This window comes from Hylobates moloch, unplaced genomic scaffold (assembly GCF_009828535.3).
Source record: "Hylobates moloch isolate HMO894 unplaced genomic scaffold, HMol_V3 SCAFFOLD_12, whole genome shotgun sequence".
Classification (NCBI taxonomy): Eukaryota; Metazoa; Chordata; class Mammalia; order Primates; family Hylobatidae; genus Hylobates; species Hylobates moloch.
Window position 1 is genome coordinate 55318944 of NW_026652287.1, and position 72089 is coordinate 55391032.

General features: G+C 39.2%; 1 pseudogene; it reads left to right on the forward strand.

Moving 5' to 3' along the window:
• Positions 1 to 13671: 13671 nt before the first annotated feature.
• LOC116478766 (zinc finger protein 726-like) lies at positions 13672 to 40528 on the forward strand (annotated as a pseudogene).
• Positions 40529 to 72089: the final 31561 nt, after the last annotated feature.

Genomic DNA, 72089 nt, shown 5'->3' on the forward strand with positions numbered 1-72089 from the left:
CAGTCTGCCTGTGGCCATCTTATAGGAATAAATTCTAATGCATCCCTGGCCAAGCACCTAGGTGATGTGATATGACTCTCCTGTCTGGTTCTTGCCCTCAGAAAAGATTGTGACATACCTTTAGACCAGCCCCAGATGATGTGACTCTTCTCACTTCCTACTCAGCAGTGTAATTGTGACATATCATCTTGCCCTAGCTTGCAATTACTATGTTGATTTTCACACCTTGAACAAGGCAATGAAAGAGTTGTACTCTCTCCTAGTTAGGCTTAGGAAAACAAACATGATCCTTAGTCTTTTCTTTTTGCCAAGGTCATAGAGAAATACTGTATAAAGCCCTTGGGTGGCACAGAGTGTCATCAAGGGACAAAAACACAGATGATATTGTGTTTCTTTTCTTTTCTTTTTTTTCTTTGGAGATGGAGTCTCACTCTCTCATTCAGGCTGGAGTGCAGTGGCACGGTCTTGGCTCACTGCAACCTCTGCCTGCTGAGTTCAAGTGATTCTCCTGCCTATCCTCCTGAGTAGCTGGGACTACAGGGGCATGCCACCAAGCCGAGCTAATTTTTGTAGGGGTTTTACCATGTTGGCCAGGCTGGTCTCAAACGCCTCACCTTAGGTGATCTGCCCGCCTCTGCCTCCCAAAGTGTTGGGATTACAGGTGTGAGACACTGCACCTAGTCAAAGGCTGTGTTTCTTAAAAGAACTTTCTGCCACCTGTTATAATTGTAACCTCAACATGGACAGAGCCCACTGGTGAGGTCCTAAATCTCATATGCAGATGCAGCCCGCAGCTGGAATTGTGACTGTGATATGCAAACATCCAGCCAGGAATGGCTCATTTCTAAAGCTACAAATGATGACTCGCTTATAAATGTAGCTCATAGGCAGGTGAGGACTTTCCTAAATGGATCAGCCAATTGGAAAGATGTTGACTCTCATTCCTGGGCTTAGAGTCACATGTAGTATCATGGGTCCATATCATCACAAATGTCTTAGAGTAGATTGCGACTCACATGCATATTGCATAAAGTGTGGGGGATCAGTCGGAGTCGTGGAAAAACTATAGGGAAAGGATGCTAATCTTCTGAAAGGTCAAAAGGTTCTGCAGAGCTCTGGGGGAGAATAGCTGAAGGCAGTTGTTCTATAACCCTGAGGCAGAGGGCAACGAGTAGATACAAGGGAATTTAGGGGAATTTATCTTAAACAGGCTTGTTTACTTATGTTGACCAGGAACTGACCTTTGACCAACTGCCTGTGATGTTCCCTGAAAAGGGAACTATAAATGTTAATTACCTAGAGGTTGTGTTGGCTCCAGGTATTTGACATTGTGCCTGCACTGAATAAAAGCAAGCAACTCCAGCTTCTCGGTGCTGCAATCTGGCCACTAGAGCTGGGCAGTTCCCTAGCTGCTTTAACACTGCATACCTATGTCCGAGTACTCATTTCATCTGTCAGCTAGGATGTGTGGGACAGAACCGGCAGGTAGTGCCCCATGTGGGGAGCGAGAAAACGCATCATGACAGAACCCTCAAAAATGAAAGGGAAGTGACTGCACAGTAAGTAATTTGTGCCCACTGGGGATTTCCAAGTTCAAAGGGATTTTTTTCAAGCCAGGGTTTTATTTATTATCATTATTATTATTTTGAGATGGAGTTTTGCTTTTGTTTCCCAGGCTGGAGTGCAATGGCTCAATCTTGGCTCATGGTAACCTCCACCTCCCAGGTTTAAGTGATTCTCCTGCCTCAGCCTCCTGAGTAGCTGGGATTACAGACATGCACCACCATGCCCGGCTAATTTTGTATTTTTTAGTAGAGATGGGGTTTCTCCATGTTGGTCTGGCTGATCTTGAACTCCTCACCTCAGGTGATTCACTCAGCTCATTCTCCCAAAGTGCTGGGATCACAGGCATGAGCCATTGTGTCCAGACTCAAGCTAGGGTTTTATCATGGGACAATTATCAGCTCAACAGCAACAGTATATAAAAATATTGAAACAACTGCTAAAAGCTAGTAGAGCCTCAGTTTCAAAGGCTCAATTAAGGGACCTAATGCAAACTGTTGTTTTCCATAGCCCATGGTTCCCAGAAGAAGGCATACTAGACCTAGAGCTCTGGGAACAAGTGAGAAGAAATCTTAAACATTATGCACATGGGCAACGAGTCCCGGTAACATCTTTAATGTTCTTTAATGTTATGGGCTTTAGTTAGGGCTGCTTTGGCACTGCTCTATACAGAAGAGCCTAAGAAGGGAAGGGAGGAAGAACCATCATCTACTTTACTGCCTCCACGTCTTCCTCCTCCTCCTCCTCCTCCCTCAGCCCAGTTGTTACCAGGTAAAGATGCCACAGAGGAGGCAGAGATTTTCCCTGAGCCCCATCTCCCAACAAATTGGGGAAAAGACAAGGGATACATTACAGTTATGGGACCCTGTCTTAGGTAAGCAGCATTAGAAGGGGAGCTCTTGGCCTGCCCAATGATGGAAGATCAACAAGGCAGTCAGGTACATGAACCCATTACTTTCAAGACTTATAAAGAAAAAGCATTAGAGAAAATGGAGCCACTAGCCCATTTAGGAGAGGATTACTTGAGGCCATAGCAGAAAACTACCATATGACCCCATGGGACTGGTCAATACTAGCCAAAACAACTTTAGAGGCCAGTCAATACCTCCTCTGGAGGGCAGAATATGATGAGTTATGTGAACAACAAGTTAACCAGAATCAGTTGGGCCAGGCAAAACTTAACAGCTGCTATGCTCCAGGGGAGGGGTCCCTATGTTAATGTATAACAACAATTAAATTTTTCCCCCAAGCCTATGTGCATGTGTCTTTGTGCACTCACAGGGCCTGGGAACGAATTCCCAAAGGTAGAGTTCAACAGGGATCTTTTGTAAATGTACAACAAGGGCCCCGGGAGCCATTTGTTGAATTTATCAATTATTTAACCCAGATAACAGTGGAATGTACCCATTCCACCCTTTAGAGTATGCTTAAAAAACCAAAAATGGGGAATATGAGTAGGAACCCTACAACACTACTAGCACGAGCCTTATTTACCTTAAATTTACCTTATTTACCTTATTTTACCTTTAAATTGACCTTTTATTTACCTTATTACCTTATTTTACCTTTTATTTACCTTTAAATTTACCTTATTTACCCTAAATTTCTTAAATTTAGATAATAAATTTCAGTCAGCCATAGAAAAACACTTTGCAAAAACCTCTCAAGTTTTATGGAAAGATGTAAATAGTTGTTGGGAACAAGCCCCCAAATCTGGCCATAAACTGGCCCCCAAACTGGCATAAACAAAATCTTTGCAGCACTGTGACATGTTCATGATGGCCATGATGCCCACGCTGAAAGTTTTGGGCTTACTGGAATGAGGCAAGGAACACCTGACCCACCTAGGGTGGGAAAACCACTTAAAGGCATTCCTGAACCACAAACAATAGCATGAGCAATCTGTGCCTTAAGGATCTGTTCCTGCTGCAGATAACTAGACAGAGCGCATCCTTTTATTTCTCACAAGGAATATTTTTAGTTAATCTACAATCTATAGAAACAATGCTTATCACTGGCTTGCTGCCAATAAATATGTGGGTAAATCTCTGTTCGGGGCTCTCAGTTCTGTAGGCTGTGAGACCCCTGATTTCCCACTCCACCTGCTATATTTCTGTGCATGTGTGTTTAATTCCTCTAGTGCCACTGGGTTAGGGTCTCCATGACTGAGCTGGTCTCGGCAAATAGTAATGTATAGTGTGCTCCAAATTATTTGTTAACCTGGGGAAGAGGATATGCTTGTGTTCACACCCCCTCAGGTCCTCTTTGGATTCCAGTGTGACACACCAAACCTTACCATGGCATGGCTAGGACCCAACCCAGTACCAAAAATGAAGGAAATGATCCTGCAGAACCTGCAACCCCAGACAATGCCACTTCCTTGGACATCACAGGCCCCAGACATTACCTGGAGGATGCTGAAGAAGACAACTCAGGAGGCTGAGTGAATTCTGCTGCAGAAAAAGAAACCATTCCCTCAGATAATGTATTCCTTTCTATGCTTTCTGTTGCAGAAAAGGAAACCATTCCCTCAGATAATGTATTCCTTTCTATGCTTTCTGTTGTACATTGCAAATCTTGTAGGGTATTGATTCTTCTTACTCTCACTTTGCCTGCAACCTGTACCTGCTATACTCTATTGGGCCCATCTTCTAGATCTGCCTTTCTTCCACACTGTTACTTGGGCAGAGACCCTCTTCCTAGCCTCTAAAAATGTGACTGATTGGCTGGGAGTGATTGACATACCTCCGGTGGGGGTCCGTCAGTAATGGCATACATTGGACTGAGGTGGCAAGTACCACTACATATCACTCCTTGATTGTAAAATAATAATACTGATTATTTTCATGTTTGTTTTATATTATTTACTGGTTCTAAGATGCAAAGCTGGAACACAAGCTGTAACCACTATGCCAGTCACTGCTCACATCTGTATGTTTCAATCATCAAAACGTGATGCAAAAAAAGGGAGGGGAAATTTGGGGGGGGGTGCAGTGAGAGTGGTGAAAAATCTATAGGGAAAGAATGCAAACCTCCTGAAAGTTCGGAAGGTCCTGAAGAGCCCCAGGGGATAATAGCTGAAGGAACCTGTTCTATAACCTTGAGTCAGGGGGTGAGGAGTAAATACAAGGAAGTGTGGGGAACTTTAGCTTAAAGAAGCTTGTTTACTTATGTTGACCAGGAACAGACCTTTGATCACTTGCACACGTGGTGTTTCTTGAAAGGGGAAGAATAAATGTTAATTACCTGCAGATTGTATTGGCTCCAGGTTTTGGGCATTGTGCCTGCACTGAATAAAAGAAAGCAGCCCAGCTTCTCGGGGCTGCACTCTGTCCAATATAGCCGGGCAGTCGCCTAGCTGCTCTTACACTGCATACCTGTGTCTGAGTACTCATTTCATCCATCAGCCAGTGTCTGTGGGACAGACCCAGCAATAAAGCCCTCAGGTAATATATTGAATGCCCTTATATGGTCCAGCACACAGGTGACATTGTGATAACTGGTATTCACAACCAGTTAACAGTAAATATGTCATCCTTTTAGATAAACACAATCTACTTCTGAAGTTCTGAATCTCATCCCTGGAGGAAGTGGAAAGTTGCAAAATTGACTCTCACATGTGGATCTGATCCATAGCTAGGCTGGTGACTCAGATCAAGATTCAGCACACCTGTGAGACTATGGCGTTTACTGAGAAGACACAGTCTGAAGGAAAGAATGAGGCTCTTATTCATGAACCTGTCCACATTGAGACTGTGATTTGTGTACTTAGACCCAACCTCCAAATGGTCTTGAATCTCATACCTAGAATGAGAATATGTGAAATGTTATTCATGCTATCCCTGAGCCTTTCTGCATGTGTGATTTTGACACACATCTCTGTTCATAACCTGAGTGATTTGACTTTCCTGCCTGGGCCCAGCACACAGATGGGATTCGGACATATTGTTGGAACCAGTATGTAGATGATGCGACCCTAAACTCATGCCTTGGTGCTGCCAAAGAGGGCACTGCAACATATCACTGGTCCCTGCACCCAGGTAATGTGCTTGTCCTTTCTGTGCCCTGCCCACATCGGCTACTGTAACATATTGCTGGGTCTAACACCCAGGAGATATGAATCTCTGCCCTAGACCCTGGCTACCCTGCCATATCCCTGGACCCATCTATTTGATGTTACTTTCCACTTTTACATGGGCTCTTCCCTAGGAGACATATATAATGTTTCTCTTTTCTCCTATCTGGGCCCAGACCACAGAAGTGAGAGTGACTAATCCCTAGTGACAATTCACAGGTGATGTAATTTTTCTGCCTTATACCTGTCCACAGAGGACATAGTGAATGTCCCTGGCCCACTAAACTAGATTATATGACTTTTTATTTTTGTCTCAGACCTGTCAACAGTGGGGATTGTGATAGATCACTCTTCTCAGCATTTACATAATATTTTTCCTATGCTTGGGCACTGCCCACTGGGGTGATTGTGACATATAACTAGGTGAAGGCCCTAGGTTATGACTTTTCTCTTCTACATGAGCCTTGCCCACACAGGGTGTTTTGACATATCTCTGAAGCTCTAATTTAGGTAGACTGCTGCATGGGCTCTTCATTTTCCAGGAAGTATTGTCCCATAATTTTTTGACCTAGCAATAAGGTGATGTTACTGTCTTCTAGTGCTTGGGCTCTGCCCAAAAAGGGCATATTTCAAAAGTCACATCACCTAGGTGTTAGGTCCAGCCACATTTCAATATACAAATTTTATATTGTGTATGTTAAAAACTGTGTATCTTGAAATATGGCTGGGTCCAACACCTACATGATCTAACTCTCCCACATGAGCCCTTCCAATAGGGGAATTATGACATATTTTGTTTATCACCCAAGTGATGTAACTCTCCTTTTCTACCTGAGCCCTGTATAAAGGGAGGATTGTGACATATCACTGGACCCAGCATCTGGTGATATCACCCTCTTTTTTCTTTTCTTTTTTCTTTTTTTCTTTTTGAGATGATGTCTCACTTTGTATCCCAAGCTGGAGTGCAGTGGTGTGATCATGGCTCACTGCAACCTCCATCTCCCAGGTTCAAGTGATTCTCCTGCTTTAACCTCCCAAGTAGCTGGGATTGCAGGTGTGTGCTACCACAGCTGGCTAATTTTTGTATTTTTAGTAGAGATGGGGTTTTGCCATGTTTGCCAGGCTGGTCTTCCACTCCTGACCTCAAGCGATCTGCCAGCCTCAGCCTCCCAAAGTGCTGGGATTGTAGGTGTGAGCCACTGAACCAGCCCTTATCACTCTCCTTTTTCAAATTGGCCCCATGTATTTTAGGTATTAAGACATATTGCTGGGTCAAATCAAGTGGGTGAGAGGCTCTAGCCTGGGCCCTGCCCATTAGAGGCCTTGTGACATATCTCTGCATCCATTACTTTGAGGTGTGACTTTCCTCTTGCATCAGCATCATGCCCACACAGAAGATTGTGATATACCTCTGGGTTCAGCAACCAGGTGGTGTTTTTCTTGTACCCAGGTCTTACCTGCAGAAAAAATTGTGACATATAGCTGGGCCCATTACCCAGGTAATGTGTCTTTGCTGTTTGTGCCCTGCTTTCTGGAGAACATTGTAACATAACCCTGGCCAGGCAACCAGGTGATATGACTCTCTGCCTGGTCTCTGCCCTGGAAAAATTGTGACATATTTCTGACCCAGCTCCCAGGTGATGTTAGTCTTTTGTTTTCTTTCTACTCACAGTTTGGGTTGTGGCATATACCTTACCCAAGCTCACAGTTGTGATCATGACACTAATACCACGAATCAGCCAAAAGGAGAGATACTGGCACTTGTAACTAAACTTAGAGAAATGGGTATATTCCTGTGTCTTCTCTAGATAATAACATCATAAAGGATTACCATTCTTTCACATTTATATTATGTCTTTGGATGGTACAGAGAGTGTCATCACAGGACCAAGCACACAGGTGAGACTGTGTTTCCCATATGCACAACCTACCAAATGTTAGCATTGTCACCCTGACATATGGACAGTGCCCACTGGAGAGATACTGATTTCACAGGTGAGTGTAGTCCACAGTAAAAATTCTGACTGTCATATGTGATCATGCCCCCAGAGTTAATATAGTGACTCATTTCTTTCTTTTTTTTTTTGAGACAGAGTCTTGCACTGTTGCTGGGCTGGAGTGCAATGGCACAATCTCAGCCCACTGCAACCTACACCTCCTGGTTCTAACAATTCTCCTTCTTCAGCCTCCAGAGTAGCTGGGATTATAGGTGCATGCCACTAGGCCTGGCTAATTTTTTTTTTTTTTTTTTTGTATTTTTAGTAGAGATGAGATTTCACCATGTTGGTCAGACTGGTCTTGAAATGTTGACCTCAGGTGATCCACCCACTTTGGCCTCCCAAAGTGCTGGGATTAGGGGCAATTGTTTAAAGACATTTTGTTTCTGACTAGCAGTCTCACCCATTATTTCTTTATTCTGAAATTTCTAAAACAAAAGAATATATGTAGCCAATCAATAGCTTATGCATTTCAGTATGAATTCTTGGTAAACAACTTAGGGACTGGCTTCTCACTTTTTTGAAAAGACTCACTTTCAATGGCTGTTAATTGAAATATATATTCAGGGCAACTTAAATCTGTCCTCCTGGTGGCCATCCTCAATATCAGACCTTGAGTAAATGTATTTCAGATTACATTTTAACTTTTTGATTATTTTAAGTTGATGCAGGGCTGGCCTGGAACATTCTCCTGGGTGTAAATACTCTGACTATAAGCTACCTGCTCAGTAGAGGAAACTAATCAACAGCAGGGCCTAGCATAGTTCAAAGACACATGTGGTGAGAAGCTCATTGGGACCTGGCTCCTAATTGCAAGGACAGTTGCACAGGTGTGTCTGAATGCTTGGCAAGCCTGGCCTTTCCTCACCCAATGTCTCTCACCAGCCATTTCAACCACATCTTGGCCTTTTGTCATTCTGTTCTCTGGGGTGAAAACTCATCTTCAGAGCTGTCTACAACAAAAGAGAAACATCAGGTTACCAAAACCTCAAGAACAGGGATTACAGATTGGGTTAAGAGTGTGCGCTTTCTTAAGGATTATATGCATGGAAAATCAGCAAATAATTTCAGAATGATACAAGAAGAAATGCCACTAATGAGTACTTACACTATAGTTCAACTCGATTTGTTCTGTGCGTGGTAGGGAAAATGGGATAAAATATCATAAGTTCAAGCATTTTTGCTGCTCAGTCAGAATGAAACCCTGCAGGAGGCATGGGCATGTTTCATGAGATAAATAGAATAAAAAGAGTTAGACAATATGATCCTTTATTGCAAGCCCCCTGCCACTTGATTCAGTGAGCATTTTTGGGTGAAGCAGAACCTCTTTCTGTCAGGTCTGAAGGTTCAGATGTGTTGGTCCTATCTGCCCCTAGTTCACCTGAAATTTCTATTGAGAACCCTTTGTCCCTCCTCCTTACCCTTCTAGTTCCTCTCTACACCCACCATGCCCTGAAGAATGGAGCCCAGCAGGTACTACTAGTAGTGGAGCTGCCTATCAACTTCCAAAAGGAAATCTTTGTCCACTTAGAGTGGTTGCAAATGGGGAAGAAGGCCTGTGAGAGGACATGTCCCCTTTTCTATGTCTGGTTTGGCTCTATAATAAGACAAGTTTGGACATTTCTCTGAAGATCCAGAAAAACTCATAGATGAGTTTGAAAAGTTAACTCTGACCTATACTTTAACTTGGCAGGATCTGTATGTTTTGTTGTCTCTGTGTTGTACAGTGGAAGAGAAACAATGCATTTTGGGGACAGCTAGGACCCATGCAGATGAGGTATTGGCTTGCAGCCTGAACCATAATATATGTCAGACAGGAGGTATAGCAGTTCCAGATCAAGATCTACGATGGAATATCAAAGGGGCAGTGAGGACTTGGGAGAAGAGGTCATATGGTCACTTGTTTGTTGGAAGAGATGAAGAAATGTAAGAAAAATCCCATTAACAATGAAAAGGTTAAGGAAGTTTCTCAGGGCAAAGATGAGAATCCAGCTTTGTTTCAATAGCATTTAGTTGAGGCAATCAGGAAATATACTAACATGGATCCTGCCTCAAGGTAAAGATAAACCCTTCTGGGAGTCCATTTTATAACCCAGTCTGCCCCTGATATCCATAGAAAACTAGTAAAAGCAGCTATGGGTCCCAAAACTTCTATGAACAGCTTTGGATATGGCATTTTTAGTTTTTAATAACAGGGGCAAAGTGGAGGAAGGAGAAAGAGGAAGAAGGACTTCCACAAGGTGCAGCTCTTGGCTGCAACCTTAAGCTTACCTCCCATATGGGGTTGCCCTCCTAGGTCTTAGCTTGAACAAGGGAAGCTGAAAGGTGAAAAGCCCAAAGCTGGGCATCCGAGTCACTGTGCTTTGGGCATAAATCAGTGTGCACACTGTAAGAAAACAGGGCATTGGAAGAGGGATAGTCTAGTGTTCTGAAGAGAGCCGTCAGCACCCAAACTAATGATGGGTGAAACAGCCAGGCAAGTGCCCAAGAGTGACGGGGCCTGAGACCTTCCACCACAGCTTCCATCAGACAACTAGCCATGTATCTGGAGAAGCCTCAGTAACCTTTGCCATGGCAGATAAGAATATTAACTTTTGCCAGGTGCGGTGGCTCACGCCTGTAATCCTAGCACTTTGGGAGGCCAAGATGGGAGGATCACTTGAGGTCAGGAGTTTGAGAGTAGCCTGGCCAACATGGTGAAACCCGGAAATTGCTTGAATCCAAGAGGCGGAGGTTGCGGTGAGCTGAGATTGTGCCACTGCACTCCAGCCTGGGCAAGAGAGCGAGACTCTATCTAAAAAAAAAAAAAAAAAAAAAATAATATTAACTTTCTTCTGGATGGCTTACTCTGTTTTGACCCATTATAATGGGTCTCTGCTGCCCCAAAACTTCATGGTCACAGGGGTAGACTGACAAGCCCATAGATGCTATTTTACCTATTCTCTATGCTGTTTTTCAGAGACCTTGGTTTTCTTGCACAACTTTCTTATCATGCCTGGATGCCTCAGGGCAGTTGCAGCAACTTCTCTTTTGGTAGATGAATCCAATAAACTGGCTTTAGAACAACACCTGGAAGTTAAAACCCACACCAAGTACAAGGAGTCCTAGAAGCTAAAGGACACTGGTGGATGACAGGGGGACACTTATTGAAACAGCAGGCATTTTGCTAGACACTCCGGATAAACTATTGATATGAGGTGCTAATCAATAAAAAATAGTTAAACATTTGCATGACTCTACCCATTTGGGAAGAGATTCCCTGTTTCAAATAATGTCTTGGCTTTTTATAGAAAAAGGATTACTTAAAACAGTAAACCAGGTTACTTGAGCCTGTGAACTACGTGCCTGGAATAACCCAAATAACCAATGTTTACCTCCTCCTTTAATAAGGCCTGTTCAGCATAGAGGAACATACCCTGGTGAAGATTGGCAAATAGACTATACTCAGATGCCCCCATGTAAAGGGTTTAAATATTTATTAGTATTCATTGACACCTTTACCTTTTGGATCAAGGCTTTTCCTACCCAATCTGAAAAGGCACTTGAAATTCCCAAACTCCTACTAAAAGAAATAATTACACCCCTGGGTAAGGTGGCTCATGCCTGTAATCCCTGCACTTTGGGAGGCTGAGGTGGGTGGATCACCTGAGGTCAGGAGTTCAAGACCAGCCTGGCTAACATGATGAAACCCCCGTCTCTACTAAAAATACAAAAAATTAGCCAGGGGTGGTGGCAGGCACATCTAATCCCAGCTACCTGGAGGCTGAAGCAGGAGAATCACTTGAACCTGAGAGGCAGAGGTTGCAGTGAGCTTAGAGTGTGTCACTGCACTCCAGCCTGGGTGACAAGAGTGAAACTCTTTTGCAAAAAAAAAAAAAAAGAAAAGAAAAGAAATAATTCCTAGATTTGGGCTGCTGAAGAAATTACACAGAGATAATGGCCTATCTTTCACAGTGACAAATACACAAAACATATCTTGAGCCCTAGAAATTTAGTACTGCCTTCACTCAGCGTGAAGGCCACAGTCTTCAGTGAACGTAAGAAGAGATAATCAAACTCTTAAAAGAGGACTCTTGCTATGCTATGCCAAGAAATATCAAAGACCTGGCTCTCTTTACTATCGGTAGCCTTATTACAGGTTCCAGTGGCTGCTAAGGGAAATCTGCAGCTCAGCTCTTTTGAAATAACGTATGCAAGGCCTTTCTCAGCTACATGCCTTCTTTACTGTGCCTAATAGACATGGATACTTTCAAGTTACAGAATTATGTGACAAGTGCAAAACACACTCTGAATGTGGAAATCAAAGTCTCCTTTCCCCAACTAAGGAAGATAATCTTGTTATAACCCAGCCAGAAAATTGGGTCCTATTAAAAACTTGAAAAGAAGGATCCCCAGCAGGTCAACTTTCCCCAAAGTGGAAGGGACCCTATCAAGTTCTCTATAGTACCCCAACTGCAGTTAAAATTCTGGGAATAAATAGCTGGGTCCACTTAACTCAAATTAAACCTGTCTCTTATGAAGTCCTACAGCCCCGCAGAACACAAGAGATTAATCCTGTTTATTCCCATGAGCCAGTGACCTCTGACTCCTGTTCAGAAGAAATGAAAGGGATGGGTAACATAAAGATATAGATTGGCTTTCTACTTTTGGGTATTAGTTGAAATCATGCAGAGGGTAACTTATTTACTGAGTGGGCACAGACTTCATCCTCTCTACATAATTGAACAAGCTGTTCAGGTATGCAGATATTTAAACAGAGACTCAAAAGGAAACCTATGCTTTGATCAAAACCAAATGTTTTGTGTGTGCTCCAGACTATTTACATAACATTACCCAGGCCATAAAAATTTTAGGCACTCACATCTCTGCCATTTATGTGTTATCCGTCAACCATACATCAGTTTGGTTCCAACAACTGCCCACTTCTTGAAAGGCTTTCCTGTTTAGTTTACTTGGAATAATTTTACTAATTTTGCTTTGCTGTTGTGGAATATATTGTGGTTGTACTCTTTGTGTAGGAATGGAAGATAAGCTCGCTAAATGCTTTCTTATATTGGACGCTTATTAGTCTTCCAGATATCACCTTCTTTTGGAACTCGAAGTTATGAACGACCTTCACCATACCAACACTGTCTGACTGAATTTCTCTCTACCCTGAATGCAAGAGACCAATGGTTAGGCAGGAATATTATCGCCCCTAATCAGCCTGAAAAAGTTACAGAAGACGAATCTTTGTCTCTCTGCAACTCTTAGGATTAAGGGTCCTCTTGTAAAAGAAGGCGAAAAATATGTCAGAATCATTTGAACCAGAGCGACTCCATTTTGAGAGAGAGCTAGGAAAATGACGCTGAGACTCGCTGGGCTGCATTCTCAGTAAGTTAGACATTCCTAGCCTCTAGATATTTATGGTTAAGGAAATGAATTAATAATGTTTACTAAGCAGAACCAGATGGAGGAGTGCCCAGATATTCCAACATCTGGGGAATAAAGGTATTCCTAATTTTGCTTTAAATATAGAGTCGGCCAGGCATGATGGTTCACGACTGTAATCCCAGCATTTTGGGAGGTCGAGGCGGGTGGATCTCCTGAGGTCAGAAGTTCGAAACCATCCTGGCTAATGTGGCAAAACCCCATCTCTACTAAAAACAAACAAACAAAAATTAGCCCGGTGTGGCGGTGTGCACCTGTAGTCCCAGCTACTCTGGAGGCTGAGGCAGGAGAATCGCTTGATCCGGAAAGCGAAGGTAGCAGTGAGCCGAGATCACGCCATTGCACTCCAGCCTGGACAACAAGAGCGAAATTTTGTCTCAAAAAAAAATTATGCACATATTTAATACATTGAAAAAAAGAGCAAAGAAGAGATAGAATTTTTCCGTGTTCTGGGATGGGCCTAGTTCAGCTCAGGGAGGAAGCCCCGCCTGAAAAGGCTGAGGCTTAGGCTGTCAATCTTTCTTCATTCAGCCCAACGTCTGATGACATCTTCTGTCACTCAGGGCCTTAGAAAGCGGGGTCTTAAACGTTATCCAATCAGAGACGCTGTCCTGGAAATTGTCCAATCAGGCACGCAGCTGGAGCGAACAGGGCGGCTTCCGGGATTTGGCGGGGCCTTTGTTTCTAGCTGCGGCGGGAGCTCCAGGTCTCGTCTTCACTGCTCTGTGTCTTCTGCTTTTAGGGGCGCAGCCTCTGTGGCCCTGTGACCTGCGCCCTGGAAGCCTAGAAATGGTGAGAGTGCCGGGTCTGACATCCCGAGAGAGGGAACGGGGTTCGCTGGAACCGGTGGGAAGCGGCTGTGGTGGGACTCAGGCCTCCCCGCAGTCAGCTTTGCAATCTGCGCCCGAGTTCCTGCCCAGCTCGGCCTCAGTCCCTTCAGCCATAAGATGGCGGCTGCGCTGACAGCCCGGGCTCCCGGGCGTTCTGTCTCTTCCCTGCGCAGTGACTGTGCCCTGGCCTGGAGCCTTCTTTGGGCAGCTCTGCCCCAGTAGCCCCGCCTCTCTCCTAGATTGTGCAGGGACCATGGGAGGAACCTCAGGGCAGAATCCTGACTCCGGGTGCGGGTTGATGAATGGGAAGAGCTTTAGTTCGTGGGCTTTTCAGGCCATTTTTTCCTATTAAAAATTTATGGGCCGCACTGCAAAAACATTAAATAATTTAAAGTGTGATTCAAAAATTTTAGAGCACCTTGTTGTGGTTTGTAATTTGTAATCCATGGAAGGAAAGGTTTTTATAAGTTTCATGATAAAGAAAACCAAATTCCGTAATTGGCTAGGTGCGGTTATGTAGATTTTGTTGTTGTTGTTTTGTTTTCTTTGAGACAGTCTCTGTTGCCCAGGCTGAAGTGCAGTTTCGTGATCTCAGCTCACTGCAACCTCCACCTCCCGGGTTCAAGCGATTTTTCTGCCTCAGCCTTCCGAGTAGTTGGGACTACAGGCGCCTGCCACCACATTTGGCATTTTTTTTTATTTTTAGCAGAGACAGGGGTTTCACCGTGTTGGTCAGGCTGGTCTCGAACTCCTGACCTCAGGTGATCCACCCACCTCGGCCTTCCAAAGTTCTAGGATTACAGGCGTGAGCCACTGCACCCCTCCTAGTTCTTAATTTTTACGATCAAGGTGGAAATATCCTCGTTATGTAATCAGAGCTTAATTGGCAGTTTATAGTTGGTTAAGCCTGAATTTTGTTTCTGCCAATGTAGTAATTTACCAAAAAATGCTCTTGAGTTTAGGCTTTTTTTTTAGAAGTAGAAATCCAGGGACTAGAGCCACCTCAATCTAATTTCCTGCCACTTAATGGTTCTCACACTCCACAGGGGACTGATTTTTCCCTGAATTTTTCACAAGTGTCCCAAGCAGGGCCTCAAGTCTGCCCCTCATCCCCTATTCCTCCAGCCTGACTGGTTTGCAGTAAAATACTAAATTTCCAGTTTTGTCTGACGTTGCCAAATGCCAGTTTCTCCTCCCTAATTGACTTTATCAACTATTTATCCTTTAGTGTACATATTGATACCTATTTTAATGAATCTTTTTTTTTTTTTTTAAAGTATTTGAGACAGAGCCTTGCTCTGTTGCCCAGGCTGGAGTGCAGTGGCATGACTTAGGCTCACTGCAGCCTCCGCCTCCTGGACTCAAACGGTTCTCATTTCCGTCTCCCAAGTAGCTGGAATTACAGATGCCTGGCACCACGCGTGGCTAATTTTTGTATTTTTAGTAGAGACGGGTTCACTATGTTAGCCAGGCTGGTCTCGAACTTCTGGTTTCAAGCCATCCGCCTGCCTCGGCCTCCCAAAGAGCTGGGATTACACATGTAAGCTACTGTGCCTGGTGAATTAATTATTTTTTGACAAAGCATTTGATGGCACATTTAAAAAGATTTTTTTCTAAATATTTCCTATGAGAATAAAGCAAAGAATAATCTGACACTATTGTAAAATATCTCTGTGTTTTTTTCTTTTATTTTCCCTAGTCACAGATATCTTAGAATGTTTTGGGGTCAAGATTTTTTTTTTTTGGAAACTTCATAGGGTGACATGTCTTCAGTCACCCTTCAGTTTTAGCTTGGACCTGGGTTTCAGTACTGTATGAGGATAAACCACGATACCCACTGTGGCTATGTCTGCTAGTGTCTAGTGAATATCAGCTGCTGGGTCATTTTCTCTCATAGGACAACCTAAGGTATTGAGTGTAGCTTCTCAAGTGTTCAGGTGGATGCCCTGAGGCTAAGAGGCATTTCCTGGCGCACTTTTGTTTTTTAAAAAAACTTAATTCCTTGAGACATTAATATTGTCTTCACCCAACCCAGCTTTCATTTCTTGGAGACACATTGCTGGTCAGCCAATAGCTACAAGCATTGAGGAGAAAAATAATTTCTGCATCCTGGATTCCTTTAGGGGGCAGAAAAATAGTGCAAGAAAAATAGTAAAAAATTTCTAGAAAAAAAAATTAGTATTCCAAAAGACCAAAAAACCACCAAAACCCAAAAAACTGACTCCACTGTGGTGGGGTAAGAACTTGCAGAGTAAAATGCACCTGAGGCACTCACTGGGGTATAGTTCAGAGTCTCCTGAGAGGGGTTATTGAGCACTTAAGTGAGCAGGATGGGGTGGGACAGTCAACTAATTGAATGGCCTGACTTGACACATGAGTAAAACATATCTGTACCTTGAAAGGATTTGTTCATTTATTTTGACCTAAGGTTTATTTATGTATCTTTTTAAGACAGAGTTTCCCTCTGTCACCCAGGCTGGAGTAAAATGGTGCCATCTCTGCTCACCGCAACCTCCAAATCCCGACTTCAGGTGATTGTCATGCTTCAGTCTACCAAGTAGCTGGGATTACAGGTGTGCACCACCACACCCACCTAGTTTTTGTATTCCTAGTAGAAATGGAGTTTCACCATGCTAGCCAGGCTGGTGTCAAACTTCTGGCCTCAAGTGACTCACCTTCCTCGGCCTCCGAAAGTGCTGTGATTACAGGCATGAGCCACTGTGCTCAGCTGACCTCAGTTTTTTAACTGTGTATTGCATTTTATTAGTAGAGCTTGAAAGGTAAGGAAATATTTACAAAGGGCATAAAAGGTGAGTTTCAAAAAAAATTAATAATATATTTTATTTGTTGAAAACTTTTACTTTATCTTTCTCAGGAGTGAGTTTAGAAATTTTTTCAAGCATGTGCTTTTATGGCTGAGTCATTTCATACAGAATTCCATCTAGCTTTTAGAATGGTAGCTACCAAAGAAAAAAAGAAAAAAAAAAAAAAATCTCTCTTCAATTTCAGCTGTAGACAATGAATACATTTCCCCAAAAAATGTGGTAGATAATTGGTGAGTTACATGTATTACTGAAAACTTCAGTTCCTTTTTTTTAGCAGGGTAAAATTTTGACAGTGAATATCTTTGTTCTGTATCCTTTTTTGTTTGTTTACTACATGATTTTTAATACAAATAATAATACATTTACTGTCTAAAAGGAATACATACTTTTGCTTTTCTTACTGAGGTATAAAATGTAAGCACCTTAAAATGTTCTTTCGTTATATGAACGCTGAATTTTTCTAACACTTAGTTTTAGTTTCAAAAATGAAATTAATAACTCTAACATGGAAATTAAAGCTTAAGATGCATGAGGGTGCCCCTCGTAGGTTGCCATGAGAGTACGCAGGAACAAAGGAAAGTAGGGGGGTTTTATTACCTCTAAGCAGCTTGTCCTTCTTACTGTGTCCTGTCTCCATTGGCTGGAGTTGGACGGCACAATCCGGTTGGCTAAACCCGGTTGGCTAACTTGAAAAGTGCAGGAATGCGGTTATACCGGTGGGAAGGCAGGAAGATCAGTTTCGGTGGAAGTAGCCCTTGTGATGGGAGGGGTAATTCACAGAGTGGGTAGCAGGTGTGGGATGTGGCTCCATAGACGAGAACTGGCGAGAAGGTTGTTTACCAGGGAAGGGGAACACAGAGAGTAAGGAAGTCTGGCCTTGAAAGCAAGGGAAAAAAGGGCAAAGAAACTTAAGCAAGCTAAACTTTTGAAGAATAATTTCTTACAGTATTCAACATCTATGCATTACACGATTAAGAAAATGCTCATTTAAACAGGATGGCATTTATTACCCAGAAAGTTCTGAAAAAACTGTCGGGAAATACCTGCTTACTAGGGTGCTAAAAAAAGACTACTTAAAATCACTATTAAAAATTGTAGAACATAGAAGATATCTGTATCTTGGACTTTCCATAAAAGTGATATTTTCTTATGGCTAAATTCAGACTGTAATTTGCTTTAGTGGGGGTAATATCTTAGTAGCGATGCTGTGTCCTGCGTGCATCAGCACACTATAAAAACTTGTCCTAGTGCAGTTGATGTTAATTCAATAAGCTCTCTTACAGATTTTTTCTGTATGGAGTTATTTTTCTCTTCATCATTAAGTGTCTTTATGCAGCTGATGTGCATAAACCATCACACTTAATTGGCAGCTGCCTGTTTTTTTAGGTATTCTTTGCATTTATCTTTTGTTGCTGAATGAAACCTCTCATCTTTGTTTACAGGCCAGAAAAACTGAAAAAAACAAAAAAAAAACAAAAAAACCAGACTTCCACTTACTGGATGTTTGACAAAATAGTCTTTTGGGGCCAAAACATTGGCATTACTAATGAGCTTGATAGAGATTCACTAACTCAGACTTTATTTCAGATCTCCTGAAAAAATAATCTGCATTAACGAGATGTCCAGTTTGTTGTACACATTTAAATTTGAGTGGTACTTTCTAACTCAACATATTTATTTTGTCTGAAAAATATAAACAGCTGTCTTTTTCATCTGAAAAATATACACAACTCATTCAGTATTATGTAAATACTGCACTCAAAAATGTACATGTTAGTACATTTTTACACTTTATCATTCAGAAAAGTATCATATATACACTGATGTTCCGGATATTATGCCAGTCTCTTTTCTCAGAGTTAGAGAATACATTAGAAAACGTTTGTGTTTTGACAATTATTTTATTGGATAATTTCAGTCCCTCTTATAAGTTAGAATCAATTCTAATCACTTTCTGATTTTACCTTGAGTCAAATGAAAAATTCTGCCCATAGCCACTTTGTAAATATGTGGTTTGTGTGTGTTTTCCAGGGACTGTTGACATTTAGGGATGTGGCCATAGAATTCTCTCTGGAGGAGTGGCAGTGCCTGGACACTGCACAGAATTTATATAGGAATGTGATGCTAGAGAACTACAGAAACCTGGCCTTCCTAGGTGAGGATAACTTTAATACAAAATTTTTAATATAAACTAAAGCTTTTATTTTTCTTTTGTAGTATGTTTTCTGGTAATTTATGCTTTCATATTTCTGTTTTCAAGAAAATCCTGGGGATTTGTCTGTTTAGAAAAAATTTCTTGAAGATGTTTCATCCTGACCTGAAATTTCCACATTCCTGAGCTGATCTGTGTCCTTCACTTTAGATTAGTGGTAATTTCAGAACCTTAGTGGCATAAAATACTGTTACTCACACCTTAAAATCTAAGTGCCATTACCAATTTTTGCTTCAGTAGTACCAGGCAGTGAAATTAAGAACCTACAAAATTAAAATATTCTCTAAATATTTAAAAATTTGTTATAAATTAGTATATGGGATAAATTTATTTGAATATTATATCCCTTTTACTTTGCACATTACTAAGTTGGTAATTGGAGAATATGAGCAAGATTCATGTTAATTATTTTTAATGAAACAGGTATTGCTGTCTCTAAGCCAGACCTCATCATCTGTCTGGAGAAAGAAAAAGAGCCCTGGAATGTGAAGCGACATGAGATGGTGGATGAACCCCCAGGTAGGTGAGAGTGAATACAACAGACGACCTGGAGGAGAGGCCCAACGTCAAGAAGAAAGCCAGTCTTTAAAGTGGTTTGGAAAGCTGCGTTCCGAAGGAAATAGTTTCTGGAAAGCCTGAAAGTTTTTAAAAATTATACTCTCACATATGGGCATCTTCTGCTTATGCTTATAAAATCTCTAAGAATTCTACTGTCCCTTCAATGATCTTCCTTAACGTTTACAGTGACAGCCAAAGTACTGTTCATGGCATATAAAGGAGCATACAATCTGACATTTTTTCTTGTTTTTGTGGACAGATAGATATCTGCATAATTTTGAGACACTCCATATTAAAATTTTATTTTTTGTTTTAGGAGTTTCACTTTTGTGGCCCACACTGGAGTGCAATGGCACGATCTCGGCTCACTGCAACCTCTGCCTCCTGGGTTGAAGTGATTCTCCTGCCTCAGGCTCCTGAGTAGCTGGGGTTACAGGTGCACACCACCACAACTGGCTAGTTTTTTGTATTTCTAGTAGAGACAGAGTTTCATCATGTTGGCCAGGCTTGTCTCAAACTCCTGACCTCAGGTGATCCACCCACCTCAGCCTCCCAAAGTGCTGGGATTACAGGTGTGAGCCACCATGCCTGGCCTAAACAATTTTTTGAATTCTCTTTTTGCACGAGAGTAGTGGTTTCTGTTTCATTAGGGGTTTTTTTTTTTTTTTTTTCTGCTCATTTCATCCTGTTTTTTTTTTTTTCTTTCTTTCTTTTTTTTTTCTTTCTTTCTTTCTTTCGTTCGTTCGTTCGTTCGTTTTTTTAATATGGCCATTTTTACTTCCTGCAGAAAGGGTACACTCACCAGCAGTTTTGCCATGAGAGTACACTGAGCAAAGGAGACAGGGTCATTTATAACCTGATGTGTGCACTCCACTGCTGTGTCCAGTTTCCATTGGCTGGAACGAGCATCCTGTTTTCATTACTATAGCCTTGAAATATAGTTTGGGCCATGCGTGGTGGCTCATGCCTGTAATCCCAGCATTTTGGGAGGCCAAGGTGGGTGAATCACAAGGTCATGAATTTGAGACCAGCCTGGCCAACATGGTGAAACCCCATCTATACTAAAAATAAAAAAATTAGCTGGGCTCAGTGGTGGGCACCTGTAATCCCAGCTACTTGGGTGGCTGAGGCAGGAGAATCGCTTGAACCCGGGAGCCGGAGGTTGCAATGAGCTGAGATCATGCCACTGTACTATAGCCTGGGTGACAGAGCAAGACTCTCTCTCTCTCTCTCTCTCTCTCTCTATATATATATATATAGTTTGAAATTATAAAGTATAATGTCCTTCTACTTTGTTCTTTTTCCTCAAGATTGCTTTGGCTATTCACAATTCCTTGTGGTTTTGTGTATATTTTAGGATTGTAATTTTCATTACTGTGAAAAACTGGAATTTTGACAGGGAGTTTATTGAATCTAGAGATCAACTTAGATAATATGGCAGTTTCACAATACTTACTCTTTCAATAGAAATAAAATATTTTAAAATTTATGTTTGTCCTCTCTAATTTTTTTGTTGATATATCTTTCACTTAAAAGATTTATCAGCTCCTTGGCCTAAATTTGTTCTAAAATTGATTATTTTATTGCTATTGTAAATAAGAATGTTTTTTCCTCTATTTTATCAGAGAGATGGTTTTAAGTGTATGGAATGATAACTTATAATTGTTTGTTAATTTCATATGCTGCTAATCAACTGAGTGTATTCATTAGTTTAAAGAGGTTTTAATATACTTTTTTATATATAAGATTACATAATCTACAAACAGTGACATTTTACTTATTGGTCTTCAATTTCAGCGACTTTACATTTTTGTTTTGACTACTTCTTTCACATACTTTCAGTGCTATGTTAAAATAGAAGCATTGACAATAAGAAACAATAGTTTTGCATTGGTGTCTGTAAATTTGAAGGAGCAAACACCTCTTCAGGGTTTTATAAACTGGTTTCAGAAACTAAAAATCTATTTTCGTTGTACCCCCAGGGTGATAGAATATCCTCTGGGTTTGTAGTGAAGAGGGGTTGTAGCTTAGTCTTAAGTCTGCTGGGTTTGCACAAGGGTCCACTTTTACTTGTCTTGTTAAACAGGGCTTGAATAGTTGTAATTCTCATTTAAATTTTAGAGAGAGTGAATATCCTTCAGGACTTTGCTCTGAAGGGCAGACCCAAGGGCAGGTTTCTGCAGTCAGGTCTGTATATGGTGTTCTTTATATCAGGATGTGGATGAGCATGGCTTTCACCCAGTACAAGAGAGGATTTTCCCAGGTCACTTTGGATTTCTACATAGGCAGAACTGGCTACGGACTGTGGCTCAGGGAGCTGGAACTGAGTCATGGAACTGCTTCATGGACCACAGGAAAGGCCAAGGTCTGAGGCCTGCCATCATGGCTGTAAATGGAAGTCTTCCTCCAGGCCTCTGGAAGGGCAGGACCCCCCACCCACCCCGCCGCCCGCCGGCTCACAAGACTGTGGCTGTGAAGAGTTTGGGATAGTTACAGAGTAAGTTTAAAATTCTCAGTGGAACCAAGTTAGGTGGAGCACTTTCTTGTCTGTAGCCAAAAACAGTAGTCATGTAGTTTGCAACCTGAACAGAGGGGCCTCCCTTCTAAACAGAATTACCTTGAATCTTGGGCTTTAGCAGAATTTCACAACTCCTTTCCTGGATCTCAGAGCTCTCTTAAAGGTATTTATTTTTGAGATGAGATCTTGCTACATAATCCAGGCAAGTCTTAATATTTTGACCTCAAGCAATTCTTCAACTGTAATGTACCATGTAGTTTTCATTACAAGTGTGAACCATGATGACTGGTTCTCTCATAAAAGCATTTTTGTCAGGAATGGGTGACAAATTTTCTTGCTGTCAGGGGATAAGCAAATAGGTCACCTTTTTTTATCTTATTAATGCCACTCTCCATATAAATTTTTACTTTCTATTTTCTACTTCAAATTTGTCTGTAATTTTAGATTCTGACATTTAGGGCAATATACTAGAATTTACATGTTCCTGAATTAAATTAGATAATTAATAGGCAGGCAGGCAAAAAGGAATTATAGAATTTTCAACCACTTTTGTCAGCCTATAACTAAATAACATAATTTATTCCCCAAATATTTGTTTTATATATGAGGCTCTACCCATATTCTGCTAAATATATATATAATTTAGCAATGTAAGGCTATTCTTTGCTTCTAAACTTGGATTACAGTAGTTTTATTTTGTTTAAAAATAGCATATATTTAAAACATAAAAATTGACCCGAATTTCTTTTAAATGCTTATCTATTAAAAGTTTCTCATTAGCATCTCCTATTTATGATTGTACTGCATTTTCTCTGAAATTTTATTGCCATACAATAGGTGCCAGTAATTTTTTTTTTTTTTTTTTGAGATAGAGTCTCGCTCTGTCGCCCAGGCTGGAGTGCAGTGGCATGATCTTGGCTCACTGCAACCTCTGCCTCCCTGGTTCACGCCATTCTCCTGCCTCAGCCTCCTGAGTAGCTGGGACATAAGGCACCTGACACCGCACTTGGCTAATTTTTTGTATTTTTAGTAGAAAGGGGGTTTCACCGTGGCCTCAATCTCCTGATCTCATGATCCATCCACCTCGGCCTCCCGAAGTGCTGGGATTACAGATGCCGGTAATTTAAAATGCCTGCCTTCCATGAATGCACAGTTACAGTCAAACATTGCAGTTATCTAGACAAATTATTTGTTAATGTACATAAATGTTGCCAACTAGTTGTAATGAGTAAACATTTCTGTTATTGTGTTGCAGTTTTATATTAGTGTTTTTTGTAGTGTAAGTTTCCTAACATCAGTTTATTGTGCCTGTTAGTATTATGTTTTGTATACTTTAAGTTAATGTGGAGTTCAATTAAAAGATAAATGAGCCATGTCTATCACAATCAAATTATTTATGTGTGTGCGTGTTCATATCTACAAATATGACCCCAATTTTGGTTATACCTTGTATATATTCTTTCTTAGCTCTTTTTTTTTCTTTGAGAGGAAGTTTTACTCTTGTTGCCGAGGCTGAAGTGTGATGCACGATCTTGACTCACTGCAACATCTGTCTCCCGGGTTCAAGTGATTCTCCTGCCTCAGCCTCCTGAGTAGCTGGGACTACAGGCACGTGCCACCACACCTGGCTAATTTTGTGTTTTTTTTTTTTTTTTTTTAGTAGATATGGTATTTCTCCATGTTGGTCAGGCTGGTCTCAAACTCCTGACCTCAGTTGAAATGCTCACCTTGGCCTCTGAAGTGCTGGGATTACAGGTGTGAGCCACCTTGCCTGGCCTCTTAGCTCATTTTCAATGTTGGTTTTATCTTGTCTAAGTTAGTAGCCTTGGAAATAGTCTTATTTTCACCATGTGTTTAATGATGAATATATATTTCCTTTGTGTGAGAATAATTCTTTTGTGATTTGAAGGTAATTTTTAAAAAAGATTCATAATCCTGTATTGTCTCCAGTTTTTTAATAAATAATTGTTTTAAAAACACATAACATATAACTTACCTCCTTAAATCTATTTAAATGTACATGTAAGGGCAAGGCATTGTGGTAGGTCCCTTCTGTAAAACCAGGATTTTGAGAGGCCAGGACAGGAGGATTGCTTGAGCCCAAAAGATTGAGACCAACCTGGATAAAATATGGAGACACCCTCTCTACAAATATTTTTTTCTAAGAAATAGCAAGGCATGGTGGTGTGCACCTGTGGTCCCAGCTACTTGAGAGTTTGAGGGTCAGGATTACTTGACCCTAGGAGTGTGAGGCTGCAGTGAGCCATAATTGTCCCATTGTACTCAAACTCGAGTGACAGATTGAGACCTTGTCTTAAAAAAAAAAGTGTATATTTCAGGCATATCATGTATATTCACATTGTTATGCAAAAGACTTCTTGAAATTTTACATCTTGTAAAACTAAAACTCAATATCCATTAAATAACATTTACCCATTTTATGCTCTCTTTAGCCCCTGAGAAGCACTTTTCCACTTTGTTTTTACAAGTGTGACTGTCTTATATATCTCATATAAGTGAAATCCTAACATCCGTCATTTCGTTACTGGTTTATTTCAGTTGGCATAATATTCTCAAAGTGTATCTTCAAATGTGACAAGATTTTTTTTCAAGGCTGAATAATACTCCATTGTATCGAATATGTCTTCAAGGTCCTATGTTACATATTTTAGATATAGATTCATAAATGGAATCACTGATTTAATAATTTATATTTAATTATTTGAAGTACATTTATAACATTATAAAATAATTGGTGCATCCCTTATTTTCCACCGACAATCAACCCAGCTAACTTTTGTATTTTTAGTAGAGACGGGATTTCATCATGTTGGTCAGGCTGGTCTCAAACTCGTGACATCGGGATTTGCCCACCTCTGCCTCCCAAAGTGCTGGGATTACAGGCTTGAGCCACCACGCCCGGCCAAGGGTTTTATTTTTATTGCATCATCAACAGATTTGGTGTTTTCACAAAAATTTATAGTGGCCATTTGAGTGTGAGGGGATTTTGTTTTTCATTATGACTTTTATGCATTTCTGTACAAATTAGTTTTGAGTGGCCTTTCAAATTTTTGATGAAAATTTATTTCAATTTGTCTATTTCTAAATAAAGTTATTCAATTTTATTGTTTAGTTGTTTTTTTTTTTTTTTGGGGGGGGGGAGACAAAGTCTTGCTCTGTCGCTCAGGCTGAAATGCAATGGTGAGATCTCGGCTCCCTGCAACCTCTGCCTCCTGGATTCAAGGGATTCTTCTGCCTCAGCCTCGTGAGTAGCTGAAATAACAGGCATGTGCCACCATGCCTGGCTCATTTTTGTATTTTTAGTAGAGACAGAGTTTCACCATGTTGGTCAGGATGGTCTGGAACACCTGACCTCGTGATCCGACTGCCTCTGCCTTTCAGTGTGCTGCGGTTACAGGTGTGAGCCACCACGCCCGGCTATTGTTTGGTTTTAAAAGTTTATAGTTTTTGAATATTGACTCCTATCACATGTGATTTGTAAATATTTTCACTCACTTTCTAGGAGGCATTATCTGTCTTTTAAATATTTATATGTGCAGAAATGTTGAAGTGTAGTGTAGTTAAATTTTTTGTTTTTTTCTTTGATGCTCATGCATTTAATTTTATATCTAAGAAAATGGCCCCAAGACTAATGTCATGTTTTCCCTATATATTTTAAAGAGATTAAGAAGTTATCCGGTCGGGCGCGGTGGTTCATGCCTGTAATCTCAGCGCTTTGAGAGGCTGAAGTGGGCGGATCATAAGGACAGGAGTTCAAGACAAGCCTGGCCAACATGGTGAAACCCCGTCTCTACTAAAAATACAAAAAAACTAGCCGAGCATGATGGCGTGCATGTTAATCCCAGCAACTCAGGAGGTTGAGGTGGGAGAATCACTTGAACCCAGGAGGCAGAGGTTGCAGTGAGCCAAGACCACACCGCTGCACTCCACCTGGGCTGCACTCCAGCCTGGGCAACAGAGCGAGACTCTGTCTCCAAAAAAAAAAAAAAAAAAAATTATCTTCCTATGTCTAATGAAAAGATTTTTCACATATGGTATAGGGAAATAATCGAACTTCATTTTATCAGTATGGATATTCAGCTTTCAACATAATTTTTTGAAAAGATTATCTTTTTTCTACTGTGTGCTCATGTTAATTTTGTGGGAGATTATTTGGCCTTATACAGAAGGGTTCATTTCTGGGCTCTCTATTCTGTTTTTTCATCTCTTTATCTGTCTTTGTGTCAGTACCAAATTGTTTTTGTTACTGTTGCTTTTAATGTGTTTCAAAATCAGAAAATATAATGTCTGTTGTTTTTCATGGGTGTTTGTCTATAGTTCATAATAAAATTTTAACATTTTAAACAATGTTTCCTTAAACCCTATTTGGATTTATATAAAAATTATTATTATTATTTTTTGAGATGGAGTCTTGCTCTGTTGCCCAGGCTGGAGTGCAGTGGCATGATCTCAGCTCACTGCAACTTCTGTGTCCCAGGTTCAAGCAATTCTCCTGTCTCAACCTCCAGAGTAGCTGGGATTACATGCCCAGCTAAATTTTTTTGTATTTTTAGTGGAGACGGGGTTTCACTGTGTTGTCCAGGCTGGTTTAGAATTCCTGAGTTCAGGCAATCCACCCACCTCAGCTTCCCAAAGTACTAGGATTACAGGTGTGAACCACCTCACCCGGCCATAAAAATTATATTGAATATGGCTACCACTGTAGGTTGTATTGACATTTTGAAAAATTAATGTTTTTTTGATTCCTGAGCAAAAATATGTTGAAAAGTGTGTTTTATTTTTATATATTTTATATTGTTCAGTTTTTTAATTTCTAGTTCAGTTTTGGTCAGACAGCACAAAGTGTGTAATTTTGGTCTTCTTAAATTTATTTGTTATTGTTGTTGTGTTTGTTGTGGTTTTTGTTTGGAGACAGGATCTTACTCTGTCACCCAGGCTGGAGTGTACTGGCATGATTTTGGCTCACTGCAGTCTCAACCTACTGGGCTCAAGTGATCTTTCCACCTCAGTGTCTCAAGTAGTTGGGACTGCAAACATAAAGTACCGTGTCTGAATAATTCTTTGATTATTTGTAGGGATAGAGTTGCCCAGGCTGGCCTCAAAGTTTTAACTCCAAGTGATCCTCCCACCTTGGTCTAAGTGTTGAGATTATAGGCATGAGCTACACCACCCACCTGGCATTCTTAAATTTGTTAAAACTTAGTATGTGTCCTAACAGAATACACCAGGTGCAAATAAGAATATTGTGTATTTTCTTGCTTTTGACTGGAAAGTTCTATACTCATCTGTTAAACCTAGTTGGTCTATAATATGGTTTTGATGTTCATGTCCTGCAAACCTTGTGATTAAATGTAATTTTTAATGTTGGATGTGAGACCTGGTGGGAGGTGTTTGGGTCATGGGGGCAAAGTCCTCGTAGATAGCTTGGCACCATCCTCTCGGTAATGAAAATGTTTACACTCCATTAATTCAAATGAAAGCAGGTTTATTAGAAGAACCAGGCTCCTTCACCTCATACTTGCTCTGTCTCTCGTCATGTAATATGTGCAGTTACTCTTTGCCTTCAACCATGACTGTAAGCTTGGTGACACTCTCACCAGAAGCAGATGCTGGCACATTTTCTACAGTCTGCTAAATTGTGAGCCAAATAAAGATTATTTCTTTATAAGTTATCCACTCTCCAGTATTCACCTATATGCAAAATAATTGATACAGTCTATAATGTTGTCTAGGTTTTCTGTTTTCTTATTTTTTGTTTAATGTGATTTTCTATTATGGAAAATCGGGTCTTGATGTCTACAATTATTATGTTGCTATATATTTCTTGCTTTACTTTTGTCAATATTTGCTTTATGTATTTTGGAGCCCTGATGTTGTACATACACATACAGATAGATAGATAGATAGATAGATAGATAGATAGATAGATAGATAGATAGATAGATAGATAGATAGATAGATAGATAGATAGATAGATAGATAGATAGATAGATATAATAGTTATAAATTTGTGGTAAGTCAACCCATTTTACCGATATATACTATCAGTGTGTCTCACGTTAGCACTTGACTTAAAATATGTCTAATACCCAATTGTAGTTACTATTTTCATAAAATACAGGTTTTTGCACTATGTAATTTTCAGCCTATTTGACTCAATGCTAAAATGAGTCCCTTGTAGGTAGCATATTGTTTGCTTTTTCTTAAGCCACTAAAGCATTTTAGTTTTTCTTTTTTTTTTCTGAGACGGAGTCTCGCTCTGTTGCCCAGGCTGGACTGCAGTGGTGCAATCTCGGTTCACTGCAAGCTCCACCTCCCGGGTTCACACCATTCTCCTGCCTCAGCCTCTCCGAGTAGCTGGGACTACAGGTGCCTGCCACCACGCCCGGCTAATTTTTTTTGTATTTTTAGTGCAGACGGGGTTTCACCGTGGTCTCGGTCTCCTGACCTCGTGATCCGCCCGCCTTGGCCTCCCAAAGTGCTGGAATTACAAGCGTGAGCCACTGCGCCCGGCGTAGTTTTTCTTTTTATAATTTCATCTATTTACTTGTTTATTCATTTATTTTTGAGGTAGGTCTCACTCTGTCAACCAGGCTGGTTTGCAGTGTTGTGATCATGGCTCACGGCAGCCTCAGCCTCTCAAACTCAGAAGAATTCTCTCATGTCAGCCTCTCAGGTAGCTGGGTTACAAGTGTGTACCATCACACCTAGCTAGTTTTTTTTGTATTTATGGTTGAGACAGAGTTTTGCTACATTGTCGAGGCTGGTCTCAAACTTCTGAGATCCAGTCATCAGCCCATCTTAATCTTCCAAAGTCCTGAGATTGTATTTTTTTCTATTAAGTAGTTTAATTAATTTATATTTAAAATTATTTATTAAAAATGAAGTTACTACTTTTATTGTGATTGTTTTATGTGTTCCTCAGTGGTATTTTTTATATGTTGGTTTATTGCCTTAAATTTCATTTTAATTGCGTAGTGATATGCTTCAATTATTTTTTATATCTTGTTTTGCATAGTTTCTATAAATATTATCTTCATAATCATCTTGTGTATTAGTCTGTTTTTATGCTGCTGATAAAGACATACCTGAGACTGGGCAATTTAGAAAAGAAAGAGGTTTATTGGACTTACAGTTTTGTGTGACCGGGGAGACCTCACAATCATGGTGGAAGGTGAAAGGCATGTCTCACATGGTGGCAGACAAGAGAGAGAGCTTGTGCAGGAAAATTCTGCCTTATAAAGCCTTCAGATTTCATGAGACTTATTCACTGTCATGAGACCAGCACAGAAAAGACCTGCTCCCATGATTCAACTACCTTCCACCATGTCCCTCCCATAACATGTGGGAATTAAAGATGAGTCTTGGGTTGGGACATGGCCAAACCATATCATCTTAAAGAATGGAGTTTACATGAAACATCTTAAAATTAAAACAATATATTTATATCTCATGACAACTTCAATTGAATATAAAGATTATACCTCTATATTTTTCAGTTTATTAATATTAAAATTATTTTATATTGTGTATTAACATTTATGCAGGTTTTTATCCTGTTTTAAATATTCTACAGAATAGCTTTAAGAGTTATATGCATCATCATTACGATAGTAAAAATTTCTATGTGTATTTACATTTAATAGAGAGCTTTATTTTATATATGGTTTTATGATACTGTCCAGTAGTATTTTATTTTTAAACAAAATGGACTCATTATAGCAGTTTTTATTATATGTAGAGTCTCATTGTATTACTGAGGCTGACCTGCAACTCCTGGCCTCTAGTGTTCTGACAGTCTTGGCCTCCTAAAACTGTAAAATTACAGGCATGAGCCATGGTGCCTGGCCACCATGTACCATTTTTTTTGGTAGAACTGTGCTATTGGTGATGAATACCCTTACCTTTTATTTTGTTTTTTGTTTTTTTATTTTCATCTTTTTAAAGAGAAATACATTTAAATCAAATATTATTGGCTAGAAATATTTTTTCCTTTTATTACATCAAAATTTGGGAAGTTCTCACCCTTTTTTATTTTCAAATAATCTCTATGTTATTTTTTTCCCCATATTATTCTTCTGAGATTTTCTTAATGAATATATTGATCTAGTTGATGGTATCTAATAACTTTTACATTCCATGTTTTAATTTTGTTTTGGAATTTTATATTTTTATGTTATATATGTTAGGGTATGCTACCACACATCCATTAATTGTGTTTTGATTTTTTAGTATGTATTATAATTGTGCGTGCCAATATTTTAACTTTATACAATTTAAGACATTGTGGAGCAAAATCATATATGAATTAGCCATATGTCTTTTTCCGATAGAATTATCTCTATGTTTGTTTGCCTGTATAAATGTTATCCTTGTATTTTTTTAATAACGTGTATATTTGTTGTGTAAGTTTGTTAATGGTTTTCTAATCCTGTGTAGATGAGAAGTCATAAAATTCTTGTAATTTCAACATCCTATTTATTTGTGAATCTATGTAATTTTTGTGTGGTAGAAACATTTTTGGATTTGAATATAATTTAAAACAATCATAATTCTTTATCTCTTTTAGGTATTATTGTTTATTTTTGCTTGTCCAGAAAACACAACAAAATTTACCACAAAATATTTTTAAATATTCAGTTTAGTCATATTAATTATCTTGACATTGTAATGCAACATATTGCTAAAATGTTTTTATCTTGCAAAGCTAAATCTTAATACATATTAAACAGCTACCAATTTTTCCTTCTTTTTTTCTTTTTTGAGATGGAGTCTTGTTCTGTCACCCTCGCTGGAGTGCAGTGGTGCGATCTCAGCTCACTGCAACCTCCACCTTCCAGGTTCAAGCAATTTTAGTGCCGCAGCCTTCTGAGTAGCTGGGATTACAGGTGCCCACTGCCATGCCTGGCTAATTTTTACATTTTTAGTAGACATGGGGCTTCACCATGTTGGGCAGGCTGGTTTCAAACCCCTGACCTTAGGTGATCCACCTGCCTCAGCCTCCCAAAGTGCTGGGATTACACATATGAGCCATCATGCCTGGCCCCAATTTTTTCTGTTTTATAGCACTTTGCAAATACCACTCTGTTCTTTGTTTCTAAGAGTGTAAGTCCTTCATATATCTCATACAATCTCTTTTTGTGGCTGGCTCATTTCATTTTGCATAATGCCGTCAAGATTTATATTTGTAGTTCATTGAATATTTCCTGCCTTTTGAGTACTGAATTATATTCTAGAATGTCTTTTTTCTTTTTGTTTTAGACAGAGTTTCACTCTTGTTGCCCAGGCTGGAGTGAGTGCAATGGCACGATCTCGGCTCACTGCAACCTCTGCATCCAAGGTTCAAGTGATTCTACTGCCTCAGCCCTCCAAGTACCTGGGATTACAGGCATGTGCCTCCACACTGGCTAATTTTGTATTTTTAGTAGATATGGTGTTTCTCCATGTTGGTCAGGCTGGTCTCAATCTCCCAATCTCAGGTGATCCGCCTGCCTCAGCCTCCCAAAATGCTGGGTTTAGAGGCATGAGCCACCGTGCCCGGCCTCAGAAGTTTTATATTTCAAATTATATCTACTGAATTATTTAGTGGAAGAAATTTACATTGCTTTCACCTATTGGCTTACAAAGTAACAATGCTGCTATAATTAAGAGTATGTAAATGACTCCTTATATGACAATATATGTAAAAGTTTATATATGTGCTGCATTCTATTGTATAGTCTACTTATTTACCTTTATGCTCATATGAAATTATTTTAATTCTGTAGCTTTGTAATGTGTTTTGAATTAAGATCTTTAATGCCTCCAGCATTTTTTTTTTTTTTTTTTAAGTTTCCTGGGTACTTTATTGTCTCCTGAGCTTCTATATACTTTCAGGGTTGCTGTTTCTATTTCTTTAAAAATGCAATGAGGAATTTGGAAAACATTGCATTAAATATGTAGATTGCATTGAACAGGATGGACCTCTTCATAATTTAACTATTTCAACCTTTGCATAAGAGCACACTCAATAGTGTGTTAATTTCTATATATTTGTAAATTTTATGGTTTTTTTCTCTTATCATTGTACACTCTCATTCCATTTTTGTAATAGAAAGTAGTTCATAAAATTTTACTTTTAAAAATTTTGAAGTCTGATTGCAGTGGCACACACCTGTAATCACAGCACTTTGGGAGGCTGAGGCAGGTGGATCACCTCAGGTTGGGAGTTTGAGACCAGCCTGACCAACATGGAGAAACCCCGTCTCTACTAAAAATACAAAATTAGCCAGGTGTGGTTGCGGGTGCCTGTAATCCCAGCTACTCGGGAGGCTGAGGCAGGAGAATAGCTTGAACCCGGGAGGCAGAGGTTGTAGTGAGCCTAGATTGTGCCATTGCATTCCAGCCTGGGCAACAAGAGCAAAACTCCATCTCAAGATAGATAGATAGATAGATAGATAGATAGATAGATAGATAGATAGATAGATAGATAGATAGATAGATAGATAAATAAATAAATAAAATAAATTTGGTAAGACTTCCTTTTTGGCCTAAGATGTGATCTATCAAGGAAAATGTTATATGAGCGATTGAGAAGGGTGTGTATTCTGATGTTGTTAAGGAATGTTCTCCATAACTCTGGAATAATTGTTTTATACAGCCTTTAAGTAGTCTGTTCCCTTATTAACATTCTTTCTTGTTTTAGTTTTTGTTACAGAAAGTGTGTTATTAAAATACCTTCCTCTAATTATATTTCTATGTGTTTCTTCATTCTATCAATATTTGCTTTATATATTTGGAACCCTAATGTGAGACACACACACACACACACACACACGCACATACAGATTTCTCATAGGTTGCCAGTGAATGAATCTATTGCTTTTTGATGTCCTTTGTTTCTTTGGAGTTTTGATGTCAAGTATATTTTATAAAATATCATGCTTTTTGACTTAAGAGGTAGCTTGTGTATGATTATTTTGACTGTTTCTGCTGTCATTTGATTAATGTTTGCATGGAATGTCTACTTCCATCCTGCCACTTCTAGTTTTTTTAATCATTAGATTTATTTTATTTATTTTGTTTTTGGAGATAGAGTTTCTCTCTTTTACCCAGGCGGGAGTGCAGTGGCATGATCTCCGCTTACTGCAACCTTCGCCTTCTTGTTTCCAGTGATTTTTCTGCTTCAGCCTCTCGAGTAGCTAAGGTTTCAGGTGCCCACCACGACACCCTGCTAATTTTTGTATTTTTAGTAGAGACGGGCTTTCACCATGTTGGCCAAGCTGGTCTTGAACCCTTGACCTTGTCATCCATCTTTCTCAGCCTCCCAAAGTGCTGGGATTACAGACGTGAGTGACTGCACCCGGCCTTAAAATTAGATCTCAACTGACTCTTGTAGAAAGGCAAAATGTATTTTGGCTTTTAAAATGTTTTAATAAATCTATTTATTGAAAATACATCTCAATTTAAAAGCTAATTTTCTATATATTTAAATAAGTTTCTGAAAGAGGCTTATTTTATTAAGCATTTTATTTGATTTTTGCATCTGTGTCGCTCAGTCTTTTTCCATCATTGTGTCTTTTTGAAGTTTGTATTTATATGCTTTCATTGTTTTCTTTCTTCTTCTTCTTTTTTTTTTTTTTTTGTGGTGGAGTTTTGCTCTTATTGTCCAAGCTGGAGTGCAATGGCATGATCTCAGCTCACCACAACCTCCGCCTCCTGGGTTCAAGCGATTCTTCTGCCTCAGCCTTCCGAGTAGCTAGCATTACAGGCATGCACCACCACACCTAGCTAATTTTGTATTTTTAGTAGAGACAGCGTTTCTCCATGTTGATCAGGCTGGTCAGGAACTCCTGACCTGGGTGATCCACCCACCTTGGCCTCCCAAAATGCTGTAATTATAGGTGTGAGACACTGTGCCCAGCTTCTTTTGTGTATTTATACAAATATTTTTATGGTACCTTGGGGATTTCATATAACTTCTGAAAGATACAATATATTTTAATCTGCCAAAAAAAAATAACATGTTGTATACAAATTTTTTTTTTTTTTTTTTTTTTTTGAGACAGAGTCTCACTCTCTCACCCAGGCTGGAGTGCAGTGGTGTATCTCGGCTTACTCCAATCTTTGCCTCCCAGGTTGAAGTGATTCTTCTGCCTCCGTCTCCTGAGTAGCTGGAAATACAGGCGTATGCCACTATGCCCTGCTAATTTTTGCATTTTTAGTAAGATGGGGTATCACCATGTTGGCCAGGATGGTCTCGATCTCTTGACCTCATGATCCACCTGCCTGGACCTCCCAAAGTGCTGGGATTACAGGCATGAGCAATCACACCCAGCCTGGTTTGTGTATTTATACAAATATTTTTGTGGTACATTGGGGATTACATATAACCTGTAAAAAATACAACCATGTATTTTAATCTGGAAAAAAAATCTTTAAGTTGTATACAAAAATTCTTTTTTATTACATCTTCTCTAAGACTTGTCATTTATGTTGCTATTTATATTTTTTATGTTGTATATTCATTAACAGATGTTTATAATGATTTCTCTGCTTTTATCTTTCAAATTTCAGAGAATAATTAAAAATGTTTTCTGCACTACTAGGATAATGCTAAGAAATTCTACTTTTGTGTATTTGCGTATTTTTTTACAGAAAATAATGTATTTTTGTATGTTTTTTTTTGAATCATGTTATTTTAAGTGGAAGAAACTGTTTTCAGCACCTTTTATATCTAGGGCATATGCAGTTCCAATTTTTTTTTAGAATTTGTTTATTTTGGAGGTTTCTTATTTTTTTAATTGGGCAGGACAGATTCACTGATGGTATCATTCTCATTTAATAGCTATGTTTAACTTTTTTCATGACTACATCACACAGTTCTGTTATGGCCTTCAAAATTTTTGTTAACAGTTCACTGATTATATCATAAGACTATGTTTGTAAATGGCACATCACTTTTTTCTTTTTTTGTGTTTTTTTTTGTTTGTTTTTTGGAGACATAGACTCACTCTATCTTCCAGCCAAGCTGGAGTGTAGTGCTGTGACATCAGCTCACTGCAATCTCCGCCTCCCAGGTTCAATTGGTATTCCAGCCTCGGCCTCCTATGTAGCTGGGATTACAGGCACACACCTCCACACCCGGCTCATTTTTGTAGTTTTTGTAGAGACGGGGTTTCATCGTGTTGGCCAGGTTGGTCTCAAACTGCTTACCTCAGGTGAACCGCTCACCTCGGCCTCCGAAAGTGCCTGGATTGCAACTTGAGCCACTGCACCTGGCCTGGCATATCCTTTTTATCTTGCACCTTCAAATATAATCTTTCCATCTGTGACTTTTGAAATTGTGGTTATATATTTTGTTTGTTATAAATATCTTTCTTCTAGTTTGTTGAGCTTTTTTTTTCTTTTCTTTTTCTTTTTTCTTTTGAGATGCAGTCTCGCTCTGTCACCCAGGCAGGAGTGCAGTGACACATTCTTGGCTCAATACAAGCTCTGCCTCCTGGGTTCACGCCGTTCTCCTGCCTCAGCCTCCCGAGTAGCTGGGACTACAGGTGCCTGCCACCATGCCCAGCTAATTTTTTGTATTGTTTTAGTAGAGATGGGGTTTCACCCTGTTAGCCAGGATGGTCTTGATCTCCTGACCTCATGATCCGCCTGCCTCAGCCTCCCAAAGTGCTGGGATTACAGGCATGAGCCACCGCCCCCCCAGCCAAAAGCGCAACTGAGCTTCTTTATTTTTACATCATTTTTTCTAACTTTTAGGATCTGTTAGTTTTCTTTTGTATTTTTTACCTCCACAGTTTCTGTTTTTATGAAATGTTAAATATTTTTGTTCTCGTCCTCATTTTTCTGATTTTCCATACTTGTCTCTCTTCCTGTTTTAATCAGTATTATTCAATTTATTACCAATTCTTAATGTATAAATCTTATTTTTTTATGTTTTCTTTCAGAAAATTTTATGATATTTTTGGTGGGATGATACTGCCATATTTTGTATATATTATAAGCTTTCAGTTTGTTACATTAAAAAAAATCTACCTGTCAAAATTTTTATAATGTAGCTTTGTCCTGACATAGTCTGAAAACAATTGTCTTGGCTCGTCATTATGAGAGTTTTTCAAACATATTCTTAGGACCTGTATTGTCTGAAATTTTGTGTTTAGTTTTTAGTTAAGAGAGTTTATTCATGTTACTTTGTAGGAGTCAGTAATCACTTGCTACACCTGTTCCTTTTCTGTGGTACTGCAGTTTGGCTGCTGCTGGAACATTTTTCTTTGGTCTCAGCAGACTCAAACTCTCATTCCAAAGTATACCACCATTTCTGTCAGCACTTTATGTCATGAGAGACAGGAAACAGTGTCAGGAAAAAGCCCCTAAAAGCCAGAAATGATAATGAATGTGCCAGTATTTTACCTTTCTTTTAAAACAGAAATCAAGGGTTTGCAATTTACTTCTAAAGGCACTATGTTATAGTGGGAAGCAGGAAAAGCTGTGTTGGGTAAATTTAGACTTTTCTTTTTCTATGTGGTTTTTGCATTGTGCTCTTCAGGAACACTGCACAAACTTAACTGATTTATAAATTTCCCACAGATATATTTTGGTTTGTATGTTTTTGTTACATTTAAATGTCTGTGAAAGAATTAGGGTCTGTGGTATTTTGCAAAACCATCTTGTTTATGTAGGTTGTATAATTTTATAGGTAAGATTTTTAAACTATATTTATGTCAATATAGTAAGTGGAGTAAATTATTTTAATTTTTTTTCAGATATATGTCCTCATTTTGCTCAAGACATTTGGCCAGAGCAGGGCATGGAAGATTCCTTTCAAAAAGTAATACTAAGAAGATTTGAAAAACGTGGACATGAGAATTTACAGTTAAGAAAAGGTTGTAAAAGTGTGGATGAGTGTAAGGTACACAAAGAAGGTTATAATGGACTTAACCAGTGTTTCACAACTACCCAGGGCAAAGCATCTCAATGTAGTAAATATTTGAAAGTCTTTTATAAATTTATAAATTTAAACAGACATAAGATAAGGCATACTAGAAAGAAACCTTTCAAATGTAAAAATTGTGTCAAATCATTTTGCATGCTTTCACACAAAACCCAGCATAAAAGCATATATACTACAGAGAAGTCCTACAAATGTAAAGAATGTGGAAAAACCTTTAATTGGTCCTCAACCCTTACTAATCATAAGAAAACTCATACTGAAGAAAAGCCCTACAAATGTGAAGAATATGGCAAAGCTCTTAATCAATCCTCAAATTATACTGTACATAAGATAACTCATACTGGAGAGAAACCTTACAAGTGTGAAGAATGTGGCAAAACATTTAGCCAACCCTCAATGCTAACCATACACAAGAGGATACACACTGGAGAGAAACCCTGCAAATGTGAAGAATGTGGCAAAGCATTTAGCCAACCCTCAGCACTAACCATACATAAGAGGATGCACATTGGAGAGAAACCCTACAAATGTGAAGAATGTGGCAAAGCATTTGTATGGTCCTCAACCCTAACTAGACATAAGAGGCTGCACACTGGAGAGAAACCCTACAAATGTGAAGAATGCGCCAAAGCTTTTAGCCAATTCGGACACCTTACTACACATAGGATAATTCATACTGGAGAGAAACCCTACAAATGTGAAGAATGTGGCAAAGCATTTATATGGCCCTCAACCCTAACTAAACATAAGAGGATTCACACTGGAGAGAAACCCTACAAATGTGAAGAATGTGGCAAAGCTTTTCATCGATCCTCAAATCTTACTAAACATAAGATAATTCATACTGGAGAGAAACCTTACAAGTGTGAAGAATGTGGCAAAGCATTTATATGGTCCTCAAACCTTACTGAACATAAGAAAATTCATACTAGAGAGAAACCCTACAAATGTGAAGACTGTGGTAAAGCATTTAGCCGATCCTCAGCCCTAACTACACATAAGAGGGTGCACACTGGAGAGAAACCCTACAAATGTGAAGAATGTGGCAAAGCTTTTAGCCAATCCTCAACCCTTACTGCACATAATTCATACTGGAGAGAAACCCTACAAATGTGAAGAATGTGGCAAGGCATTTATATTGTCCTCAACCCTATCTAAACATAAGAGGATTCACACTGGAGAGAAACCCTACAAATGTGAAGAATGTGGCAAAGCTTTTAATCAATCCTCAAATCTTAGTACACATAAGATAATTCATACTGGAGAGAAACCTTACAAGTGTGAAGAATGTGGCAAAGCATTTAATCGATCCTCAAATCTTAGTATGCATAAGATAACTCATACTGGAGAGAAACCTTACAAGTGTGACGAATGTGGCAAATCATTTATCTGGTCCTCAACCCTTTTTAAGCATAAGAGGATTCATACTTGAGAGAAACCTTAAAAAGGGTAAAGAATGTGGCAAAGCATTTATATGTTTCTCAACCCTTACTGAACATGAGAGAATTCATACTAGAGAGAAACCCTACAAATGTGAAGAATGTGGCAAAGCATTTATATGGTCATCAATGCTAAACATAAGAGGATGCACACTGGAGAGAAACCCTACAAATGTGAAGAATTTGAAAAAGCTTTTAATCCTCAAATCTACTAAACATTAGATAATTCACACTGGAGAGAAACCTTACATGTGTGAAGAATGTGGGAAAGCTTTTAATTGATTCTCAAATCTTACTACACATAAGATAATTCATACTGGAAATAAACCCTACAAATGTGAAGAATGTGGCAAAGCATATGGTCCTCACCCCTAAGTAGACATAAGAGGATGCACACTGGAGAGAAACCTTACAAATGTGAGGAATGTGGCAAAGCCTTTAAATGATCCTCAACAAAAAATAATTCATACTGAAGAGAAACCCTATAAATATGAAAAATGTGGCTGGGCACGGTGGCTCACGCTTGTAATCCCAGCACTTTGGGAGGCCGAGGCGGGCGGATCACGAGGTCAGGACATCGAGACCACAGTGAAACCCCGTCTCTACTAAAAATACAAAAAATTAGCTGGGCGTGGTGGCGGGCACCTGTAGTCCCAGCTACTGGGAGAGGCTGAGGCAGGAGAATGGCGTGAACCCAGGAGGCGGAGCTTGCAGTGAGCCGAGATTGTGCCACTGCACTCCAGCCTGGGCGACAGAGCGAGACTCCGTCTCAAAAAAAAAAAAAAAAAAAAAAAATGTGAAAAATGTGGCAAAGCCTTTAAGTAGTCTTCAGTCCTGAGTAACCATAAGAGAATTCAAACTGGAAAGAAACCCTGCAAGTCTGAAGAATGTGGGAAATCTTTTTTTTCCCATTGCACCTTTATTGTTTATTCTGTTCACTGTTCAGAATTTTCATACAGTCTTTCTAAATCAAGAAGGGTGTACAGTGGTATTCCTGCAGCTTTCTCTCCTCTCCACCTCCTCTCTTGTTCAGCAGCCTCCGGACCCCCAAGGGCTAAGGAATCAGATACCAGGTTTGGATCCTGACTCCACTAGGAGCCATGTGATCTCAGGGATATTTCTTGATCCCTCTGAGCCCTTTTTCCTTTTTCTACAATGTGGGGAAAAGACTCCCTCTCTCACAGGGTTACTATGAGAATTCAATGACTCCAAGTATCCAAAGCATCTGGCACAGTGCCTGGGCACACAGTACGCCCTACATGCACCTTAGCTTCCTTCCTTCTGGCAGGGAAGAGAAGATACCTGATAAATCAATGGCTTGCTCAGGGGCGTTCGCTTTATAAAGAGCCTGGTCCCTTTAACAGCCCAAGAAATGACACTCTAATGGTGGAATTTCAGACACCATAGCCTGGGTGAGGGAGAGAGCTGGAGGCATAGACTATAGAAGTCTCAGAATCATTTGAATCCAGCCAGGCAGACTGCTGCTGCTTCTGCCCAGGGGTAAGGCTGGTGATACAGTTTGGCTGTAACCCCACCCAAATCTCATCTTGAATCCCCACGTGTTGTGGGAGAGACCCAGTGGGAGGTAACTGAATCACAGGGGCAGGTTTCCCATGGAATGTGGCAAATCTTTTAACCGGTCTTCAACCTTTATTAAACATAAGGTAATTCATACTGGAGTAAAACTCTACAAATGTGAAGAATGTGGCAAGGTGTTTTTCTGGTCCTCAGCCCTAACTAAACATAAGAAAATTCATGCTGGACAGCAACCCTACAAATGGGAAAAAATTGGCAAAGCCTTTAACCAATCCTCACATCTTACTACAGATAAGATAACTCATGTTGGAGAGAAATCTTACAAGTGTGAATAATACAGAAAGCCTAAAAAAGTCCTCAATTCTTAGCAGATATAAGATTATTCATACTGAAGATACTCTACAAATCTGAAAGATGTGCCAGTGCCTTTGACAGCATCTCAAACTTTTCTAAACCAAATCATGCTGCTGACAAATCCTAGAAATGTGAAGAATGTGACAAAGCCTTTAAATAATTGTTACACTTGATTGTACATAAGATCATTTATACTGGAAAAAACTACCAATGTGAACAATGTGGCCAAGCTTCTAACCAATGCTCACAGCTTATTGCACTGGTAAGCATTTATATTTGAGAACAAATATACAAATATAGACAAAGTAAAAAAGCCATTAATACTTGCTCACATCTTACTCAAAATCAGAGAGTTCATACTGAATAAAAGCATTAAAAATCTAATTACCATCAAAAGATCAGAAAATATGTCTTTAAAGTGCAGAAGAGTATTTATTTTGAAAAAGCATTACAAATATGAAGAAGGTTGTAATACATTTACTTGTCTCGTGGATCTTATTGTACACATTTTGTACTAGAGGAAAAGTCTGAGGCAGTTATTTTGTTCAACATCAGAGAGTTTATATTGAAGAAAACCCTGCAAATCTAATGAATTTGGAAAAACATTTTTTCAAAAACTACAAATTATAAAACACCAAAAGGTTCATACTAAAATATATTTTTGCAGATGCATTAAATACGAAAGATGTTCAATCCAAAATTAAGTCTGTAAATATCAGGGAATAATTCACAGTAGAAATATCTAGGGCACTCAAACTTTAGACATTACACTAAATCAGTGCTGAGTATAGGAAATAATACAAACTAAAGTTCGTGTAAACATTATTTGTATATAACTTTAAAAGAAGTAGAATATTTTTTGGAGAGTTATAATTACAATCAAAGTATAACTTTTTTGAAAATAGAATTTTAAAAAAGCGAATAATGGAGTTAAACTCTTAAATTACTTCATGTTGTTTCATCATTCCTGGTGTATTCACATGTGAAAACGTGTGACTAATTGTAGCTGCATTAAAGATATAAGAGATTCTTTTTTATTAGGTAGGCATTTATGATTTTTTCTATGGAAAGGTAAGGACATTAAAATGTAAGATACATGATGAAAATTTAAGTAGAGAGGCTCTTTGGGTTAACTTACAATGTTGAGTGATGCATGAGGTAGGTGTTCAGAGTAGTATTTTTATGCATTATTATGAAAGAAAAAACATTCTTTAGTTAACATTGTTAGTAGTATGTTACTGTACTTTTATGGAATAATATACAGTATATTTTTAAATTATGTGTGAACTTAACTTTTCAGTTCAGCATTTTTAACATGTTAAATACTATCGTGAATTCATTGAAGCATTATGCCACTAACTTTAACCTATTCCACCTTACTCAATGGTTGTTACTATTTCTACAATACACTATTTGGTAAGATAATGGAGTGACATCTCTAGTAATCTTTTTGCCAGTGGCTTTAAATTGCCAATAAGTTAAAGAATATTGTTCCTATAGGTTAAATTTTATTCTTGTTTTTACATTTAAATTTATTTTTCTTAATTTTTGTGGATATGTAATATGTGTATATGCTTATGTCATATATGGCATATTTTGATACAGGCATGTGATATAATCACATTAGAGGAAATGAGATATCCATTACCTCTAGCATTTATTCTTTATATTACAAGCAATTCAGTTCTTCAGTTTTAGTTATTTTTAAATGTACAGTTAAATTGTTATTGACCACAGAGTCATTTTTATGGTCATAATGAAAATTATATACAAAGATAAGTAAAATCCATACATTTCTGAGTCCTGAATAAATATTTTTTAAAATTTTAATATATTTTTCTTTGAACATGTGGCCTCTGGCTGCAAGCACATATGGACTCTTAGTATTGATTTATATGGAATTAAATATACAGATCTATTAGTCTAAAGATAAATCTTAGGTGTAAATAAATTATGGAGTGTGTTTGTGTTAGTGTAAGTTAGAAACTATTTTTAGCCAAAAGTAATATTAGAACAAAACAAATCATTTTAAGGTGTCTAATTTACTAGAAAAAAACAAAAATTCTCAAATACTGAAAGTAAATCTATGCTCTCTGCTTTGTATTAAATTTATTACTTTATAACCTTTTGGCTTATGCTTCAGAATCTCCCCATGCAAATTCTCTGTTTTAACTTGACTGTTAATCATGTTAGAACCATAATTTTTTTTGTTTAGTAGTTTTTTTTCTCTTTTTTCCTTTTTTTTTTTTTTTTTTTTGAGCTGGAGTCTTGCTCTGTTGCCCAGACTGGAGTGCAATTGTGTGATGTTGGCTCATTGCAATCTCTGCCTTTCAGGTTCAAGCAGTTCCCCTGCCTCAGCCTCCCAAGTAGCTGGGATTACAGGTGCCCGCCACCACACCCAGCTAATTTTTTTATTTTTAGTAGAGACAGGGTTTCACTCTGTTGGTCAGGCTGGCCTTGAACTTCTGACCTGAGGTGATCCACCCACATCAGCCTCCCAAAATGCTGGGATTACAGGTGTGAGCCACCATGCCCAGCCTGTGTGTAATAGTTTATGAAATATTCATTATGTGAGCTGGTCTGTAAGTATAAGAATGATTTTTTTCTTAATTTCATTGTTCCATTTATTGGGGTACAGGTGGTATTTGGTTAGATGAGTAAGTTATTTAGTGGTGATTTGTGAGACCCTGATGGACCCATCACCTGAGCAGTATACACTGCACCATATATGGTATCTTTTATCCCTCCCCCTTCCCACTCTTTCCCCCAAGTCTCCAAAGTCTATTTTATCATTCTTATGCCTTTGCATCCTCATAGCTTACCTCCCACATATCGGCAAGAACATACGATGTTTGGTTTTCCATTCCTCAGTTACTTCACTTAGAATAATAATCTCCAGTATCATCCAGGTCATTGCAAATGCTGTTAATTTCTTTTTGTGGCTGAGTAGTATTCCAACATATATGTATATGTCATAGTTTTTTTATCTACTTGTTGATTGATGGGCATTTTGGTTGGTTCCATGAGTTTGAAATTGTGAATTGTGCTGCTAGAAATATGGATGTTCAAGTATCTTTTTCAAATAATCAGTATTTGGGTTTATTTCTGGGTTCTCTGTTCCATTGGTCTATATTTCAAATAATGACTTCTTTTCCTGTGGGTAGATACCCAGTGGTGAGATTGCTGGATCAAATGGTAGTTCTACTTTTAGTTCGTTAAGGAGTCTCCCCACTTTTTTCCATAGCAACTGTACTAGTTTAGATTTCCACTAGAAGTGTAGAAGTGTTCCCTGATCACTGCATCCACGCCAACATCTACAGTTTTTTGATATTTTGATTATGGCCATTCTTGCAGGAATAAGATGGTATGGCATTGTGGTTTTGATTTGCATTTCCCTTATCATTAGTGATGTTGAACTTTTTAAATGTTTGTTAGCCATTTGTATATCTTCTTTTGAGAATTATCTATTCATGTCTTTGGTCCACTTTTTGATGGCATTTTTTTTTTCTGACTGATTCATTTGAATTCACTGTAGATTCTGGATATTAGTCCTTTGGCAGATGTATAGATTGTGAGGATTTTCTCCCACTCTGTGAGTTCTCTGTTTACTCCGCTGACTGTTTCATTTGCCATGCAAAACCTCTTTAGTTTAATTAGGTCCCAGCTATTTGTCTTCATTTTTACTGCATTTGCTTTTGGGTTTTTGGTCATGAAATTTTTGCCCAGCCAATGCCTAGAAGGGTTTTTCCAATGTTATCTTGCAAAAGTTTTATAGTTTCAGGTCTTAGGTTTAAGTCCTTAATTCATCTTGAGTTGATTTTTATATAAGGTGAAAAATGAGGATCCAGTTTCATTCTCCTGCATGTGGCTAACCAATTATCCCAGCACCATTTGTTGAAAAGAGTGTACTTTCCCCACGTTATGTTTTTGTTTGCTTTGTTGAAGGTCAGTTGGCTGTAAGTATTTGGGTTTATTTCTGGGTTCTCTCTTCTTTTGGCCTATGTGCCTATTTTTATACCAGTACCATGCTGTTTTGGTGACTATAGCCTTATAGTTTGAAATCAGGTAGTGTGGTGCCTCGAGATTTGTTCTTTTTTCTTAGTCTTGCTTTGGCTATGTGGGCTGTATATGAATTTTAGAATTGTTTTTTCTAATTCTGTGAAGAGTGATGGTGGTATTTTGATGAGGATTCTGTTGAATTTGTAGATTGCTTTAGGCAGTATGGTCATTTTCACAAATTTGATTCTACCCATCCATGAGCATAGGATGTGTTTCTATTTGTTTGTGTCATCTATGATATCTTTCAGCAGTGTTTTGTAGTTTTCCTTGTAGAGTTCTTTTGACTCCTTCATTAGATATGTTCCTAAGTATTTTATTTTTGTTCAGCTATTGTAAAAGGGTTGAGTTCCTGATTATTATTTCTCCATTTGGTTCCTGTTGGTAAATAAAAGAACTACTGATTTGTGTACATTAATCTTGTATCCAGAAACTGCTCAATTCTTTTATCAGTTCTAGGAGCTTTCTGGAGGAGTCCTCAGCGTTTTCAAGGTAAACGATCATATCATCAGCAAACAGGTACAGTTTGACTTCCTGTTTACTGATTTGGATGCCCTTTATTTCTTGTCTTATTGCTGTAGGTAGGACTCCAGAACTATGTTGAAGTGTAGTGTTGACAATGGGCATCCTTTCTTTTTTTCTGTTCTCAGAGGGAATGCTTTCAACTCTTCCCCATTCACTATGATGTTGACTGTGGGTTTGTCATAGATAGCTTTTATTACATGAAGTTTTGACCCCTGTATGCCAACTTTGCTGAGAGTTTTAATCATAAAGGATGCTGGATTTTGTCAAATGGTTTTTCTGCATCTATTGAAATAATCATGTGATTTTTGTTTTGAAATGAAACAGAAATTTTGTTCAACATCAGAGAGTTTATATTGAAGTAAACCCTGCAAATCTAATGAATTTGGAAAAACATTTTTTCAAAAACTACAAATTATAAAACACCAAAATGTTCATACTAAAATATATTTTTGCAGATGCATTAAATACGAAAGATGTTCAATCCAAAATTAAGTCTGTAAATATCAGGGAATAATTCACAGTAGAAATATCTAGGGCACTCAAACTTTAGACATTACACTAAATCAGTGCTGAGTATAGGAAATAATACAAACTAAAGTTCGTGTAAACATTATTGCTGTATTTATGTGGTATATCACATTTTTTCACTTGTGTGTGTTAAACCATCCCTGCATCACTGGTATGCAACCCACTTGATTATGGTGGATTATCTTTTTGACATGTTGGATTTGGTTAGCTAGTATTTTGTTAAGAATTTTAGCATCAATGTTTATCAAGGATATTAATCTGTAGTTTTCTTTTCTGGTTTTGTCTTTTCCTGGTTTTGGTAGTAGGGTGATGCTGGCTTCACAGAATGAATTAGGGAGGGTTCCTTCTTTCCCTATCTTGTGGAACAATGTCAAAAGGATTGGTACCAATTCTTTGAATATCTGGTAGAATTCTGTGGATCTGTCTGGTCCTGGACTTTTTTTTCTTGGTGATTTTTAAATTACCATTTTAATCTCACTGTTTTTTATTGGTCTGTTCAGGGTATCTAATTCTTCCTGATTTAAGCTAAGAGGGTTGTATTTTTCCAGGAATTTATCCATCTCTTCTAGGTTTTCTAGTTTATATGTGTAAAGGTGTTCATAGTAGCCTTGAATAATTTTTTGCGTTTCAGTGATGTCAGTTATAATATCTCCTGTTTCATTTCTCAGTGAGGTTATTTGGATTTTCTCTCTTCTTTTCTTGGTTAATCTTGCTAATGGCCTATCAATTTTATTTATCTTTTCTAAGGAGCAGCTCTTTGTTTCATTTACCTTTTTAATTTTTTTCTTTCAATTTCAATTAGTTCTGTTCTGATCATGGTTATTTCCTTTTTTCTGCTGGGTTTGGGTTTGGGTTTGGTTTGTTCTTGTTTCTCTAGTTCCTTGAGGTGGACCTTAGATTGTCTGTGCTCTTTCAGACTTTTTGAAGTAGGCATTTAGGGATATGAACTTTCCTCTTACCACCTTAGCTGTATCCCAGAGGTTTTGATCAGTTGTGTCATTATTGTCATTCAGTTTGAAGAATTTTTATGTTCCATATTGGTTTTGTTTTTGACCCAATGCTCATTCAGGGGCAGGTTATTTAATTTCCGTGTATTTGCATGGTTTTGAAAGTTCCTTTGGGAGTTGATTTCCAGTTTTATTCCACTGTGCTCTGAGAGAGTGCTTGATGTAATTTCAATTTTCTTAAATTCATTGAGGCTAGTTTTATGGCCTAACATATGATCTATCTTGGAAAAAGTTCCATGCACTGTTGAATAGAATGTGTGTTCTGCAGTTGTAGGATTAAATGTTTTGTATATATCTGTTAAGTTCATGTGTTCCAGGGTATAGTTAAATCCATTTTTTCTTTGTTTACTTTCTGTCTTAGTGACCTGTCTAGTGCTGTCAGTGGAGTATTGAAGTCCCTCACTCTTATGGTATTGATTTCTATCCCATTTCTTAGGTCTATTAGTAGTTGTTTTATAAATTTTGGAGCTCCAGTGTTAGGTTTAGGATTGTGATGTTTCCCTGTTGTGTCAGGCCACTTACGATTATATAGTGTCCCTCTTTGCCTCTTTTAATCACTGTTGCTTTAAAATTTGTTTTGTCTGATATAAGAATAGCTACTCCTGCTTGCTTTTGGTGTCCATTTGGATGAAATGCCTTTTTCCATCTCTACACTTTATTTGAGTCCTTATGTTAAGTGAGTCTCCTGAAGACAGCAGATAGTTGGTGAGTTCTTATCCATTCTGCAGTTCTGTGTCTTTTAAGTGGAGCATTTAGGCCATTTCCATTCAGTGTTAGTATTGAAATGTGATGTACAATTACATTCATCATGCTCTTTGTTGCCTGCATACTTTGGTGTTTTTTTTGGGGGGGGGGGAAGGTGAGGGGAATGGACTGTTGCTCTGTCTCTCAGGGTGGAGTGCAGTGGCTTGATCTTGGTTCACTGCAACCTCCACCTCCCAGGTTCAAGTGACTCTCCTGCCTCAGCCTTCTGAGTAGCTAGGACTACAAATGTGCGCCACTACGCCCAGCTAATTTTTGTATATTTAGTAGAGATTGGGTTTCACCCCCATCTCTAGAAATTCAATGGCAATAATATTGTTGCCCAAATATTAAAATCCAATATCCAGGACCAATTTTAAATACAATAATAATGGATAGCAGAGCTACGGGCCCAGAAATGTAAAATATGTTCTAAATATTCTAAAGGTTCTATCGGAAAACAGTATTTTGAAATTAAATATGTAGAAGCTTTCATAATATTTTCTCTACTGAACATGGTACTAGGTTGCTAACTGGAGAATCCCAGCAAGTCATGTTACATTTTTTCTAACAAAACAGGCCTTGCTGTCTCTAATCCTGATCTGATCTCCTGCCTTGGACAAATAAAAGAGCCCTGGAATGTGAAGAGACATGAGACAGTAGTCAAATACTCAGGTAGGTAAGCATGAATGAAGCAAATAACACAGACGAGAGGTTCAAAGGTCAAAAAGAATGCTAGACCTTAAAATGTGGTATGGGATGCTCTGCTTCAGTGGAAAGATTTCTAAAAAGCCATTTTTTTTTTTCTCTAGCTCTCAAGTAGGAGCATTTTTGTCCCACACCCTTAAATTATTTCTAAGGACTCTACTTCCTATTTAGTGATTTTCCTTTGAGGGTACAGTGAGAACTAAACTCCTCTTTATGGCTTATAAGGTACTGCATGATATACCTGCTCTTCCATTGCTTTGGGGGAATATAAAAAATCTCCGAGTATTTTTGAGGAACTGCATGTTAGATTATTTCTTATGTTTTCCCATCATAGTCTGAAATGTGTGAGAGCAGTGGTGATGTTAAGATTTGTTTCGGAAATCTCAGGAACATCAATGACAGAGGTTACTTATTTCTCTATTTTCTGTTTTTAATATTAGCAATCCTAACACATTTCAAGTGATAGCTCATTATTGTTTTCATTTGCAGTTGCCTGTTGGTAGGTGATATTGACCACTTTTTTTATATACGTATTGGTCATGTATATATATTTGCTGGCAAAATATTTTTTGAATCTTTCGACCATTTTTCTGTTGGGTTTTTATTGTTATACTTGCCTTTGCTTTGAATTTCCTGTATATTTTGAATATTAAGCTTTTCTTGTATATATGGTTTGCTATTGTGAGCATGCAATAAACATTCAAGTATAGGTATCATTTTCTTATAATAAATTATTTTTCTTTGAGTAGATACCCAATGATGAGACTTTTAAATCAAATGGTAGTTCTATTTATAGTTGAGATTGAGCATTTTTGTCATATGTGTGTTGGCTATTTGCATGTCTTTATTGAAAAATGCTTACTAATGTTATTTGCCCATTTTTCAATGGGATTCTTTATTATGATATTTTTGAGTCGTTTGAGTTACTTGTAAATTCTGAATATTAGTTTCATTTTGGCACATAGTTTGCAAATATGTTCATTTGTTCTGTAGGTTGCCTATTTACCCTGTTGATTTTTTTTTTTTGCTGTGCCAAAGCTTTTTAGTTTGAGTCCCATTTGTCTTTTTTAATAATAATAATATAATAAATAATAATACAGTAATAGTTTTCTTTGTTGTGTCCTTGCCTAATGTTGGTATCAGGGTGAAACTGACCTCAGAGTGACTTAGGAAGAATTTCCTTCTTGGGAAGAGTTTCAAGAGGATTATTATTCAAATACATTTGGTGGAATTTGGCTATGCATTTTTCTAGTCCTAAGCTTTTCTTTGTCAAGACATTTTTAATTACTGACTCAATCATGCTACTGATTATTGGTTTGTTCAGGTACTGTGTTTCTTTCTGGCTCTATCTTGGGAGGTTGTATGTTTCCATAAATTTATTTACTCTAAGTTTTCAGGTTTGTAAGTGTCTAGTTGTTTATAATCATTTCTAGTGATCTTTTGTATTACTGTTGTATCCATTGTAATGTCTATTCTTTCATTTCTGATTTTGTTTATTTAGATTTTCTGTTTGTGATGAATCTAGCTAGCAATTTATCAATTTTGTCTTTTGAAAAAACAACTATTTATTCTGGTGATCATTTTTATTGTTTTAGTCTTTATTTCATTTGTTTCTGTTCTGATTTTTGTTATGTTTTTCTTCTAACTTGGAATTTGTTTTGTTATTAATATTCTAGTTCCTTGAAGTGTGATGCCAGGTCCTTAATATGTAAGCTTTCTACTTTTTTGATGCAGGCATTTAGACTATAAACTGCCCTCTTAGTACTATATTTACTGTATCTCACAGATTTTATTATATTGTGTTTCTATTTCCATCTTTTTCCCCACAAATTTTTAATTTTCATCTTAATTTTCTTTTTGAGATGGGTTTTACTCTGTCACCCAGGCTGGAATGTAGTGGCACAGTCTTGGCTCACTGCAACCTCCAGCTTCCAGGCTCAAGCGATCTTTTTATCTCAGCCTCCTGGGTAGCTAGGAACATAGGTGCGCACCACCACATCTAGCTATTTTTTTGTATTTTTGGTAAAGATAGGGTTTTGCCATGTTGCCCAGGCTAGTCTCAAACTCCTGACCTCAGGTGATCCACCTGCCTCAGCATCCCAAAGTGCTGGGATTACAGGTGTGAGTTACCATCCCTGGCCGTCCATGTTAATTATTTCATTTACACAGTGACTGTTTATGAGTATGTTGTTTAAATTCTTTGTAAATTTATAGTTTCTGAAATTTTTATTGCTATTGATTTGTAGTTTTATTCTGTGGTCTAGGTAGTTAATATAATTTTGTTTTGGGGGTACTTTGTTGATTTGCCAACTTTTCTATCTCAGTGGTCTCTCTAATGCTGTGAGTAGAATGTTACATTTTTCCACTATTATTGTATTACTATCTGTCTCTTTCTATAGGTTTAATAATATTTCTTTTTAAAATCTGGGTGCTTTGATGTTGGGTGCATAGATATTTAGAACTGTTATATCCTTTTGCTGAAATGATTTCTTTATTATTGGATGATGACCTTTATCCTTTTTGTTACTGCTTTTTATTTAAAGTCCGTTTTATTTGATGTAAGTATAGATATTCCAATTTGCTTTTGGTTTCTGTTTGTGTTACTATCTTCCACCTTTTACTTTTAATCTACATGTGTCTTACAAGTAAGGTGAGATTCTTGTACGCAACATACAGTTGGATCATTTTTTCTTATTCATTTCATAAATCTATATATTTCAATGAAGGATTTCATTGATTTATGTTCAAGATTAATATTAATATGTAAGGTTTTGTTACTGTCATAATGTTAATTTTTTTCTTTTTATCTATCTTTGTGGTTTAATAAAGTTCTGTCATGTTGTAATTTGATTTATTTCTGTTAGTTTTATACTTTTATATGTTTTAATGATGGTGAATATCAAACTTTTTTTTATATTAGAAATCCCTTGAACATCTTTTGTAGGCCCAGTCTAGTGGTAATTAGTTTCCCCAGCATTTATCTGTCAGGGTAAGATTTTATATCTTTTTCATTTGTGAAGGTTAATCTAGCTTGATGTAAGATATTTGGCTGGCACTTTCCTTTCAACACTCTAAATGTGCCATCCCATTCTCTTCTAACCAGTAAAGTTTCTGCTGAGAAGTGTGCTTTTAGTCCGATGTGGTTTTATTTTATAATTACTTCTTTCACTTTCACTTTAGATATTCATCATGTGCCATGATGAAGTCTGTTTTGCAATGTATTTTGCTGGTGATTGCTGAGCTTCCTGTACATGTATGTCTAATTCTATTGGTAAAGTTGGGAAGTTTTCATCAATTATTTTCTTACATAGTTGTTGTAAACCTTTTGATGTGTTTTATTTCTCAGAAACACTGATAATTTTTAAGTTTAATCACTTTATATAGTCACAAACATCTCACAGTCTTTGTTTATTCTTTTCTCCTTATTTTTGTCTGAGTAGATTTTTTTATAAAAACTTCTTTGGTGGCAGTCTTACACTGCCAGGGTCATCAGAAAGGAAAGGAAAGGGAAATAGAAGGGAACCACCAAGTGGATATTGAAGCAAAAAGAGCTGCAAGGCAGGACCCTCCATTAGAAATGCTTATAGAAGGACCCCTAGTATGGGCTAATCCCCTCTGGGAAACCAAGCCCCAGTACTCAGCAGAAGAAATAGAATGGGGAATCTCACAAGGACATAGTTTCCTCCTCTCAGGATGGCTAGCCACCGAAGAAGGAAAAATACTTTTGCCTGCAGCTAAACAATGGAGATTACTTAAAACCCTTCAGCAAACCTTTCACTTAGGCATTGATAGCACCCATCAGATGGCCAAATTATTATTTACTGGACCAGGCCTTTTCAAAACTATCAAGCAGATAGTCAGGGCCTGTGAAGTGTGCCAAAGAAATAATCTCCTGCACTGCAGGCCATACATTTCAATTCCTGTATCTTTAACCTCCTTGTTAAGTTAGTCTCTTCCAGAATCAAGCTGTAAAGCTACAAATTGTTCTTCAAGTGGAGCCCCAGATGCAGTCCATGACTAAGATCTACCATGGACCCCTGGGCCGGCCTGCTAGCCCATGCTCCGATGTTAATGACATGGAAGGCACCCCTCCTGAGGAAATCTCAACTGCACAACCCCTACTGTGCCCCAATTCAGCAGGAAGCAGTTAGAATGGTCATTGGCCCACCACTTCAACAGCACTTGGGTTTTCCTGTTGAGAAGGGGGACTGAGAGACAGGACTAGCTGGATTTCCTAGGCTGACTAAGAATCCCTAAGCCTAGCTGGGAAGGTGACCACATCCACTTTTAAACACGGGGCTTGCAACTTAGCTCACACCCGACCAATCAGGTAGTAAAGAGAGCTCACTAAAATGCTAATTAGGCAAAAACTGGAGGTAAAGAAATAGCCAATCATCTATTGCCTGAGAGCACAGCAGGAGGGACAGTGATTGGGATATAAACCCAGGCATTCGAGCTGGCAATGGCAACCCCCTTTGGGTTCCCTCCCATTTTATGGGAGCTCTGTTTTCACTCTATTAAATCTTGCAACTACAAAAAAAAAAAAAAATCCTCTTTGAAGGTCTGAAAATTTGGGCTGTGCACAGTGGCTCACACCTGTAATCCCAGCATTTTGGGAGGCCAAGGTGGGTGGATCAGCTGAGGTCAGGAGTTCAAGACCACTCTGGCCAACATGTTGAAACCCCGTTGCTACTAAAAATACAAAAATTAGTTGGGCATGGTGGCGAGTGCCTGTAATCCTGGCTACTCAGGAGGCTGAGGCAGGAGGATTGCTTGAACCCAGGAGGCAGAGGTAGTGGTGAGCAAAGATTACACCATTACACTCCAGCCTGGGCAACAGAGTGAGACTCCATCTCAAAAAAAAAAAAAAAAGGCCGAAATTCCTTTTATGCCTGTTTCAGTCTATTGTATTGTTGAATCTTTGAATGTATTTTCTTTTTCCTTCAATCTTTCAGTTTCACATTTTTTGTTTTGGTTTCTTTTAAAAGATATCCATCTCCCTGGCACATTTCCCACTTATACTCTAAATTTATTTATTTATTTTTATTTTTATTTTATTTTATTTTTTTTTGAGACGGAGTCTGGCTCTGTCGCCCAGGCTGGAGTGCAGTGGCGCAATCTCGGCTCACAGCAAGCTCCGCCTCCCGGGTTCACGCCATTCTCCTGACTCAGCCTCTCCGAGTAGCTGGGACTACAGGTGCCTGACACCACGCCTGGCTAATTTTTTTTTTGTATTTTTAGTAGAGATGGGGTTTCACCGTGGTCTCGATCTCCTGACCTCGTGATCTGCCCACCTCGGCCTCCCAAAGGGCTGGGATTACAAGCGTGAGCCACCATGCCCGGCCTATTTATTTATTTTTAATTTGGTTTTTGGGTTTCTCTCACATCTCTTTGAGCTTCTTTTAAATATATATTTTGAAGCCTTTTTAAGGTCTTTTAAAGTAATTTCAATGAATTTTTTTTTCTTAGAATACTGGAGGATTATTGTGTTCCTTTGAAAGTGTCATAAACCTTGCTTTTCTGTGTTTCCTTTGTCTTTGTGTGTCTTTGTGTTGATTTCTGTACATCTAGAGAAACAGTTCCTTCATTTTATTTTTGAATTTACATTCATTTGCGAAAGCTTTTTTTTTTTTTTTAACGTTATTACCATGATGTTTATTGCATAGAGCCATTTGGCTTTACTTTTGGGTTTGTGAATAGGAAAGACTCTGTATAAGTTTCTTGAGTATATATACATATACATATATATATATACACATAAATATAATTTTATATATATATATATAAAAACCAATGTTTTACTGGCTTAGGAGTCATCTTTTCTCTTAGGTTGATTTTTAATTCTAAGTCTCAGAAAACAATTTATCTATGTTGCGTTGGTCATTGAGGGCCAGCACTCCTGACGTAAAAGGGTGAGAAGGTAGGATGCGGGTGTATGATGACAAATTACTTAATAGTTATAATGTACATTGAGTGATGGCTACCCTAAAAGCCCTGACTTTACCACTATGCAATCTATGCATGGAACTAAATTACACTTGTACCGAACTCATTTGTATAAATAAACAACAGCCACTACTTAGGGTTTGCTATCTTGCTTATTCATACATAAAAATACATTATAAATGTTTCCTTTGACATTATTATTGTTACAGGAGTTGAAATTATTTAGGCAGATAGAGCAAAAAAGTCATTGGTAAAGTTTTCTTTACCAAAGAAGTCCACAAATTATGTTTTTTTTTTTTTAACAAAGAGCAGCCTGTAAAATTGAGCTGCAGATATAGATAAGCAAGCTGGAAGCTTGCATGAATAAATGCCAGCAGCTGTGCTGCAGCTTGCTCTGCAGTGAATGCCAAGAAATAAGTATTCAGACAATTACAGCTGAACAGGGAGGAGGGCAGCTCCTCCAAGAAAGTGCAGCTTTAAGATTCATCTGCCAAGTATTTATTGAGAAGGCTAGTTGAACCACAATTTAGACAAACAAGAAACATCCACCAGGTGGCTATTTGGAGTTGGGTCATGAGGCACATGTGGTCTTGTTTATAACATCTAAAAGCACTCAAACCACATTCTTAGGAGGCTGTGTTCAGCACTCCTTATTACAAATTCTATTCCTTGTCCTATTTTCAGGGTCAAGGAATTACAGTCTCATGCACAAACAACATACACACAGTGCCTCAGTATTTTTCCATGCCTCAACCTCAAATGCCTTGTACATAAACTTGAATGTATTGTCATACACCCCCATTTCCCCCTTCTTTAATTCTTAGAATGTGCTGATTATCCAATGCAAAGTAAGCTTCTATCATTCTTCCCTGGTCATAGTTGGTTGAGTGGCAGCACAGAGCCATTTGCAGATGCCTAAAAGATGCAAAAAAGGATAAACAGTGGCCATCACCCAAATGCATATGTTTAGCCCAGACAACCAAGTATTTGGGTTCAACCACTGAAAGTCTTGTAATAACTGAAGGGTATTTTTTTGTAATTGCTGTGACCATCGCTTAAACTGTTTATTTAATTCACATTAAAGAGTAGAAACTCGAGAAGACAGGTGGTTGTGGTAAGCCCCGTGTAGGTGTGCCTTCACTCTCTCCCAGGTATATTGGGAGCTATTATATGGCATAAGTGTGACACGGATGGAATTATATTGCTAATCACAATGTAAATTTTGACAAGTAACAAATGCCTGCTGTGGATCCCCTAGCCATTCAGTGGCAGCTTCAAGGGCCTCTAGGTGAGATAAAATATTTTTATCAATATTTACTTGTTCTTGAAATTCATGGGTTACATTGTATACCATGTGGTTCACCACTGAGGCTGTATGAATAGATTCCGTCAAAGAGACAGCTGCAGTAGCAGCACTTGTTAGTATAATAATAACTGAAACTAAAAAGGCAATTAGAGTGGCTAGAATTTTTTTTTTTTGAATATGAGACAATGCTTTTCTAAATAACTGCAAGATAGAATCCCCTTTCCTGTTCCGGGTTGGATATACAGGGAGCCACAATCCTGACCTCCATTTAAAAATAATTACATAGAGCCGGGCGTGATGGCTTACACCTGTAATCCCAGCACTTTGGGAGGCTGAGGCAGGCAGATCACAAGATAAGGAGTTTGAGACCAGAATGACCAACATGGTGAAACCCTGTCTCTACTAGAAATACAAAAACTAGTTGGGCATGGTGGTGCATGCCTGTAATCTCAGCTACTTGGGAGGCTGAGGCAGGAGAATCACTTGAACCTGGGAGGCAGAGGTTGCAGTAAGCTGAGATCGCACCACTGCACTCCAGCCCATGTGGCAGAGTGAGAATGTCTCAAAAAAAAAAAATCATGACATAGTTTATAATTGTGTAATATTTTGATGAGACAAGCATGTAGCATATCAACTACTGGAAGAGACAGTAATACTATAAAAGGATTGATTCTGTTCCATGTTAAGAATATCCTACCCAAACAAAAGTATAGAGGGGTGTGTAGCACAAATCTGGACTGTATCAGTAACATTATTGTGCAAGGAGAGGGTGTAGTTGTCACTGCTATAAATGTAATCACTTTTATTATGAAAGAACCCATTCAAAAAAGGGAAGACCTAGTTTCCAAATTTGGGTATGAGCAGGGCATACAACTTGTTCCCCTTTTGATTGTAATATTCGTCCTGAAATCCCATACTGTGACCAGGTGATGGAACTATTGGATGGACTCCCAAATCCAATAGTCTGATTTGCAGACATGAGATATCCACGGGGTCCCCAATCAAGTAAGGTGCCATTACCAAACAGAGGTCCTTGATGCAGCACAGGTTGTCTGCACGGGGACCATTGGACAGCCTCAAACTTATGTTATCAGTCTTTTCTCAGATGGCATATAGGAAGATCAGGCATTTGTATAATTTCATTAGAAACCTCAGTAAGATTACTGGTAACAGCAGAAACAAAAGTCAAGTATGCAGGCTTAGCATCCCTTTTGGGCTGATAGTAAAGATACTCCTGAGGAATGAGAGTAATACACTTATGTGCCAATGTAGAGAAACAGAGAGGAGGATTGCTAGACAATAAAGTCAAGGAGTTATTAAGTTTAATCCATCCCAAATTTTCAGTTAGGGAGTAAGACAGGGGCATCCATCGACTCCCATCCAAGAAGTATTATTAGATGACAAAGGCGGGTCAGCATTCCACCACATAATAACATTGAAAATCAAGGGATTCAGAACATGACTCCAATAAACATGTTCTTGAGCTAAGCCCAGTTGGCAAAGAACAAGAATTACCAGCTACCCCAACATCCATGTCTGTCTTACTTTCTCAGAAGCTTCCCCAATTACCGTCAGATACATAAGAAACCGGTTCTCTGCAGTTGCAGGGGCTTCCATAGATGCAAGCCAGATAGTTGCCTGTTGGTCCGGTTTCTTTAGCTGTCCCCAGGTAATGTCTGGTGCCTTCCAAGTCATCACTGTCAGTTTTGGTCGATTCTCCAACGACAGGTCCTTCATCATCAGGAGGGGCTTTTTCAGGGGTCTCTAACTCATAATATGGCTTCACTCATTTTATGGGGATCCACTCTAGTCCTGTAGTTCATGAAATACAAACCGCACCTCGACTCCATTGCAATGCCTCATAAAGTCCTTTCCAATTCCCTGTACAAATGTCTCGAATTTAACACCTTTCATTTTGTGACCTCAACCAGCTTCATCCTACGACCAATAGCCATCTGGCCATCTTGTCCAATATTCAAAAAATTAAGAGTAAATAAGATTTTTGCTTATTCTCGAGGTGCCAAAGTTGCAATGCATATAAAAAGGTAGTGCTAAGATAGCAAGGACCATTATCAGTATTAATAGTCAGTGGAGGGCCTAAGGTCATAATAGATTCAAAAAGATAAGCAATTGCATCTTTAGTTTCTTCTCCAGTCCATGGAGTCACATACATGTGACCCATAAAAGTGGCCACAGTAACATGGAGAAATTTAAAGCATCCAAAAGGTGGATGCTGAGTAATACCAGTTTGCCAGATAGCATTAGATACCAGACCTCATGGGTTGGCACCAAGTCCCAATGAAAAAAGGGAGAGAGAATGCTGTTGGCAATCAGGACAAGTTTTAATAATCATGCAAGCTTGATCAAGCGTTAAATGAAACTGTTTAAGACCGTGAGCAGGCTGGGCACAGTGGCTCACACCTGTAATCCCAACAATTTGGGAAGCCGAAGTGGGTGCATCACCTGAAGTCAGGAGTTCGAGACCAGCCTGACCAATATAATGAAACCCTGTCGCTATTAAAAATACAAAAATTAGCTGGGCATGATGGCCTGAGCCTGTAATCACAGCTACTCAGGAGGCTGAGACAGGGGAATCGCTTGAACCTGGGAGGCGGAGGTTGCAGTGAGCCGAGATCGCATCATTGCACTCCAGCCTGGGCAACAAGAGTGAAACTCCATCTCAAAACAAAAACAAAAGACTGCGAGCATTCTGATGAAAAAAAGAATGAACAGCTTGAGCTCACAAAAATGCAGGAGAGTCTGCAAACCTCATCTGTGTTTGTACCAGAGCATCAACTTGAGTGTTTCCTGCTGATAAGGGACCAGGTAGCCCAGAATGAGAGCGAATATGTGTGATATAAAAAGGGTGACGATAGGGACAAAGGAGCTCCTGTGTTGTGAGAAACAGGGTTAGTAGGGGTTCATTAGTAATGCCTTTTAGATGTGCGAGATCTAAATGAGTAATACTATACACCGCATAAGTGGAATCATTAATTATATTCATGTCTTGGTGAGGAAAATTTGTAAGACCAATATTAGGGCACCTAACTCAGCCTGTTGAGTAGTTTTGAAATGTTCCCGGATTTTGTGCTGCCAATTTTGCATGGCATCTTGCCACACTATAGCTGACTTTCCCATTTTTCTTGAACCATCTGTAAAGACAGTAGTGGCGTGAAGCAAGGGCTCAGAGACAACAGTACATGCAAATTTAACAGGCACAGTTTGTAAAAAGTTCAGGAGCTTAAAGGTTGGTAAATGGAAATTAATATTACCAATAAAGTTGATCATTGCAACTTGCCAATCAAGATCACAGGCTGAGAGTATGAAATTGTTCTTTGCTTAAAGGTAAGAAAAGAGTAGCAGGGTCATATCCTGACAGTTGGATGCAATGTTGGCATCCCTTTATGAGAAGCTATTAAATCTGTGGTCTTTTGTATGTGTAGGGCTTTGAGGGGTATTAAAGATCAAAAGATCTATAGGTCTGTCAGGATCTAAACCCAATACGCACCTTTGGGCCAAGGATTGCTCCACAGCATTAAGTTCAGCCTGTGCTAGCCAAGAGAGGTCTTGCAATGAATTTAAAGCAGAGTCACCTTTCAGGGTGTCAAAAAGATTAAAGTAATTTGTAGGAATGCCTAAATAGGATCATATCCAACTAATCTTTCCTAGGACTCAATATCATGTATTAAGGGTTAAATGCTGTGGAAGAATTAATTTTGTAAGTTGCGGCCTGAGGGTAGTAGATAAGAGCCACAGAGTATATAGAGCCACAGAGCCATCAGCTGGACTTTTTCTTGTGCAATAATGAGACCATATTGTGACATATGCTGTACTACCATTGCATGAAGTTGATGCAGTAATGACTGATGCTGAGCAGCTATCAAAATATCATCCATATAGTGGAAAATTTTTGCCTAGGGGAAGGATTGATGCACAGGAAGTAAGGCTTCATGTATGTAAAGCTGACATATAGTAGGGCTATTCATGATCCCTTGGGGTAGAACTGTCCATTGGTAACATTAAACTGGTTGCAGAGTATTATAAGTGGAAACAATAAAAGCAAGATTTTCTCGATCCTCGGGATGCAAGGGTGTGGTAAAAAAAAAAAAAATCCTTTAGGATTTTAAAATAAGAGGCCAGTCTTTGGGGATCATAACCGGAGAAGGTAATCCTGGTTGCAAAGGCCCCATAGGAAACATTACAGCATTAATAGCACAGAGGTCATGCAATAACCTCCACTTACCTGACCTTTTTAGAATGGCAAAATAGGAGTGTTCCAGGGACTAGTAGTAGGCTCAGTGTGGCCAGTGTCTAGTTGTTCTTGTATGAGACATTGGATGTGTTGCAATTTTTCCTTCTTAATGGGCCACTTCTCCACCCATAGTGGGCTAGCAGTTTTCCACTTGGTTTTGATAATTTTCAAAGGAGCAGTGGCCCCTACCAAAAAGGCGGCAGGACAGAGAGGTTTAAGCCCCACTGTTCTAGGCCATCTCATTCCCACAGAGAAAATGGAATCTCTTAAGATAAAGGGCTGAACATGGGTGACCTTGCCTTCCGGGACCAAAAGTGGAAGAATATGCCTACTTTTTAATGGTTGTTGATACCCTCCAACACCCATGACAGAACATCAGGCAGGAGAGGCCCAATCTGAAGGCCACTGTCTTTTAGCTATTATAGTTTGATCAGCCCCCATGTCAATAATTCTCATAAACATAACTCCATTAATTGTTACTTCCAAGTGTGGTCTATGAGATGACACTGGAGTACTCCAAAAAACCTTCATGCCTGAGTGGCCGAATCCTGAGGCCCCACAGGTCTGTTGAACATTACCTTGAAGGTAAGGAATAAGAATAATCTGAGCAAGGCAAGTCCCTTTAGAGATGGCGTGGACCCCTGACACCTGTACCATAACTTTCTTTTCTTTCTTTTTTTTTTTTTTTGAGACGGAGTCTCGCTCTGTCGCCCAGGCTGGAGTGCAGTGGCGCAATCTTGGCTCGCTGCAAGCTCCGCCTCCCGGGTTCACGCCATTCTCCTGCCTCAGCCTCTCCGAGTAGATGGGACTACAGGCGCCCGCCACCACGCCCAGCTAATTTTTTTGTATTTTTAGTAGAGACGGGGTTTCACCGTGGTCTCGATCTCCTGACCTCGTGATCCGCCCGCCTCGGCCTCCAAAAGTGCTGGGATTACAAGCGTGAGCCACCGTGCCCGGCCATTAATTTCTGCTAAATAGTCTGAATCTATGACTCCAGGGAAAATCTGAATTCCTTTAAGTGTACTAGAAGACCTTCTGATAATCCAAACATTCTTCTGGATAATGGGCCATAGATTATCCAGTAGAAATCAGCTGGACCCCATCTTGCTCTTTAAGCACCATATCTGTTATGACTGTGAGGTCCAGCCCTGCGCTGCCAGAGGTGGCTGAAGAGAAGTTATGGATGCTATTTCTGGTCCTGACTCGGAGGGGAAAATCATTCCCCAAGTCTGGGAATTGGTGTTCCTCCATGGATTTTTCTGGGCGCTGGAGGCCTTGCCCCTCTTCCCGTTTCCCGATAATGGGTTTCATCCTTATCAAATTTTGATTTTCACTGATTAGCCCAGTGCTTACCTTTGCCGAATTGTGGGCATTCTTGAGAGGGTATTTTAGGGGCCTTGGATTTCTTTGGGACTCCCTTCTGTTGGCATTCTTTGGCTATATGCCCAGTTTGGCCACAACTATAACATGTGGCCCCAGTCATCATTGCAGCAAAAGTCTGAGCCAGATAAGTTGTAGTGCCTACATTCTGGCACGTTTTAATAAACACACAGATTTCAGTGGCAGTGGCTCAGACTGGGGTTATTGCTGCCTGACAATCCTTTTGCATTTTCAAAAGCCAATTGCAACATAAGAAGTTTGGCGACTTCAGGATGGAGGTACCTGTCTTTCAATTGCAGCCTGCAATCGGTTGATAAATTCAACATATGTTTCTGTGGCACCCTGTTTAACCATCATAAAGGAACACTGGAATTGTCCCATGGGTATTCTCTTCCATGCCTGTGTTGCTAGCTGTGAGCATTGAGGAAATAGATGGCCGTCCACCTGAGCCTGAGCCTGAGCTGAAGCAAAAGGCCCTGTCTCCAATAGCATACATATCAAGCTGTATCAGGATATTATCCAAATTTTGCAAGGATTGCTGCATGGCTAGATCACTCTACTCTCTCCACCACACAGTATATCCAGCAGCTGAAGCCAAAACTTTTCCCAGAGTTTTCCAGTCATGCACAGCCATCTCATAACCATTTCCCAGAGCCTCAACCATCCCCTGCGTAAAGGGTGAATGTACACCATTTTCGTGGATACTTCTTTTTAACTCCTTAAAGACAATAAAAGGCAAGCACTCATGCCGTCTCCTATTATTTTGAACAATGACAGGGAATGCACTAAAAAGTGCCTCAGGATCTTCCTTCTTCAGTCCCTCCTGGAGACATCCTTCTAGTAGGGTAGTTTTTCAAGAGGACACGGCCATCCAGTCATATAAATGTTCACTCCCTGGAGGTCTTATCCAAGAACAGTCCCTTGGACGGCCTCCAATCTACTCAAGGGGGATGGGAGGTGCTATTGCCTGAATGGAGCCAACAGATGCAGGTCATGTGAAGGGTGGAGGAAAAGAGGGCAATGGCTTTTCTATTGGGAGAGGAAAAGGCTCCAGTCTGTCCTCATCATCACTAGAAAAAGTGTCTTCTTTATGCCCTACTGAAGGGAGTGAAGTTGGGGGAGGAAACTCTCCCTGTTGTTCTGCTTTCTGTGTTCCCTTTTCCTTTAAATTTTCCGAATTCCCTTCAGGTGAAGGAAATGGGTAATCTGACTCATCACGATCTGGCATATAAAGAGGGTACAACACAGAGCATGCCAGACTCCAGGTGATCAAAACGATAACATTAGTAAAATGGCCCTGCTCAAGTCCTCTTTTCAGGCAGCAATCTGCCTGCTCCCATAACTTTGAGTCTAATATTCCTTGATCAGGGAACCAAGGGCATTCCTGCCGAATTAAAAACATAAGCTTATGCAAAGCTTCAGACTCTATGGTGCACTGAATAACCTTAAGTAATTGTTGCACTGTTTTAAAAAATACTTTCTGCTCTTTGGACAACTCCTGATCCATGGTAACCTGACCCCTGGTATTATAGGGGTCGGTCCTGTCCACCTGAAAATGGGTCGGGACTATCCCTTACCGGTATTCCCCGAAGATTGGTGAGTCATCCTACTCCATGCATAACTTCAAGGCGATCACGTCGGAGTCACCACTTGATCATGTCCCAGTCACCACTTGATCACGTCCGAGTCACCACTTGCAGCTTGCTCTGCAGTGAATGCCGAGAAATAAGTATTCAGACAATTACAGCTGAACGGGGAAGGGGGCAGCTCCTCCAATGGAGTGTTGCTTTAAGATTCATCCGCCAAGTATTTATTGAGAAGGGTTGTTGAACTACAATTTAGACAAACAAGAAACATCCACCAGGTGGCTATTTGGGTTCGGGTCATGAGGCGCATATGGCTTTGTTTATAACATCTAAAAGCACTCAAACCACATTCTTAGGAGGCTGTGTTCAGCACTCTTTATCACACATTCTGTTCCTTGTCCTGTTTTCAGGGTCAAGGAATTACAGTCTCATGCACAAACAACATACACACAGTGCCTCAGTATTTTTCCATGCCTCAACCTCAAATGCCTTGTACATAAGCTTGAATGTATTGTCTTACAACCCCCACGCTATGCCAGTAGGAAAAGGGGCTGCCTGGGGACTATGCTTGTTCAAAATGGTGGCTCCATCTTCCCTTTTCTTTGTAAACCACGTGTACAGTAACAACCAAGAAAGGGTGAAATTAAAGTGCAACTTTCGATTGTTGACTTGACAGACTGGATTTGTATGGATTAATAGGTCTAGCACAGGTAGAAGAGAGACAGAAATACTTCTGGTTTATCTGATTTAATGCAAATACAGGCAAACCTGGCTAAGAAATGCTTTTCACCAAAGTTTGTCTGCAACTCGAATGCTGAAGGTTAAACTTATTTAAAAGTACTCTGGACAGATTCACTTGTAATATAAGCTTGTTGTAGTTTCTGGTGTTTAGGACTGCTTTCTGTTTATTTAGTTTTCTGAAGAGACACAAGAGACAGCGCTAGCTACTATCAGACTTCCTAGAGACAAATTGGGCAAATGAGCCCTTACAAAATTCCATTTACTTTAAATATAATAAATAATAATCTCTAAACATAAGAATTTGACCAGCGTTAACCACTTTACTTCCCCAATACACTGATACTTCTCCTTTTTTCTTAGCATAACACAAAACAAACACATGAACCACACACTATTCACTCTCCAGTGCAGATCAGAGTAACAAAGGCACAAAGCAAGCTTCAGAACACACAGACAACCATGTTCACCACATCTACATTTAGAGCTGATTAAGAAGAGAAGCAAAATCAATGAGAAACTGACATTAGTGACTACCCTGTTTTCAGCACTTATTGTCACAAGAAGACCAAACGTGCACACACACTCTCATTTTAAGGCAGAGCATTCACTTTTTTGGAAAAAAAAAAAGTAACTTTACAGCATATATCCTGATCTCTCACTCTTTGCAAGATGACACTGGCTTTGGGCATATTACAGACACCCTTAAGACACATCACCTGGCCTGGCTTACCTGATACAATTTTTAATTTCTCTGAAGTAAACTCAAATTACCTCTCTGAAGTAAACTAAAATTTCAAACATGTATTTCTTTATTAACTTACTTCATTAATTTCCTTAGGGACTTAACAGAAAATATATTCAACTTTCATTCACTTAATCTTACCACAATAGGTAGTGTAACATATCCAGAAGACAGCCATATGTAAGACATGCCCATACTCTGAAGCATAGAAAACTTAACACACCAGGGCCTCAAGGAAGCAACACTATAACAGTGCAAATACACAAACATTTAAGAAAAAATACATCACCCAACAGACAGTATCTGTGGTCACTACTATCCAGCATTCTCCAAAATAAGTAGCTGTTAATGGCTTATCCAAAAGTTGGCTTATATATAATTGTCACCACAAGTTGGTTCTGAACATAATTTAGATTCCAATTTTTGATATTAACAACATGGTAATTATCTGGTAAGATATATTTATAGCTAACTTGTAATTAGACTTCTGAATGCACGCATATGCTTGGGTCACAGTGAGACAAAAACTTGAGTTATTTGTAGAGTACCTTAAGATTTACATTTTCAAAACACGTACTTGAGCTTAGTTTTAGAAGTATTCTTCTCAGCATCTCTTCACCAAACTGTATCAATTTTATTTATTTATTTATTTACTTATATTTGAGACGGAGTTTCGCTCTTGTAGCCCAGGCTGAAGTACAATGGCACAATCTCGAATCACTACAACCTCTGCCTCCTGGGTCCAAGCGATTCTCCTGCCTCAACCTCCTGAGTAGCTGGGATTACTGGCATGCACCACCATGCCCAGCTAATTTTTTGTAGTTTTAGTAGAGACGGAGTTTCACCAAGTTGGCCAGGCTGGTCAGGAACTCCTGACCTCAGGTGATCCACCTGCTTCTGCCTCCGAAAGTGCTGGGATTACAGGCATGAGCCACCACACCCAGCAACTATTTTAATTTTAATAAGTGAGGAGTGAGGAGGGCTTTTTAAAGTTTTATTCCTTTCTATTCAGTTTATCTTATCCTATACGGAAATGGAATAAAGTGTGGTGTCTGTCCTAATATTTATTTGTGGTAATGCAGAAATATCTATGCTCCCAAACAAGAGATGAAAAATCATGTTCTTGGCTGGGCGTGGTGGCTCACGCCTGTAATCCCAGCACTTTGGGAGGCCGAGGCGGGCAGATCACAAGGTCAGGAGATCAAGACCATCCTGGCTAACATGGTGAAGCCCTGTCTCTACTAAAAATACAAAAAATTAGCTGGGCGTGGTGGTGGTTGCCTGTAGTCCCAGCTACTCAGGAGGCTGAGGCAGGAGAATGGCATGAACCCAGGAGGCAGAGCTTGCAGTGAGCTGAGATCGTGCCACGGCACTCCAGCCTGGGCGACAGAGAGAGACTCTGTCTCAAAAAAAAAAAAAAAAAAAAGAAAAAGAAAAATCATATTCTCCCCAAAATGGGGAAATCAATGTTACTTGGGGCCCAAAGAGATGTTCACGTTACATCTGTCAGGATTGATACCATAAGAGAATCATCTCTCGAGCACAGTGGGGCTCACCTGAGATTTTGGTGAGTCATGTGGATGACATCAGAGAAAAGCATTACCCAAAATTAGAGTCCCTATAAGACTTTCACATAAGATTGTCTTAGAATATGGTGGCCCAACTCACACAGAAGAAGATGGCTGTGTATCCAAGTGAAACTGATATTTTTTCTCAGGAGCAGAAACCTTAATGTAGGAGATGACCACTCACTAAGTAGTTGAAGCATGCCCTGATGGAACTCTCTAGGGGTCAGATTGCATACTGTCTCCCTGAGTTGCATAAAGCACAGAACAGCCTGCCTGCACTCCAGCTTCTAGCATGTACCAACTCAGAAAACACATCCCTATTTTGTTTCAGAAATACTTTGTTTGCCATAAAAAAGTGAATTAATATAGTAGAAGCCCAAGGACTGCCTAGGGGTAGGTAGCAGGTCTGTCATCACCAGAAGTATTTAAATATTGGCTAGACAAATATTCTGTGGAAATGTTTCACTCTTTGTGAAAGGGGTAAAATAAATCTTTGTCTTGGGCACTCTCAGATCTAGTGAAGATCTTACATACAATAGATAAACAACAACTTCTGTTTACTAAATAAACTATTTTCACAGATTACAGGTGAAGCAAAATATTGATATAACTCTAAGACATTAAGGTATCCCAAGACCACTTATGTTCTTTATGGGGTTTCAATTAAAAAATTACATGGAAAATAAGTCCATGAAAGGAGTTCTGATGCTCCTAATTAGCATCAGAACTGCTCTGATGGGCTTAAGACATTGTGAAAGTCCTAACTTGGTTCCTACCCAAAGTCTCTTCTCATGAATCCTATGCTTAAAAGTCAAACAGATAAAGCATCACTACATCAAACACAAACTTCAACACTCTCAACATTTAGGTGTAAATCTCAGCTGAAAATCATTGAAAAGCTCAGGTCATCTACAAGAAATCTGTCCTTTGCAGTTTAATATCAGTAAATTAAAAGGAAAGCAGGAAAATAATAAGATAAAACCATTTAATTATTTTTATAGGTAAGAACATAACACTGGTTTATCAGTTACATAGTATTTTTCATGCTTCGTCCATGCCAGGTACTTAATTTTTAACCAACTATAACACATTACAAGTGGAGAAATAGCTAAAAACAGAAAACATATACGTAATTCTTTAAAGGGTAGAGAACATGCCCAGTTCATATACATTGCCTAATCTAGCATTCCAATCTTAGTAAGGCACCACCATCCACCCAGCTATAAAATCCAAGATCAGGAAGTCATCTATTCCTTCCCCACAGCATCCCATCATCAAGCCTCTTCTACCTCTTAAACCTCTATCAAATCCATCTGAGCTCCCATCTCTACTGTCACTATGCTTCAGGCCACCAATGCTTTTCAAATTTTTCATAAACTAGCCTTCTAACTGATCTTCCAAACAGAAGTCCAATAATTATTTTCTTCTACCAGGTCTATTTACTACTGTGGGTAAAAATAGTCCATAACATTCAAATCTCACCACACTACTTTTGGGCACAACACTTTTTACAGCTTTCCAGAGCTCTTACAAGCCTACTCTAGCCCCTGCCTACTTCATCATTCCTGTAATTTCCCTCATTCAGTGTCCTTTCTTCTTCCAAACACACTGTACTTCTTCCACTTCCCTGGACACATCCACATTTTCAACCTCAGCTTCTGTACCTGCTGTTCTCTGAAGTATTCTTTTGCTTCCTGTCACACATTCTTCAGATAGTAGCTCAAATGTCACTTCCACAGGATGCCTTACTTGACCTGCATCCCGACATCCTCCATTCTTCTCCCATACACAAAGGCCAAACTTTACTTCATAAGTTCTTGTCATACTTAACTTTGAGCAGTTAACACTGATATAAGTGAGCTTTTCATGGCTGGATGTGTCTCTTTCACTGTGATATATCCTCTATGATATTAGCAACGGTCTATCTTTGCAATGCAAGTAAGTTTGGTGGTAAAGATAGAACCTTCACAAGCAGATAATCAGATATTTATGGAATAAATAAAATGTGTAAATGTAAAAAAAAATCATGGGAATGGTAAATTTGATAGTGAAAAACCGTCTCTTTTAAAAAGAGGCTAGGCCAGGCGTGGTGGCTCACGCCTGTAATCCCAGCACTTTGGGAGGCCGAGGTGGGTGGAATCACGAGGTCAGGAGATTGAGACCATCCTGGCTAACACGGTGAAACTCCGTCTCTACTGAAAATACAAAAAATTAGCTGGGCATGGTGACGGGCACCTGTAGTCCCAGCTACTTGGGAGGCTGAGGCAGGAGGATGGTGTGAACCCGGGAGGCGAAGCTTGCAGTGAGCTGAGATCATGCCAGTGCACTCCAGCCTGGGCAACAGAGTGAGACTCTGTCTCAAAAAAAGAGGCTAAATCTAATACAGAACTGTACTTAGAAAAATTAAATTGTAAAACTTTAATAAGTTTTTAACACAAAATGGCTCTTGTAAAACATTTTTATAATTTAAATGCAAATCAAATTCGGAGAAACACAAGTTAAGCCTCCTTTAAGTTACGCTTGGTTTAAAACTTTTGAGTGTTTTAACCAAATACATATAGATTTAACTGACCAAATCACAGAAAACCTGTTTGAGATGTTAAACCATTATAAAACAATCTACTGAACCAACAATTAAAAGCTCTAAAGTAAAAGATAAAATGGCCTAAAAAATCTATTTTCTGTATCATAGAGGAAAATATAGAAGCCTCCTCAGAAATAAAACTAAGTTGGAATATTATGTTTAAATGTATCTGTCAGGTATGAATCTAAATTCTAGTTAGCATGCAAGCACTTATTAATCGACATTTACCGTTAATAATATATCCTTAATCAATCAGGATTTCATCTTGTATAAAAGACACTAAGTCACCCACAATGCTAACTTTTTCTTTGTTAAAAATTTACTCTTTGAAAAGAAAACCCATTCAAATGGCTCACCTTGTGTTTCAGAACACCCACCTTATCTTCTGGGTATCTCTTTTATTTCTAAAAATATATGTACCTCTATTAAAAGAAAGTTAAAATTTTGATTGTGTCTATTTATAGAAGTGCTTTGTTGTTGTTTTTAACAATAAAGTACCAGGGTAAAATAACTTCCCCTAAAACAGTAAAAATGGTTCTTTTTATGAGTATGATATATAATCAATTATTAGCAAGTAGGTGCATTGCACATACACACATCCAGCAAGATTTATACCCTGCAGGTTTCTGGTTTTACATTCAATTTTAAAACCAAGAAATAACGAAATAAAGGAAAGTTAAATTATATATAAACCAACACTTCTATTAACTCATACTACTAGTGAAACAAAACTCTAAATAAGTAGAGAAAATGGGCTCACACATTGGAGCTCTGAAATGTTCTGGGTCTTTTATCTGTGCGTTTATTTTTCCTATTGAATTTAAAGTTCAAACCAAAATCCATTAATAATGTTTAGAATTATTAAAGGCCACAGTGTGACAGCTTTTAGTGCAACCAGGCATTAAGAAGCATTTTCTTTTCTCTTTAAGCTGAGCCAACTTTTATTTTAGAATTTCTGTAATTCATTCTTTCCCACCAAAGCACCTAAATCTTTTTCATGTAGCTGCGAACGACTACGTGACAGATGTGCCAAAGTTGTTAGTTTATGTCCACTTCCTTTACTGAATGTGGAGTGAAAGGCCTTAGTTTTCAATTTACATGTGGCTCTTCTCCAAAATCTTAAAAAATCTCATGTTTATGTTAGAAATCAACAGGCAAGTTCAGGTGTGGTGGCTTACACCTGTAAATCCCAGTACTTTGGGAGGCCGAGGCAGGCCGATCACCTGAGGTCAGAAGTTCAAGACCAGCCTGACCAACATGGTGAAACCCTGTCTTTACTAAAAATACAAAAATTAGCCAAATGTGGTGGTGGGTGTCTGTAATCCCATCTGCTCGGGAAACTGAGGCAGGAGAATTGCTTGAATCCGGGAAGTGGAGTTTGCAGTGTGCCGAGATTGTACCACTGCATTCCAGCCTGGGTGACAGAGCAAAACTCCATCTTAAAAAAAAGAAAGAGAAAGAAAGAAAGAAAGAAAGAAAGAAAGAAAGAAATCAACATGCAGTAGTCCGCACCAACCATGCAATTGTGCTAGGTACAAGAGATGGAAAAAATATTCCTGAGGTGGGAGAAACATGTTAACAGATAAATTACAGCAGACAGACTTGGCACATGGGAGTAAAAGTCATTAGAAACAGAAGGCCTAATTCTTTCTAGAAAAGATAGTATTTGAGATGGGTCTCAACAGAAAAGTAAATGTTCTTTGCTGGGGGAAGAAGATGGAGACACAACAAAAAGAAGAACCCATGCAACAGCAGAGGCAGTAAAGAATTATTCAGTGTGGCAGTGATGTGGAAGATAGAGAAAACAGCCAAGATGAAGGGGTGGGTTGCCCCTCCACACCTGTGGGTGTTTCTCATTAGGTGGAATGAGAGACTTGGAAAAGAAAAAGACACAGAGACTAAATATAGAGAAAGAAATAAGGGGGCCCAGAGGACCAGTGTTCATCATATGGAGGATCCCGCCGGCCTCTGAGTTCCCTTAGTATTTATTCATCATTCTTGGGTGTTTCTCCGAGATGGGGATGTGGCAGGGTCATAGGATAATAGTGGAGAGAAGGTCAGCAGATAAACACGTGAACAAAGGTCTCTGCCTCATAGACAAGGTAAAGAATTAAGTGCTGTGCTTTAGATATGCATACACATAAACATCTCAATGCCTTACAGAGCAGTATTGCTGCCTGCATGTCCCACCTCCAGCCCTAAGGCAGTTTTCCCCTATCCTCAGTAGATGGAACATACAATCGGGTTTTATACTGAGACATTCCATTGCCCAGGGATGGGCAAGAGACAGATGCCTTCCTCTTGTCTCAACTGCAAAGAGGCATTCCTTCCTCTTATACTAATCCTCCTCAGCACAGACCCTTTACAAGTGTCGGGCTGGGGGATGGTCAGGTCTTTCCCTTCCCACGAGGCCATATTTCAGACTATCACATGGGGAGAAACCTTGGACAATATGTGGTTTTCCTGGGCAGAGGTCCCTGCTGGCTTCTGCAGTGTTTGTGTCCCTGGGTACTTGAGATTAGGGAGTGGTGATGACTCTTAACGAGCATGCTGCCTTCAAGCATCTGTTTAACAAAGCACATCTTGCACAGCCCTTAATCCATTTAACCTTGAGTTGACACAGCACATGTTTCAGAGAGCACAGGGTTAGGGATAAGGTTACAGATTAACAGCATCTCAAGGCAGAAGAATTTTTCTTAGTACAGAACAAAATGGAGTCTCCTATGTCTACATCTTTCTAAGACAGAGTAACAATCTGATCTCTCTTTCTTTTCCCCACACCAAGACAAGCAATTTGGTTTGGAAGCAGATGAGAGTCCTTGTAAAACAAGGAGTTTGGATTTTCCTTTTTGTAGACAACATGGTGCCAAGAGATGTCATTACGCAGGCAAACAATGAGAGCAGCTTTAGGTTTTGGGGATAATGCCTCTGGCAGCAAGGTGGAAGATTAACAACAGTAGGGAGAAACTGGTGGCAGAAAATTAAGAGGTGCTTATAACTCAATGAGGTCCTTAGGTCAGGAGTGATTAAACAGCCCATGTCAGTGATTGAAGCATGGTTTTTGGGGAGAGCCTGGTGACTGATGGACATGAGGGTGAGAGAGACATGCATCAGGACAGCCAGCAGTAATGTTCCTGGCCTAGTAGGTTGTGTGCATGGCAGTCACCTTCCAGAAAGGATGGAGATAAATACTTTCATTTCTACAAGTACTTGCAGGATGAGGGAATTGTACTGTAATCAGGATGACAAAAGATTACAGCTTCAGATAAGTTGTAGGTGAAAATATAGAGCTGGAGTTGCCAGTTTATAGGTTAGAGGAGAGGTCAGAAAAGCACCAGAATGCACAGGGCATTCTGCAGGAACAGAACTCACTCTCATGTATAGGACTGCAAAAGTTGCTGCAGAGAACAGGCATTGGGTACCTGGCCACTGACACCAATGGGATGCTTACAGTCTGTCCACTGATTTAAGAATTTTAGGCTGGGTGCGGTGGCTCATGCCTGTAATCCTAGCACTTTGGGAGACTGAGGCAGGCGGATCACAAGGTCAGGAGATCGAGACCATCCTGGCTAACATGGTGAAACCCCGTCTCTACTAAAAATACAAAAAATTAGCCGGGCATGGTGGCAGGTGCCTGTAGTCCCAGCTCCTTGGTAGGCTGAGGCAGGAGAATGGCGTGAACCAGGAGGCAGAGTTTGCAGTGAGCCGAGATCACACCACTGCACTCCAGCCTGGGTGACAGAGTGGGACTCTGTCTCAAAAAAAAAAAAAAAAAGAATTTTAAAACAACTATTCTCAAGTGTTGCCCATGTCTCTGAGGTAAGTGGGGGCCCACACCACTTTGGGGACAACTGTCTCCTTACTGCAGGCAGCCCTTTCTTATCTGGAATTCAGTCTCCTCATCTTCTCACCTTCTCCTTTGCATATCTCCTGCTTGTGTAATAGGGTGGAAAGTGGAGGGCAGGACAAAGTTCAGACCAGTGGCACTGGTTAGCTAAAAGATCACTCCTTTCATTATACTAGACAGTTCTGGTCTGAGGCCTGGGTTCTCAGAACATAAAAATTATCACTGTCTCCTTTATTGCATCCCTATATTATCCCCATCCCTCAGCCAGGGCAGCTGGCT